Consider the following 58,698-nt stretch of genomic DNA (forward strand, 5'->3'; position numbering starts at 1 on the left):
CCATGAAGAGAGCCGATTCGGGGTGAGGTTAAATAGTAAGAGATGGAAGACGGATCGGCAGTTTCACATTCTACGATGAGCCAATTGCAGAAGACGTTGTGTCTTCCTTGGTGGTTGCAGTGTGTTTTAATGAGCATTAACGGGAAGATGAAGCGACGGAGTGGTTTTGGAATTATCATTGCCAAAACCGGGGGGGCATGTGTTATCGCCATAAATTAACAGGGTTAATTTATGGGCTGAAAGCAAGTTGGGCTTAAAGCGGAAGATTAAGAAGGCTTGTAAATCGGCTCCTGCGTGAGCATTTGGGCCACATGGGCCATGTATCTTTAGATTTAGTTTAAGATTAGAGATAGAGTCCGATCGGGACAAGATAGAATTAGATTGTTTCCCAAGTCTCCGGACTTTAAATATGTACCCTATGTTATTCATGAAAAAGAGAATGTCATCACGTCTCGCAAACAACAACTCTCGGCGCATCGCCATCCCTAATCTTAGGGTTTCATCCAAGTAAGCGTCATGCTTCCCTAATCGCTTCTTGCGATCAGGGCAGTGTTGTTCTTGCTTTTACCTTGGTATTACTCATACTGAAGCATTTTTTATGGCGAGTAATGCTAGTTATTCTGATGTTCGTAGCATGGCTTTTAGTAGATCTATTATGCTTTATTGCTTATCATCTACAAATATCATGTTGTTTCTGTGCAGTCACGTTTCAATCCTATGCTAATTCTTGTTGTGTAGAATTAGTTGCACAGAGACACCACCCTACATCTTTTCCATCTAATAGATCTAATCTGTTATGGTTTGCTCTTATTCTTAAGAGTTGGCGTAATATCTGCTAGGTTAGGCCTTGCAAACGGATTGGATGATCCGGTGACGTGTTAGATGCTTTGCCTTAGTCTTAACAGGGAATTGATCTGGGAATCGGCTCTAGCTTGTTCTTAGGCCTCTATTCTGGTTAAGGTTTAGTTATTTATTACGTTCATTAGGCCCAATCACGTGTAGGATGTTCCGATCTAGCAGTGAAGCTTTTACCATCGTGGATTAGATTTGTTAGATTTAATTGAAGCAGCTTTACACTTATTTGCTTTGTTTGTCAATATCCGGATAGATGCAGATCCAATCTGACACCGGGACTTGATCGGCTCTTTAAAGCCGATGCAAGAGTCGTCCCGGGGAGCCGACCACGGCTCGGACTTACGTTTCCACATGTTTGTGTATACAGGCAAGTCATTGCAAGCACGTTCGCACCTTCCTGATCGGGTATAGGTTAGGTGGCACGCCCTGCGTCTTCACAAGCCGCGGCGTGTGCTGGAATTGCGGGCCGTTGACGAGGGAGCAGTGTCTGCCAGCGCCCCGGCGACCTCCCGGCTCCTCGTGTTGCCTGTGCCTACTCGCCGGTGGGTTTCGACCGACAACAGATGGGCCACACCAGCCAGCGGCCGCCCATCTCCTTCGAAGGCGCAAGTCGAGGCATTTTTTGCATGCGGCCGGCCGGATTCGAACCCGTGACCTCCCCTCACTCGTAACCTCCTCTACCACAGCACCACACTCTCACTTGGGTACATACTCCATTTTTTCCCCACATATTATACTAAATCGAGTGAAATTGATTGTTTGAAGCCCTAAACGAATTCAAATTAAAAGTTGTCAACTAAAAAGTTTCATACTTTTTAAGATCTACAACTTTCATTTCGATAGTTCCCCATTCGAGGTCATTTACAAAATTTGAAATTCATTTTTTCGTGTGACAAATCAAGGACATATGTGAAAAGTCTCGTCGGACGTTTGATTTTTAGGTGGCGGACCATTTGCTCCCGTCCACCGGTCAAGATGTTCGGATGTTCGAACATCTTCATTAACTTATCTTCATTAACTTTTCGGATGTACGAATGTCTTGAACTGCGGATGGTCCGCACATTGGGAGCGTACGGTCGCCCCGAACTTTTCAGTTGATACTGTTTAATTGAAAAAAATAAAATTATCAAACAAATCCGAAAATAATCAAAATTTGGCATGACACAATCTAAGAGCATCTCCAAGAGTCTGTCTAAATTTTACTCTCTAAATCGTCATTTGAAGAGAGCCATTTTCACTATCTATCTATGGCTAGCGAGAAATTCGGAATAGATGACGGCTATATTTGGATAACCATTTAGAGAAGCTCTTAGATGCTATTTTTCCATCAAAATCTCTATTCCTAACAATTAGAATGGATATAGAAAGTCTCTTGGAGTTGCTCTAAGTTGTCTATTGCATATACAAAAAGTTTTGAAGTCAAACCCCAATTCCCTCGTCACTTAAAATGCTTCGATTTGTAATAGGAGCGTACATCACAACTTGTGCAAAACGTTCTCAATTTTCTACCACAGCCTCCACATATGAAATCATGATATTATGATAAATCTTATGATTTTTAGACTTCGTTTGCTTTTTATGGAATTTTAAAACAATTCGGCCACACATTCGTGGTCATAGTTTGTGAGCAAGATGTTCAAAATTTCATTCCATTTAATAGATACGGCCTCACATTGGACTCATCATATTCCATTATTCAAAACACCTGCAGTTCAAATTTAACTTATCTCCTAGAATTCTGTTTGATGAAATAAAATAATCAAATATAATATAAAGATTGAGAAACATACCAAAATTTAAGATGGAGTATCACGTACAGTATGTGGATAGCAGAAAAAGTTAGAAGTGTGCAATCAATTTTTTAAAAAAAAACTTTGTGCTTCACCTTTTGCATATGGTAAAACAAGAAAACACATGGCAAAGTTTGTGTTTCGCCGAGTGCCTGTCTTGACACACCGCAAACCCTAACGGCTGTTGGCCGGCCTTTAATGGCTCTAATGTTTTCCCTGTGTCTGGGGTTAGGCACTATTTGTCATGTGTCATATTTTTGTTGTGTGCCTTTTGGTTCTGCACACGGCAAATTATGTTTTTGCCATGTGTTTTGTTTTTGTGGTGTGCTGCTGGCAGGACACGGCAAAACCCTTTTGTAGTGTGCCCGATTTTGTGTACACGGCAAAAGCCCAGGCACACGGCAATGTTGTTGTTTCCGGTAGTGTAGTATCTCTAATGTTGAATTGTAAAAACAAAAAAGGGATGAAATAGACCTTATATACATCAAGAATTGATATAAAATAGTCTCAAATGCAAAACAGTTAATACAGGTCAAATACATATGCTCTTGCATGTCACACGAATTAATTATATGCATCACAGGTTCCTATAGTGATCTTAGCTCTTCTCCTCCAAGAACACTCATTTTAGCAAATGTCTCAGCCACAGCCACTCAGAACACTCGGTTTGGCTTCCCGACGGTGCTCTTGATGTACATGAACCTCCTGCAAAAATAAACATCAAAGCACAAGTCAACTATTCAGCAATGGTTTTCTGCACAGTCAGCTCAGTTAAACTTTTCTAGACCACCCTTTCCGTCTTTCTGAATCCACAAAGGGATACATATTCCAAGGTGGCATCTAATTGGAACTATACAACTATTGAGATGTGGGTCACTCGAGAAAGGACCTGTAGCCTAGTGGTTACAAGAGTCTTATATAGCACTTTAGGTTTTGGGGTTCGACTTCTCATGGGAGCGAATATTCTAGAATTTAACCATGGTGTGCTTTCAGTGGTAGGTGGCGTTCCCGTCGATAGTGAGACTACCAGCTCAGTCTTCGAAGATGCTTATAAAAATATGGTTTGCGCGTGCGTTCATAGAAATGAGTATGCGTGTGATATGAGTGTTTGAATTGTACTGTATGTTGATCTCATAAAAGAGATGCGGGTCACTCACTAGCTTCTATACTAGTGATGTGTTTTAACAAGAGTTGTCTTTAATCACGTGTTTCATATAAATGGTAACGTGTTTTGTTAAGATGTATCTCTAATAATATATCCGCACAAGGAGAACCCATGCGACCCAACCCGATCGACCTGACCAGACCAATATGTGGGCTAGGTTTGGGTTGAAATTTGCGACCCACCACAAAAAATGGGTCGGGCACAAACCGATTTATTTTACTTGAAACTAGAAAAACCCCAAACCAAACCAACCCAACCCGATCCGAATATTGTAAAAAAATAACAAAATAGACATTTTGGTCCCTCAACATTGTCCCATGAATCAAGTTCATCCCTAATCTATCCAATCGGTCAATCTAGTCGCTCAACTTTTAATTTATTTTTGGTCAAACTCTTCCATATGCTAGCGTAGCTCTTCAAATTGGCATGAAACTAATAAAAAAGTTATTTATGCCCTTGGCTCCTTCTTCCCCTCAATTTCTTAAAAACACTAACCCAAACTACCCTATTTAGTGCTACAATTTAAAATTAGATTATTTAATATTAATATTAGAATTCAAGTTCTTATAATCGGTGGCCCAAGCTACTACGGGGATTACATATCCAAGTAAATTATGCAATTATATGTCGGTGGAGATTGAAGAGTATAAGGAGCCACCGGTAATGATAATCCGATCCAGGTGGATTATATGTCGGTGGAGATTGAAGAGTATAAGGAGCCACCGGTAAAAGCGGCATCCGGGGAAAGACCCAATCTCCCTAAAAGACTAGTCCAATAGAGGAAGGGTGGCTCTCCCTTTTAAGGTGGCTTTCTCCTCCCAAGCTAAGCAAGGTGGGATTATTCAGAGGTTCACACGGTCATGCCCGACTACAACTACCCTTTGTTGGGTCTTTGCCAGCGGATAATAGTGAAGGATGTCATCATCATTCCCAACCTCTTAAACAAGGGTCCAACTCTGGTACCAATGATGAATCCGGCCCAGGTGGGGTTGATCGAGGCTCAATAAATTAAGATTGCCCGGATCTCAACAGGTTTTAGACACACCCACTCGGTAAAAGGCTCAATCTTCCTAAAAGACTAGTCCAATAGGGGAAGTGTGGCTCTCCTTTTAAGGTGGCTTCCTCCTCCCAAACTAAGCAAGATGATATTATTTAGAGCCTCATACGTTCGCCGCCCGACTACAACTAGGCTACTTGGTCCCTTTGTTGTGTCTTTGCCAGCGGGTAATAGTGGAGGATGTCCTCATCAATTCTCATACTAATATGGAGAGCCACATGAGGATAAGGGCGAGTTTGACCAAAAAATGAAAGTTAAGAGACTAGAATAGTTAATTTGAAAGTTGAGATACCAATTTGATCATTGAGGCAAAGTTGAGGGATTGCAAATGCCTATTTGGCCAGAAAAAGTTTAGGTTTTAATTAACCTACCCAACCCAAACCTACCACATGTTAGTCAGGCTCGGGCCAAAAAAATTAAACCCAATGGTTGGGTCTGGTCAGTCTGAAGAAAAATTACCATATTTTCTTTACTTGACCCGTACATGATCTGATCTGATAGGGTGCATTTGGTTGTTGGACTTAGAGTAGCCAGGCTTAGTTCTGTAGCCAGGGCAGCCCAAAGCAGTATAAATGGGGGTAGGCCTTGGTGTTTGGTTGGGTGGTACGTGTATGCAGGAATTGTGTAGATTGTGTTTGGTCTCCTGGCTAACTAGGTGGGCTGCATATGTAGAGAAGGGGAGGCTTGTTTGGTTTATGTTGTATAGGTGGGTGACTCCACCGTTCGGCCCAATTTGGTGGCCTTACCACCCGGCCCACGTCGGAAGGTGGTTCTTAACGGTGCGGTAAGCCTCCTTGGAGTCACCGGCGTCCATTCATCTCCCCCGCTCACCTCTCTCGCCCTCCCCCGCCCTCAGTCGCCCTCCGCCCGCCTTCCCCCCTGCCGGTCCACCTCCGCCCGACGCCATTCCAGCTCTAGGGTGATGGCTGGAGCGAGGCGCGACCGCGCGAGCCGCAGTCCATCTCCGACGGGTCTGAGGGCCCCCACTCCAACAAGCTCTTTCGAGATGAGCTCGCCGGCCCCGATGGAGGAGCAGACAGATCCATTCGAGTGCTGCTCGGTGACCCCTTGCGTTCAGTGCGTCTTCTACAAGAGCCGGTGCTGGGCCACGACCGGTGGTGGAGGGCCATCGAGGCGAGTGACCCGCGGCGCTGGTTCTTTGGTCGTAGGGTCGGCGTCTGCGTCCCACGACTCAACTGCACGGCGTGCCACATCTGGGGTCGGCGGAGGCTCGGAGAACGCCGGCAACGACTCCGATTCCGGCAAATCAAGCCCAGTTCCTCCGGTGAGGTTTTTTTACTCTCCCCTCTAGGGTTTGTACTTGATTAGTCTGGTGTAGATCTTGGAAAGAATGCGGTAGGGTTTTGCCTTTACATGCTCTGAATCTACATGACTCTAATCGTGGCAATATGGTCTGAATTTGTTTGATCAGTAGTTATCGTTCTTAGATTATTGGTCATTTCTGTAGCGTTCGTCGGTTAGTTCCCTTCCTGATGGTATAGAGGATTCGCATTGGGGCAGCGTGGTGGATCAATCTTTGGTTTTATACCGTCATGGCAAGCATCCTCATCGCCTGTACGCCTGGGAAGGCAAGCATACAGGTCGTCGGTTTCTAGGATGCCCATTGAAGGTAACTACTACTATTTGAGTCATTGTTCAGAAAATTTGAGTCATTTTTTTCTTTTATTTAATGAGATTGTATGCTTATGTGCTGATTGTATGGTCAGGACAAGTCAGAGAGGTGTGGATTCGTTCAATGGCTCGATGAGGAGTGGCCACAGAGGGCACAAGAGGTGATCCTCACACTGTGGGACATGGTGAACAAAAGCATCGAGAAGGCTGACAAGAACTTGGTGGACATGATGGCAGAGCAAGCACTGAAGAATGAGGCGAAAGAACAGAAGGAGATCCTGGAGGCTGAGAAGGAGACCTGGGTTAGGGAAAAGCAAGAACTGGTTAGGGACAAAGAACAACTCAAGGTTAGGTGGAGGTTCTCCCAAAGCTGTGTGTCTGCACTCCAAGCAATAGTCAAGACTGAACTAGAAGACAAGAAGAGGATTTGGATAGTTGTTGTTTGCCTGATTGGAGTTGTGGTGGCCATGCTGTTTGGAGTGGTTCTAAAGATGAAGTGAGCTCGGATTCCAGAAGTTGAAGACCATTTTGTTTTTGTCTAGCCCTCTGGTAGTGGACTGGTTACGTGCCTGTGCGACTAGTCTTCAGGGTGATGGTGAAGCCCCTTTTGGTTGTCTTTTGGTTAAGTCAAACAATGTTGGCTGCTTCATCTGAAGTGGTACTCTACTTTCTGTACAAATGATGGCATCCTAAGTATGTAGGAAATGGTCTATCGTTGAACTTGGTTAACATTCCCTGAATCATGGTAACTTGCTTATGTTTAATTAATTGGTGCGATCTCTTTTGTTTGTGCGATCTGTTATATGTATGAATTGAAGAATTCGAAATCATAAGATTCCAACAGTCATTGGTCGATGAACTGGAGTCTCTCTTGCTGGACAGCAAGAGAAAATTCCAACAGTCATTGGATTTCCTACCAAATTGAACAAGTGGCCACATGCCTCCATACATGAGTTCTTGGTACATGAGTTTTTTAGTTAACCTTACATGACAGCACTACTTAAGCCAAACCGAAATGGCAACTACTAACATAGCCAGGATATTGAGTACCAATACCACATCTCTCCAAGTGTTGTTGTTCCTGTTGTGCTCAACCTTGTCTGCATTGGTATGCTTGAACCCCTCAACCTTGTGGGAGCTGCAGCCTTCATCATTTGACTCCGGCTGGACACCTTGTTGAGCGAGTAGAAATCTTTGGTACGCATTCATAGCTTCTTCCATCGTCCCATATTTCTGATAGCTAGAATGGCGAAAGCCACTGACTTGTGCTTGGCAAGAGGCCCAATCATAGTACACACCAGGTCTTCTTCCTCGGAAGACAATGTACCATGCCATGACCCTGTTCCCAATTGTACAATGCCAAGTCAGAATACAAATGGCACGACCTACCAAAACACAGCAAACATTCAAGAATCAGACAACACGATGGGAAATAAAAGCGACTGTATTTCAGCATACAAATCAGTTTATGCATGCTTCATGCATATGTTGCATACAACCTGGTGTCAGATGGTCAAAAAAATTTGTCCCTAACCCATCCTAGTGTCAGATGGTCAAAAAAGCAGTTAGCACCATTCAGCCACTCCTAACCCAAGTCAGCCACCAAAGTGGTGAAGAGCAAGATGGTCCTTCATCCAGTACTCTTTGTCTTCTGCAGACATCTCCATGAACCCTTCAGCAACTCCCTTGTTAACCATCAGGAAGTTAAGGAAGAACATCTGAGCTGCTTTGGTGAATTCAGGAATGTCCATCACAGCTTTGTAGATCCCTGTTGTTCCCGGCTTGATTGCACTTGATAGCCCATCAATAGACTTGACTAGACCTCCATACAGTTGAGCATCTTCTTCAGACATCCCTCTTTTCCTCTTTCCAAGTGTGGCTTTCTCTCCAGATGGGCCTTGTGGGGTGCTATTAGCAACAGGTGTCTTTGGGGGTTCTACATCCAAGTCTATGGCCTCTACCTCCTGCTGTTCCCCCAAAGGTTCAGTAGAACCCATGGCAAACCTTCCTATAGCAACCCCCTGCTAAAGATATATTGCATCTGTAGGTAGTTGACCAAGTGTGTGTTCAGGAACTCAGCATCCTTTGGATGATCCTAGGACATACAGGAAAGGAAACTTAATCAGTTTGAATGAATGCAAACAGGTCAGTATACCAAACTGATCAGTTTGAGTAGTTCATACCTTCACATGGCCATTGTAGTACTCTACATCAAGGGTGATCATAAAATTCTACTCGTCCCAATTGGCTCCACTTAGCTTCTTGAGCCTGCATATTTTCTGCCATCTGGTCCTCCATTTCCGTAGGTGGTTGTACACCTGTAAGCATCTAGGCCCTCAAGGTATGTTTCGGTGATTAATGACAACCATTTTTGTGACTAATGAGTTTGTGCAGCTTAATAGATCATTATCGCTCATTTGGTCATATGTCAAAAGAGGCCCCTCAATTTCATTATTCAAAAAGGCGATCTCGGTATTCAACTCAATTTTATGTCAAGACTAAGGATCTTTCTAGTCCTAAGTGTCATAAGGTTGAGAAGGACACTTAGGTTAGTATAGGTTTTATAGTTTTGTAGTGATCGCACTATTAAGAGGGGTTAAGGCTAAGTAACTTGAGCATGGACATGATCATTTAAAAATGGATGCACACTATGGTCACTCAGGTTTCTAGAAGTTCAAATAAGTGGTTCTCAAACTATATCTCAAGAATATTTGGATTTCATTCAAGACTCAAATCAGAAAAGACAAAATCAGAAAAAGTCTATACACCGGTTTAACCGACGCTCTCAATTTTCTATACGTCGGTTAAACGAAGTCAGCAGAGTCTGGACAAATTCAATACACCGATTAAACCGACGTGTTTGAATTTAACGTCGGTGCATTGGTCCAGAGTTGGTTTTTCCAGGGAAATTCAAGTTCTATTCACCGGATTAACCGACGCTGTTTGAATCAAGACGTCGGTGCAATTGACCAGTGAGATGGTTTTTCAGAGGAATTTAAAAGTTGTACTCACCTGGTTAAACCGACGATAGGTTTGAGTTAACGTCGGTGCAGTTGTCCAGAGACTTGATTTTTCAGTGGTTCAGTGGACAACTACACTCACCGGTTAAACCGATGCTACGTCGGTTAATCTGCCCCAGTTGTAACAGCTAGTTTTCAGAAGAGGCAGTTTACATTCACCGGTTAAACCGACGATGACAATGGGGGGTACGTCGGATTAACCGGCGCTACGCAGTTTTCTGGCAAGCTTTTCTCCAACGGCTCTATTTGTGTGAGCTGCCTATATATACCCCTCCAATGGGTCATTTCGCCCACTCTTGACACCAGGCAACATCCAAACACTCATACCATAGTCAAGAGCCACCTTGAGCTTCATCATTCACATACTTGTGCATTCAATCAATCAAGAAGCAAGATTAAGGACTTGAGTAGAGAGAAGCTAGTGTGCATCCGTTCTTGGTGATCGGTTCTTGCTCAAGTGAAGGCCTTAGCTTGTTACTCTTGGTGATTGGCATCACCTAGGCGATCTTGGTGATCGGGGTGTTTCTCGCGGAGCTTGCCAAGGATTGTGGGAGCCCGGAGAAGAAGATTGTACGTGGCTTGAGCTCCACCACGCCGGGATGGTGAACGGAGACTCTTAGTGAGCGCCCAAGTCTCGGTGACATGGGAGGTGACAAGACTCTTAGTGAGTGTCACAACGTGGACTAGGGGTGTGTGCCAACACATCGACACCACGGGAAAAAATCCGGTCGTCTCTTGTCCACTCTCTTTATTCAAGCATTTTCTTTCATGCAATTTACTCATGAGCTTGACTTAGAGATCATAACTTAGCTCTACCTTGCTAGGCTTTACTTTGTTTTTATCTCTCTTAGCTTGTGTAGATAGCTTAGTTATCCGGTTGGTGAATTGGTGCCCTACTAGTATTGCATAGGTTAAGGTTGCTTTACCTTGCTTTAGAATTTGAAAAAGGCCCAATTCACCCCCCCTCTTGGTCCATCGATCCTTACAACACCTGGTTCCCAGTCACTTCAACATTTGCAAACTCAGACAGATCTCTGGCAACTGCATTCAGGTGGACTTCCTTGAACCCCTTATCAGTCTTCAGGCCTTGCCCTACAAGGTCAGAAAAACGGCGAAGGATAAACCATGACATGACATTTGTCCATGTCAGCCGAGCATGGCCACCATTTGCCTGCCCCTCAACCTCAGCAGCAGCACCTTCACCCACATTTGGGAGGTCAGCCATCCCTATTAGAGCATTGCAATGTCCCAAACCCAACAAATAAATTATTGCAGCCAATTAGCACAACAAAATATGTACCATCACTCATAAGAGATTATAGAGTAATCATAACAGAATTGGCAAACAAATTATCCATAACAATAGGCATTGTTCTTAGTAGTTGGTCTCAGAGAGTAGCATCTGATCAATACATCATAGATGATTAATTCAACTCACAGCACCACTAATATTAGGATACATAATTACAGACAAACAGAAAACAACTCTACATCCAGTTGTGGAGGATGCAGCATGCCAACACTAGCTTCACTTGGGTAGGGTATGGATGGAAAGGCTTGTTGTAAAGTATCTTGAACCTATTCTTCAGTGCACCAAAAGCCCTTTCAACCGTAACTCTAAGGGCTGAATGCCTTAGGTTGAAGAGCTCCCTAGGATTCTAAGGGCGCCTTGTCCCATACTCTTTCAAATGGTATCTAGTTCCTCTATAAGGTGGTAAAAATCCAGGCCTGCAAGCATATCCAGCATCTACTAAGTAGAATTTGCCTACCAATGGTGAGATAAAGTATATCAGGTTCCAAGCATTTTTGTCTATGGCTGTGCACAATATTGTTCAGTGTAAGATTGTAATACCTTGAGGAACCTTTAGACCATCTGGCCTTTGTAGGGCATCTGTCAATATTCTGGCATCATGTGCAGAGCCCTCCCAACTGGCCAACACATATGTGAACCTTAGGTCAAAATCTACTGCAGCTAAGACATTCTTGGTAGTGGTGTGCTTCCTCCCAAGAAAAGTAGCCCTGTGCTTCTCAGGAACAGTGGCCAAAGCATGTGTTCCATCACTTACTCCTACACAATCCTACATAAGTGTGGGAAAGTAAGCATTTGTGGACATCTATCAATTTAACATGATTGCAATTTCTGTTTAGGCAAACCTCGAAAAAGGAGTACCATCTCCAGCTGTGTAGGATCTTTGCAGGTACTCCAGATGAAGGCTCAACTATCAGTTCATTTCTGAGTTCACCAATTGCATACAAGACTTCCTGAAAATGCCTACTGATGGTTTCTGTGGACCTCCTAAATGTCATTTTGATGCAAGAGAAACATTGGTTGTGCCCAACTACATGGAGGAACATGGCAACCTGCTCCTCAATGGTACAATGAATTGTATCCTTGAGAAGTTCACGGTTCCTAAACAAATCACATAACTGGAAAAATGGTGCTCTAAACATTCTCAGAAGTTCTACACACTGAGTGTCAGAAGATTGGTATATAAATCTCAGGTTGTGTTGGCGTTCTTCATCTCTAGCAAACATTGGGGCATGGGTGATTGAGGGCCTAGACCTAGTCCTTAGCCTAACCAACATCCATGTGCAGAGAACAACTACAACTGCAGCTCCCTTACGAATCATCTCGAGCCTCACTTCAACGGGATCCATGACTAGAGGAGGACAGGGAACAAAATTAGTGGTGCTACAAATGAATTAATGCATCTTGTTGTAAAAATTTGACACGGCTGCGCAGTACAAATGCGCCTCCCAGTGCCATGAATCATCACAGACCACTACCTAGAACTAGAAAATCAAGTTTCGCATACACTAAACAAGACACAGATCCGCACACCAACAAACCATATCCACCTATGAACACGGTAGATCTACTCAAATCACATGAATCCAGACGTTCAAATCGAGGGGAAGTAGAAGCACGAAAGCAAAACACACAAATCAGTACAGCAGAGGAAGTGGGAGCTGGGGGCCGGAGGATATCAACATTACAGCCGGAGAGCTCGGGCCAAGCGGGGGTGCGAGCTCAGCATCGGAGATCTGTGCGGGAGGAGAGCAGGAGAGAGGAGCGAGGAACGAACCCGGCGGCCGCCAGTGAACAGTACAAGCCAGGCGGTAACCCTAGCAGGGTCTTCCTGTTTTATGCGCTGCACCCGCCGAGCCACCCCAAGGCCATGGTGTCATCAAGACGGAGCCAGGCTAAGCCCATGCGACCGAATCGGTCGCATCCACAGAGCCTGGCCAACAAGCCCTTTTTGCATTAGTCGGCCCAGGCTATCTCCGTGCAGGTAACCAAACAGGCCTAGGGTGGCCTATTGGAGCCTGGTTTGCCCTTACACAGGCAACCAAACGTACCCATAAATGAACCATGTATAGTGGCTGCGTTAGCTACCTCATCACCTATAGCACGTCGTGTAGGGCCTGGATGATTTCCCTGTCGGTAGAGCGTCATTCCCCGTCGCTGATTTAGGGCAAATAGTCCCGACCTCATGAGGTGCTTCTTGCAGCATAAGGAGGAGCTAGATTAGGACCAATGATGCTAGCAATCGTCATACCAGTACTACATTAATTTTTATTGAGGTGGTTGAAAATGGTTTTTAGAGGCAGGCAGACCTAACCGCCTCTGAGAAAACGTCACTCAGAGGCGGTTGAGCACCCGCATCTGTTAATGAAATAAAAAAATAAAAAATGGAAAAGCCCATCGGGGTCGTCAAGCCCATTGGGCGTAGCCACCGCGTCCGCGCCGATGCCCGTCGCCCGCCCGCGTCCACGTCAATGCCCGCTGCCGCCTGCCTGCGGCTCCATGACTACTCCATAGCCAGGTCTAGTGGCTCCACGGTCGCTCCATGTCCAGATCCCGCCGCGCCATGGGAGAGAGAGGGAGGGAAGGAGAGGGGTCGGTTTGGGTCGCAAGGGAGAGAGGCGCCGCACCATGGGAGAGAGAAAGGGAGGGGAGGCACTACGCCATGGGAGAGAGGGGGAGGGGAATAATACCCTAAGTGCAGTATATATACTTGGAGCCATCTATTAAACTGAGTTGGGTTTTTCTAGGCTGGGTTTTTTAACTGAGACGAGCTCGTTACAAATAACCGCCTCGAAAAATAGGACTATTGACTGAGGCAGGCGTCTTAATTTTGAGCGCCTCGGTTAATATGTTTTTTCCCTTCCTTTTTCCTCTTTTATTTGACCAAAATGATAAACTTAGATGCAAAAACATACTTAGAAATTGAAGTTCTAAAAAACTTCAATGAAAAACCGAACTGGCTCAGCTTTTTATTCTATGGCCGTAAGTCATCTTGTTGCAAATGCTTACCTGCACTCGTTTCTGTTTCAAAATCCTCCCACTCTGCATATGCTTATACAAAATAATACGTTCTCATAAGTTACGAACCATCAATGTGGTCTTTATTAAGATTAGACAATTTTAGGAGTGTAGTCTTGATTTTTCTAAGAGATCCTGATTAGAGTTTAAACGTTGTTGCATTGTTTTTGCCATTTGTGCATGAACAAAAAGTTTCAATGAAACACGATGATAAGTCTAAGAGCAACTCCAGCCCAGGCTCTCATTTGGAACCATACTCTAAATTTTGAGAGTTTAGTGAGAAAATAAACTCCAGCGGGCCTCCTAAATGGTCTCTTATTTTTAAATGGGCTCTACAATTAGCACCCTAGGTCCTCAGGAATAGGAGCCTCCCATCTCCTGCCTCCCCACGCGCCGGCCCGCCATCCCACACGCCACCCGGCTAGCGCACCGGTGCCACCGATTTGGCCGTCGGCGTCGTGCTCGGGCTGGGAGTCGTCCTCCACGGGGATTCGGCCGTCGGAGCGTTCGACGACGCCGGCGGGGGAGTCCTCGAGCGCGGAGAGGATATGAGGTAGGCGGGAGAGCGACGGCGGCGCGCAGACAAGACCAATGCCGGGATGAACGCGGATGACGATCTCCTCCGAGAACACCTCCGGACGCACGCCGGCGGGGGAGACGGCGGCTGCGGGGGCGGGAGGACCTCGGCGGCGAGCGCGGCCGCAGCGGCAGAGGACGTGGCCGGGAAGGCGCCGAACGTCGTGCCATCACGGACATGCTTGCAGTCGTCCTGGTGGAAGAGCGCCCAGAGTGTGCTGCACCAGCGCACGTCGCAGGACTGCCGCTGCGGCTCGTACGCCCCGCCGGCGCCGGCAATGGCGGCGGCCAGCGCGTTGCCCCCGCGCCCGCAGGAGAAGGACTTGTTGCGGACTCGCGAGATGCAGCGGCGTGCTTCATCGTCGTCTTACCATTCTCTAGATACGATGAAGATCACCGTGCTGTCATCCAAGGCCGTCCGGCCCGCCGGGGGCGCCGCCGCCACCCAGGAAGTCGTGCCGCTCTCGGTGTTCGACAAAGCCAACTTCGACACGTACGTCTCCATCATCTACGTCTTCCGTCCGCCGACGCCGCCCAACGCCGCGCTCGAGGCGGGCCTGGCTCGGGCGTTGGCGGAGTACCGGGAGTGGGTGGGATGGCTCGGCGCGGACCCCCGCACTAGCGCCCGCGCCATCCTCCTCACCAACGAGGGCGCGCGGTTCGTCGCGTCCTCACCGACGAGGGCGCGCGGTTCGTCGCGGCCGCCGCCGACGCCCCGCTCGACGCTGTGCTGCCGCTCAGCCCGGCCCCCGAGGTGACGTGGCTGCACCCGAGTGAGGCCGGGGCGGAGGAGCTCATGCTCGTCCAGCTCACGCGGTTCGCGTGCGGGGGGGCTCGCCGTGGGGTTCACCGCGCACCACCTCGTCTCCGACAGCCGCGCCACCAGCAACTTCTTCGTCACGTGGAGCCAGGCAACCCGCGGCAGCGCCATCGAGCCCGTGGGAAAGCAGGGGCCTGTTTTTTAGTCCGGCTGGAGATGCTCTAAAGTAAGCATTTGGATATGATTTGGCTCTACATCACTTAAAACGGATTGATTTGGTTAGTGCGCACGGGGAATTTTTCGGAACAGAATGCAGGAGAGGGTATTTGTAAGAGCATCTCCAGCTCAAGTCCCCAAACAAGCCCCATCCTATTTTTTAGGAGTTTTGGGCTAAAACTCAACTCCAGTGGAGACTCTATTTAGACTCCCATTTTGCATGAGGCTCCAAATTGAAGGCCCAACCCCCGGAAAATAGAGCCCTCCCATCTCCAATAAACGGATCGGCTTCTCCTTCTTCCTGCGCGCGCCGCCCCTCCCTGCGCGCCGCCCCTCCTTGCGCGCGCCGCCCCACCGGCCGACGCCCCCAGCACGAGGCGCCGCCCGCCACGCCGTCTCCGCCCGCCGCCGCCCGCCGCCGTCGCCTCTGAGTCCGAGTCCGAGACCATGCGGCCTCTGCAGCTTCCCCACCGCAGCGGCCTCGTCGACTGGGTAACTGAGCGACTTCGACAAGACGGAGGCCGCGCCTCGTCGCCTGCGCCGCCGCCTCCGTCCGCCACGCCGCGCGCCGCGCGCCGCCGCCCCAAGATGAGCCAGATCGTGATGGCGCTGTAGGGAGAGATGTCGCTGGAGGAGCTCAGCGACGCCGCGCAGGTGGGGCACGGCGGCGCGTCCAGCTCCGGCTTGGGCTCCGACGACTACGAGTCCGGCTCCGGAGGGTGGCGCTGCCTAGCCCGGAGTACAGTGCCGATTACCCCGGCTCCATCCCGGAGTGGGCCACCTGTCGCCGGCCAGCAGCGCCAGCCCCGTCAACCGGGATGAACGGAGGCGCCATGGCGGAGGTCCCCGCCGGTGACCGTGACGATGAACCAGCAAGCAAGGTCACAAGCTCACAACCAGCTGGCAGCAGCAAGCTCCTATAAATTCCCTTTCTCCAGTTTAGGTGTCTGCGCCATGTGTAATTTCTTGCAAATTTTGTTGTTCTTGCACAGATCAACAAGAATCATTCTTGCTACTCTGACTATGCGAGTCGTTGGGTACGATTCCTATTTAGCATCTCCATTCCACCATTGCTCCAAGGTCTCACTAAATCGCTAGATGATATTTCACTATAATAGTCTGCCAGATGCATCTCGAGTGACACCGCAGTGTCTACAACGCCACCGGCGCCCTTGCCTTCCGCGTCGACAACTACTCGCGCCGCCGCAAGATCTCCGTCGGCGGCTCGCAAAGGGAAATGGAGGAGGAGGTTGAGCGGGGCTCGGCGCACCTCTAGGCGGCCGGAATCGACCGGAGGTCCGGCGAGGCTGCGGTGAGCTCGACGGCAACCGGCGACACGCTTCCTCGACGGCTGCGGGGGCGGGAGGACCTCATCGGTGAGCGCGGCCGCGGCGGCAGAGGACGAGGCCGTGAAGGCGCCGAACGCCGTGCCGTCGCGGACACGCTCGCGGTCGTCCTGGTGGCGCCCAAAGCGTGCTGCGCCCGCGCACATCACAGGACCGCCGCTGCGGGTCGTACGCTCCGCCGGCGCCGGCGACGACGGCGGCCAGCGCGTCGCCCCGCGCCCGCAGGAGAAGGACTTGCTGCGGCGGATGTCCGGCAGCGCGGCGGCACCCCCGTGTGCCGCGGCGGCGGCGGCATTGAACGGTCTGGAGATGAGCGAGCAGATGGTTTGTTTGTCTGACATGTAGGACCCGCTAATTTGCAGACCAAGAATTGAGAGGCCTGCTGGAGTTGGGCTCAATTTTTAGCCCTCATATTGTGCAGGCCGGCTGCTAAATGGGAAAGTAGGGGCAGTGTTTTTGAAGTCCGGCTGGAGATGCTCTAATAACTCAATTGGGGGGGGTGGGGGGGGGGGGGTCAAACTTACGTGGTTTTTATGCAGTTTTACCAAAGGGAAACCGGAAACGACGGAATTGGTTTCAGAGTCCACTTGTCTTCCTCGCCGTCTTCTTCAGCGCGGCGGCGGCGGCGGCGGGGCCGCTTCCCATTGTCCGGCTAACTCCCCTGCAGAAGGTTCGATTCTTTCTGTCGGCTCCTATTCTCTCGCCTCCATCTCCCGATTAGAGAAGCACTTTTATATTTCGCTACGTGATTCAGATTGAGGACCCTAGGGTATACGCGGTTCCGTCGCCGTCGTGTCGAATCGGATCGGATCTCCCTCTCCGGCCATTGTCCTCGTCCTCCTCGACGATGAATCACCAGATGCCGAGCTCGAAGACCGTTTCGACCTTCGCCCCGCAGAGGGAGCAGGGCACGCATTTGTTTCACATCTTGGGGTACAGCCAACATTGGGCCGCTGGTGCCTCCGAGTGCAAGTGCATCGGATCAGACAAGTTCCCCGTTGGTGGGCACGAATGGAGACTTGTGTTTGATGGGGCCCCTGGAAAGGACGCATCGGGTTCCAATCGTGACTACGTTGTAGCTGGAGTCTACCTGGTGGGCAAGAACATCAAGGTCCAGGCCTCATTGGAGCTAAGACTGCTCGACCAGAGCACTGGGCCATCCTTAACAGTGCACAAGGAGGCATCGATAGTATTTGACACCAATGAGCGCAGCAGGATTGCTGTGTGTGTGATTAAACGGAAACTGTTCAAATCAACGACGTACCTTCAGGATGATCGCCTCACAATCGAATGCATTATCACTGTTAGCAAAGAACCACGGGTAACAGGAACCAAATGGTTCCCTAGGATCGAAGTGCCCCCATCTGACATTGCACAGCATTTTGGCAAGTTTTTGGAAACAAAGGAAGGAGTGGATGTCACATTCAGTGTTGGTGGAGTCGATTTGACAGCGCACAAGATGGTGCTCGCCACTCGGTCACCTGTCTTCAGAGCAGAACTCTATGGACCTATGAAGGAGGGAGGAACAGAGCCCATAGTTGTCGAAGATATTCATCCTGATGTTTTCAGGGGCCTTCTCCATTTCATCTATAATGACTCCTTGCCTCCTTTTGATGATCTCATGGAAGATGATTATGGTGAAATGATCCGCCACTTGCTTGTGGCTGCGGATCGATATGCCATGGACAGGCTAAAGCTCATGTGCCAAAGCATCCTCTGTGAAGGTCTTCATGTGCAGACAGTGGCAACCACGTTGGCTTTAGCGGATCAACATCACTGTGATATGCTTAAGGATGCCTGTATTGAGTTTATCATCTGTTCAAATGCAATGGATGCTGTGGCAGCAACCCCCGGTTACAAGAATCTGAAAAGAACTTGCTCATCTGTTGTGATAGAAGCATTGGAGAAGACAAGTAGGATTCGTAAAGCATGACCAGCTCATCTTAAGCAGAGTTTATCAGGGGAGAATCGGTCCATCATTTAAATGAATAGTTTGTCAGCTTTTGCCGGAGGAGCTCATCCTAAACTGATGAGCAGCTCACTGTTTTATGAATCTAAGGGAGGTTAGTGTAATTCTGAAGTTTTGGGGGGCTAGCATGCTTGTTTTGCTATATCCTCTCATCCTAAGATGCTAATTGTTAGTGCAGGCAGTATGCTTATTGTATCTTTTGGATGCTTGAATGCATGAATTGTCTATTCTTCGCATGCTTGGTGTCCCCGAAACATAACATTCATCATTAGTTTTCTACAAAGAAAATATCTTCTTTATGTGTGCACCCTTTCTCAGTGAGATTTTGTACAACATTATTTTGGGCTTGGGATGTTGTCTGTAGTTTTTGACTTATTACTGTTATGGTGTGCTATATTGCAAACTTTATCTGTACTACTGAATTCCTAGTAATGGTCCTCTAGAAACAAACTATGATAGAAAGTTAGAAACACTAAAGAGAGAATTTTATATGACCTTCAACATCAATTTGGTTTAATGGTAAATAGTCAATACTGATTACGATGGAAGGAATGGTTGTCAGCTGTGTCTAGTTTGCACCTCGTCAGTCACTCCGTTAATATGATTGGCTGCTGTATTGGGCAATATTTTAAAAAAACATGCTAGACCTTTAATTTTCATGTTTGACAAAGTCCCCGCAGCATTCAGGACACGTTGTATTTCTTAAGTGCCATGAGTTAAGCAGTTTGTTCAGAAATTTGTGTACAAGTGTGCAGGGTGTTTGTCAACTGGGGTCAACATCATTGTTTTTTTGTGAAAATAATTGTCGTCATCATTGTTCCTAAAATAAACTGGACTTGATCAGCTCATGCTTCATTCTAGAAGGGATTCTGCGGAGGGCCCCTGTTTCGATATTTGCAGATCTAGAACATCAGTCTGATAGTCATCGGTTACTGAATGTATGCAACAGATGAACTCATTTGGAAAATGTGAGGCATTGGGTCTATCACGGCCCTTTGTTGCAAAAAAAAAAAAAACAGAAAGCATGGGTCCTTTGAGATGTAAGTTTTAGCCTCACTATACCATTGCTTAGTGCCTGCAGATCGCTTATTTTAGATGGTTGCATACTTTGGTCAGTAGATCAGGAAACTATGTAACATCTGATGGAAATCAGATATCAACTCTTCGGCTGGATATATGCTTAAAACATCACTGAACTTCTTATCAAGACAATTTGTCGCTGGCCTTGAGATTTTGAAGCATAAGAATGGCTGCAAATTAGAGGATATAAGCCAGATATTGCGCTGCTGGTTCTATTAATTGATGAGGAATGAGCTCGGTGGAGGATGCTCCCCATTCGGATGACCTGGTCCAAAGATTGCTTGTTGACGTATTGGCTGCTATTAGGGGAATGCTCAAGGGCCATTGCTGATTGTCTGTAAAAACATGGTTAGTTTTTTCCAGCGTTGTTTTGAAAAATATATTAATCCAATCTGGTCCATCTGAACCAAAGGAAAAGCTGAAAAGCCTTTCCACAAATTTTCCTTCGCCCTGTCATGAAAGTTTTTTTTTTTTTGGTTTACTCTCTGCAAGAATTCGAACCGAGACCAAATGACCAACTGAGTAAAACAAGATTTTTTCATGTTTTGTTCTAAAGTATGTTATTATGTTTTCCTATGGAAAGCTTCACATAACGCAAACTATGTGCTTGGGATCTGAAAATTCTTCTTCAATCGCAGGCTTAGATCTAGAGCAATTGTTGCCTACTGAGTCTATTTTCCAATTTCCATGAACAATGCTTGTTATTGAAAATAAAATGAGGATCAGGGGAGATATAGATGAAAGGGAGGAGCAAGCAAAAGGGAGGGCATAAGGCCATTCCCATTGCTGGTTTTATAAGACTTCCAATCTAATTAAATGAGCTGACACGCGCATAGCTATAATGTTAGGCATTACGTTGTTGGTTCAACGAAAGTTTTATGACTGAAAGCGTGTCGCGGTCCAGGCCAGAGAGGCCATCCATGTCAGCACGGAAAATATCGGCCGTCGGATCGGAATAGATAGGGACGTAAATTTTGCAAAAAAACCCCGAGCTTTGTCAAAATGAACACGGAGTCCATCAATTTAATGGGAAAGCCTCGGACTTCGTGGAGCCTTACTTTAAAAAAAAACCTAAACTTTTAGTAATCGTGCCGTACTCCGTGAATTTTGTAAAAAAAACCCTGGACTTTGTTAAAATGATTCTGAAGTCCATCAATTTTATGAAAAAACCCTTGAACTTTTCAGTAATCGACCAGTACTCCGTCGACGCCAAATTTACCAAATAACCCCCTGCAGTCTACCAATTTTACGAAAATCCCCCCGGACTTTTTGTAGTTCAATTTTTTAAAATAAAACTGAACTGGAGGGCATATTTCTGCGCGGCAACGCCGCGCAATGTTCTAGTTAAAGAAGAATGTGCTCTCTCTAAAAGATTGTTGGTTTATGTTTTGTACTGTGTTACCCAGGGCGATCTTGGTTGATTGCTGTTTCTTTGGGTGAAATCTTTTATTCGAAATTGGGATTTGTCATGGAGTTTTAATATTTGCATTTGAAAACTGTATTTCTTAATCTTTATTTCTTTGGCTGATCTTAGTTTGATTGTGTTTCTTTTTGTCCGGCATATATGTATATGAACGTCAGCATATAGAGTTTAAAATCAGTGTGGAGGGCTAGAAGTTATAAAAAAAGGGGGGCAAAATGGGACTTTTTCTTTACTCGCTTGACGCTATCCATTTTCTAGTCGCGGCTACTGCTACTAGCTGCTTGTATCCACCGTCAGCTTCTGCTTGTACCTGCTGCTGTCTTAGTCCTGAATATCATCCAAATTAGTGCCATGTTTCATCGATATCGAATATCCAAGTCCTTATACACTTCTTCAATTCGTCAAAGCCGTGTGTGTCCACATATCATAGCTGCCAAATCAGCCACTTTCGTCTTCTTTTTCGGATTTGTCATGATGTGTGGCTGCCCCACCATCGTTGTTGATGTGACCTTTGCCCTCTTGTTCTTTTTCGGAAGCGTTTTGCTCCACATCATCATCAATAACTATTTATTTATCGTCGTCATCACATTTTCCTCCTGCTTGCCATCCTGCAGCAGTGATATCTTATTCCTCCATTTGGCTGGTTTAACACATCTCACTATTTTTGTTAGGTTCAAAGTCTCCAAAGCAAGACTCATCTTTGAGGAGTCGACGTACTAGCTTATGAAAACTTGATGTATTTGCTGAAGTACGGTTGTAAAAGCAATACATTCTTTTTGTGGAGGTGATCATCTACATCGACATGTTCAGGAGTTGCATGCTTTGATGGTATCTTTGATTTCGAACTTCGAATGTATCTGACGGTGGGTGAGTACCGCACGGAGGAATTCGAGGGGACCCTGTTTAGAGAGATCTGCCCAGGTGTGTAACATGCAGTAGGGACTCTTGAGAAGGATGCGGGTGACACGATGGTTTCACTGAGCTCCTTGGATCTAAGATGGGTCGATCGGACTCGATCCCTTTACATGTTGGGGTTCCTGCTTTATTTATACTACTTGCCTTGCTAGGGGATTTTTTACCGCCCATTGTGTGAATGCGGCGCCCAATGGCGAGCGCCGACCAGCCAGCGGGCCGCGCACTTGGGCAGAATGCAGGCTCGTGGGCCAGGCCTGTCCTTCCCCTGGATCACCCCTAGGCCTCCTGTAGTCATCTTCGGGTCTCAGGGTCTTCCTCTCATGCACCCCGAGGAGTGGTGTTGCCTTTGCACTTGACGAACGGCCAGTCAAAATGGTGGGTCCCAGGGCCACCGCCTTTGTCATGTGAAGCGACGTGCTTCGGGCGGAATGCTGAGCTTACGGGTGACCGTAAGTTTCGAAATTTACGGTCAACCCCCACATCGCCCCCTGGCTCCCTTCTTTCTCCAGAGAAATTTTCCCCTTCCCTTATCTCTTTTTTCTCTGCCCCCCAACCTTACTCAGCTCGCCATTGAGCTTGATCTGGACGAGTTCGCCAGATCCCACCGCTACAGGAAGCTTGCTGGAGTCCGCCGCTCCCGTGCTCTCCAACTACGCCGGTCCTATCCAACGGGGCTCACCGGGACTGCCGCCGCTTCACCGTGAGCAGCGCTCGCCGCACAAGCCGTCGTTCCCCTGGGGACGAATCGCACGGAGCTCCCCTCTCTCCTTGGCCGGAGATGCCGCTCTGCGCCGCCTCCATGAGCGGCACCGCGGCGGCCCCGTGCCCTCATAGCTCATACTACACACGCCTTCGCTCTCACCAGCATGGCCGTGGATCTATCCGGAGGAAATAAGAAGCATGGAAAGAGAAGGGGAAGCGGCGGGGCGGGCCGGCGGCGGCGGGGAGGCGCGGCGCGGCGGCTCCGGCAGCGGGGCGGGCCAGCGGTGGCGGGGAGGCGCGCCGCCGGCATGGTAGCGCGGCGCTGGCGGGGGAGGCGCGGCGGAGCTCCCCAGGTTTGAGTTTTTTTGTCGCAAAATTTTTTTCGAAATTTTTCCACTGCAAAATTTTTTTCTGTTGAAGGTTCCCTGTTTTCCTAATTATTTTTTCAAAAAAATCCTGCTCTCTAATTTTTTTCTTTGATTTTCCGTCTCAAATTTTTCTCTCTAAAATTTTTTACGTCAAAATTTTCTGTCTTTTTTTTTCTCAAAATTTTTTTCTTGAAAAAATTTCTTGAAATAAAAAAACGACAAAGAACTTATTAAAATAGAAAAAAATGAACTGTCGAAAAATCGACCGTACGAAACTGCTCCGTACGATTTACCGTAAAATAGCCACACTCGCTTCGGGCGGGGCGTCCTCCTGGGCTGACCATTCCTTTGCCTGTAAGCACGTCTTCCCCATAATGATGATGTCATTTTTGGGAAGATGGGCCGACCTCGAGTCTGGTGCCACGGCAACAGTGCGGTACAGTAAATGGCCGTCGACGCCGTGCTGGGCGGGTGTGGTGAAAACTCCCGCCGACTGGTTCCTTCGCCCCGAAGGGAGCTCCCTTTCTAGGCAAACACGTGTCCGCCTGCCGTGGGACCGCCTGCCGTGGGACACCACTGGAGTGGGTCCCCCCGATCAGGTCCTATTCCACTTGTTTGCTTGTCTTTGTTGGGCCAAGTCGTTCCGCCGGACCTGCCGAGCCCATTTCGTTCATGCCTTGGGATGCCCCCATTCCCGTGGTGCTGACAGTATCAATTTCATATTTATGTTTAAGTCTAATAATGCTTAGTGTCAATTCTTCAAATGCAACTTCATTGCATTCACGTTGCATTTGAGAGGAGTGTTAAGGGTATAATAGTTAAGTGTAGTATTGTAATTTCCTATTTTAAGGTTTGAGTGGTCTCATATACAGTATGTAACCCCATCTGGGGCTGGTCAGTGTATCATTCATTTCAGCTTCTTTTCTTCCTAACATTGTTCGTGATTTTACAATTTTATCTTTTCCTTTTTCCGCTTTTTTTTTTGCCCAAAATGATAATAATTAGATGCAAAATATACGTAAAAATTGAAGTTCTAAATAAATTTCAAAAAGGCCAGATTCAACCAGGTTGCACCGGTTCAATTGCACGACCAATCTTTTGATTGGACTGAACCGATTGGGTCACAGGTTCATGATTTTCTGGTTCAAAACGGTGAACCGGTTCAGCTTTTTGTAATATGGCCATAAGTCATCTTGTTGCAATTGCAAATGCTTGTCCCCACTTGGTTTTGTTGCCAAAACCTCGCACTCTACATATGCTTATACTAAATAATATGTTTACATTAGTTACAAACCATCAATGTGATATTTAGTAAGATTAGACAATTTTAGGAGTGTAGTCTTGATATTTCTCGGAGACCTTACAAATAAAATTGCTAAATAGAATTTACATGTTGCTGCACTCTGTGTTACTATTTGCAAAAAAATATTTCAACGTGTAACGAACATGGCACCATTTATGCCATTTCGAGTGATTTTGGTGATCGAATGATAACACAACACTTGAACTAATATGATTGTTAAGATGACCATTCTCAGGCTTTTAGATTCAAGTGATGACAAAGAGAAAAAGAAGATAGGCGTAGCAAGGCCCAAAGGGCCGCCCCTACGGGGGTTCCGACGCCAGGGCATCGGAGCATCCGATGGTAGTCGGAAGAACCGATGCCATGGTACTTTGGTTCAGAAAGGAGTCGAAGCCAAGTCAGCCTATAGGCACCGGTTGAACCGACGGGTCAAAAAGGAGGCACCGGTGCATTGGGCGTCTTATGTTCCAGAGACGATGTTAAGTGCCCAGGAGAAATTTCCTCAGCACCGGTTGAACCGACGGTGCATCGGAGTTTTGCGTCGGTGCAATGACGTCAGCGCCCAGGAGAAGATTCTTAAGCACCGGATGAACCGGTGATGCATCGGTACAAAGTATCGGTTCAATCGGTGGTCACTGTGTCAGCAGTCAGAAGCTCAACGGCTATTTCGTGTCTTAGAGTGACCAGAAGAACCGACGCTACCCCTGCCAGAGGCATCGGTTCTTCCGGTGATACGCAGATTTTCAGCTAACCGTTGGAGCAACGGCTACAAGACTTGGTGGCCTATATATACGCCTCACCCCGGCCATTTGAAGATTGCTGGAGTTGCTGGACATCCCACACACACCCAAGAACATCTCCAAGCCATACAAAAGCATCAAGATCATATCCTTAGCCCTTAGCACACTTTGAGAGTGTTGTGTAAAGGATTAGCTCTTAGTGAGTGAGATTGCAAGGCCTTAAGCCTTTGTGCTGTGGTTCTTTAGCGAACCAAAACAAGAGCTTGGTGCGCCGGCACCTTGGAGCGTGAAGCTCGCCGGCAACGTCATCGACCCTCCGACTTGGTGTGGAGCGGCAACAACATCTTTGTGCGGGGGACGTGGAGACCCCCATCCTTTGTGGAGAAGCTCCTTAGTGGAACCCGGGGCTAAGGTGACCGTGTAGCAATACTCTTAGTGAGTGCTACCACAACGTGGATGTAGGTGTGCCTTTGTGGCTAATCAAACCACGGGATAAACACCCGCGTCAGGAGTTTGCTATCTCCTATCCCGCTCTTTAAGCTTCCGCATTTCTTACTAGCAATTTGTGTGCCTTTACTTTCATAGAATAGTTTCTTGATAGGAAATGCTATAGGTTGCTAAACTCTTTTGAGATAGGGGTTTTACACTTGAACAACCTAGTTGCACATCTAGATAACATGTTTTAGTTTAAGTTTTGTGCAAACTAGTTGAAGCCATAGGTCTAAGTTTTTATTAGAGTCTAATTCACCCCCTCCCCCTCTTAGACTAGAGCACCCGATTACTTTCACAACGAAACATGATGGATAAGAGCCTGTTCGGCTGGGCATAAGTGGCTGGAGTAGAGCTCCAGCCCAGCCAGAACCACCATGCCTGTGACTCAGTGACAGTGGCCTCAGCCGACTTAAGCCCAGCCACTTAGGTCAGTTTTAATGGAAGTGTCATAGCAGTGTCATAAGTATTAAATTTGCTGACATGACAAGTTTTTTATGAAGAAAGAGGATGGAGAGTATCATAAAATATGATAGAAGTATTATCACCATGACACTTCTCCGACTCAATTATCTAGTTTACGGTCTTAGTAACCGTGTCGATTAGATTATTACTGAGACTTGCCTTATGGCGAGCCGAATAGGGTGTAAGTCTAAAGTAAGCCTTTGAATAAGGGTTTAAAACGGATCGATTAGATTAAGCGTGCTTGAACTGGGAATTTTTCGGAATGGGACTATGTAGAAGTGGGTATTTGTAATAAATCAATTTGTGTGGCGAAAGTCAAACTTAAAGGGACTTGCGGGGCTTTTATGCAGTTTTACCAAAGGAAAACGACGGAACGGAACTGGTTTCAGAGTCGTCTTCCTCGCCGTCTTCTTCATCGGCGGCGGCGGCGGGGGGCCGCTCCCCATTTTCCTGCCAACTCCCCTGCAGATGGTTCGATACTCTCCTTCATATCCCCTTTTCTCGCCTCCATCTCCCAATTAGAGGTGCGCCTTTATATTTCGCTATCTGATTCGTATTGAGGACCCTAGGGTATACGCGGTTCCGTCGCCGTCGTGTCGGATCTCCCTCTCCGGTCATCCTCCTACTCCTCCTCGAGGAGGACTCACCAGATGCCGAGCTCGAAGACCGTCTCGACCTGCGCCCCGCAGGAGGAGCTGGGCACGCATTTGTTTCACATCTTGGGGTACAGCCAACATAGGGCCGCGGAAGCCTTCATCTGGTCAGACAAGTTCACCGTCCTTGGGCACGACTGGAGACTATCATTCGGCCCTCTTGGGACCGCTGGTGACATTGTTGTAGCTGGACTCCACCTGATGGGCATCAACATGAAGGTGCGGGCCTCATTTGAGCTGAGATCAAGGTTAACCTAACCGGTGGGAACCGGTCCGGTTTGACCGGTTACCGGTCAAACCGGTCGGGTCCGGTTCCGGTTCCGGCCGGTACCCAACCGGCCAAAATTCAAATTTTAAATTTGAATTTAAAAAATGAAAAATTTCCAAAAAATTCCTAAAAATACTTCAAGGTGTGATGAATCTAATGGTGTCAAATTTTCTCAAAAATTCATTCATTTAGTATAGTTTGTGGGAATTTAAAGTTAAATCAAAAAAGAAAAAGAAAAAAATGGGCCGGCCCATGAAGGCCCACCGATCAAACCGGTCAAACCGGCCGGTAAACCGGTCAAACCGGTCGGTAAACCGGTAAAACCGGCCGGTAAACCATTTGCACGGGAGCTTTTGAATTCCAAACCGGTCAAACCGGCCGGTAAACCGGTAAAACCGGCCGGTAAACCGGTCAAACCGGTCGGTAAACCGGTCGGAACCGGTTGCACGGGAAAATTTGAATTTATTTGAATTTAGATTTGAATTTAACCGGTTTCCACCGGTTACCGGCCTAACCGGTCCGGTAAACCGGTACCGGAGGGCGGCGGTAACCGGTTTCCGGTTGGGAAATAAAACCCTGGCTGAGATTGCTCAACCAGGGCACTGGGCCATCCTTAACAGTGCACAAGGAGGCATCGAGAGTATTTGACACCAATGAGCGCAGCAGGTGTGCTCTGTGTGTGGTAAAACGGAAACTGTTTGAATCAACGACGTACCTTCAGGATGATCGCCTCACAATCGAATGTATTATCACTGTTAGCAAAGAACCACGGGTAACAGGAACCAAATCGTTCCCAAGGATCGAAGTGCCGCCATCTGATATTGTAGAGCATTTTGGCAAGCTTTTGGAAACAAAGGAAGGTGTGGATGTCACATTCAGTGTTGGTGGAGTCGATTTGAAAGCACACAAGATGGTGCTCGCCGCTCAGTCACCCGTCTTCAGAGCGGAACTCTATGGACCTATGAAGGAGGGAGGAACAGAGCCCATAGTCGTTGAAGATATTCATCCTGATGTTTTCAGGGGCCTTCTCCATTTCATCTATAATGACTCATTGCCTCCTTTTGATGATCTCATGGAAGATGATTATGGTGAAATGATCCACCACTTGCTTGTGGCTGCGGATCGATATGCCATGGAGAGGCTAAAGCTCATGTGCCAAAGCATCCTCTGCGAAGGTCTTCATGTGCAGACAGTGGCAACCACGTTGGCTTTAGCGGATCAACATCACTGTGATATGCTTAAGGATGCCTGCATTGAGTTTATCATCTGTTCAAATGCAATGGATGCTGTGGCAGCGACCCCCGGTTACAAGAATCTGAAAAGAACTTGCCCATCTGTTGTGATAGAAGCATTGGAGAAGACAAGTAGGATTCGTAGAGCATGACCAGCTCATCTTAAGTAGAGTTTATCAGGGGAGAATCAGTCCATCATTTAAATGAATAGTCTGTCAGCTTTTGCCAGAGGAGCTCATCCTAAACTGATGAGCAGCTCACTGTTTTATGAATCTAAGGGAGGTTAGTGTAATTCTGAAGTTGTGGGGGGCTAGCATGCTTGTTTTGTTATATCCTCTCATCCTAATATGCTAATTGTTAGTGCAGGCAGTATGCTTATTGTATCTTTTGGATGCTTGAATGCATGATTGTCTATTCTTCGCATGCTTGGTGTCCCCGAAACATAACATTCATCATTAGTTTTCTACAAAGAAAAAATCTCCTTTCTGTGTGCACCCTTTCTCAGTGAGATTTTGTACAACATTATTTTGGGCTTTGGATGTTGTCTGTAGTTTCTGACTGATTACTGTTATGGTGTGCTATATTGCAAACGTTATCCGTACTACTGAATTCCTAGTAATGGTCCTCTAGGAACAAACTATGATAGAAACACTAAAGAGAGAATTTTATATGACCTTCAACATCAATTTGGTTTAATGGTAAATAGTCAATACTGATTACGATGGAAGGAATGGTTGTCAGCTTTGTCCAGTTTGTACCTCGTCAGTCATTTCGTTAATATGATTAGCTGCTGTATTGGGCAATATTAAAAAAAAACATGCTAGACCTTTAATTTTCATGTTTGACAAAGTCCCCGCAGAATTCAGGACACGTTGTATTTCTTAAGTGCCATGAGTTAAGCAGTTTGTTCAGAAATTTGCGTACAAGTGTGCAGGGTGTTTGTCAGCTGGGGTCATCATCATTGTTTTTTTTTTGAAAATAATTGTCATCATCATTGTTCCTAAAATAAACTGGACTTGATCAGCTCATGCTTCATTATAGAAGGGATTCTGCGGAGGGCCCCTGTTTGGATATTTGCAGATCTAGAACATCAGTCTGATATTCATTTGTTACTGAATGTATGCAACAGATGAACTCATTTGGAAAATGTGAGGCATTGGGTCTATCACGGCCCGTTGTTACACAAAAAAAAAACAGAAAGCATGGGTCCTTTGAGATGTAAGTTGTAGCCTCACTATACCATTGCTTAGTGCCTGCAGATCACTTATTTTGGATGGTTGCATACTTTGGTCAGTAGATCAGGAAACTATGTAACATCTGATGGAAATCTGATATCAAGTCTTTGGCTGGATATATGCTTAAAACATCACTGAACTTCTTATCAAGAAAATTTGTCGCTGACCTTGAGATTTTGAAGCATAAGAATGGCTGCAAATTAGAGGATATAAGCCAGATATTGCGCTGCTGGTTCTATGAATTGATTAGGAATGAGCTCTGTGGAGCATGCTCCCCATTCTGACGTATTGACTGTTGATGACCTGGTCCAAAGATTGCTTGTTGACGTATTGGCTGCTATTAGGGGAATGCTCAAGAGCCATTGCTGATTGTCTGTAAAAACATGGTTAGTTTTTTCCAGCGTAGTTTGAAAATATATTATTCCAATCTGGTCCATCCGAACAAAAGGAAAAGCTGAAAAGCCTTTCCACAAATTTTCCTTCGCTCAGCCCTGAAAGTTTTATTTTTTTGGTTTACTCTCTGCAAGAATTCGAACCGAGAACAAATGGCCAAGTGAGTAAAACAAACATTTTTTCATATTTTGTTCTAAAGTATGTTGTTATGTTTTCCTATGGAAAGCTTCACATAACGCAAACTATGTGCTTGGGATATGATAATTCTTCTTCAATCGCAGGCTTAAATCTAGAGCAATTGTTGCCTACTGAAGTCTATTTTCCAATTTCCATGAACGATGCTTGTTATTGAAAATAAAATGAGGATCAGAGATATAGATGAAAGGGAGGAGCAAGCAAAAGGGAGGGGCATATGCCATTCCCATTGCTGGTTTTATAAGACTTCCAATCTAATTAAATGAGGTGACACGCCCATAGGCTATAATATTAGGCATTACGCTGTTCAACGAATTAAAGGAAAGAAGAATGTGCTCTCCCTAAAGGTTGTTGGTTTATGTTTTGTACCATGTGTACCATGTTAATGTTACCCTGGTCGATCCTAGTTGATTGCTGTTTCTTTGGGTGAAATCTTTTGTTCAAAATTGGGATTTATCATGGAGTTTTAATATTTGCATTTCAAAACTGTCTTTCTTAAATCTCTATTTCTTTGGCTGATCTTAGTTTGATTGTGTTTCTTTTTGTCCGGCATATATGTATATGAACGTCAGCATATAAAGTTTAAAATCAGTGTGGTGGGCTAGAAGTTATAAAGGGGGGGGGGGGGGGGGGGGGCAAAATGGGACTTTTTCTTTACTCGCTTGACCGCTATCCATTTTCACTCTCGTCTCGTCTGAGTCGTCGTCTCCACCCTCAGGAAAGGAAAAACCCGAAAAGGCAGGGACAAAAGCTGCAAAGGAACAGGTCCCCTTTGTCTTCCTCGCCATCCCCGAACCCCAGGCGAGTAGGCGACTTTCAGAAGGTTTCATCCATCTCCACTCTGACTCCTCACCCTCTTCTCCCACCGCTAGGCCCTGATTTCTGAAAGGGAAAATTGGCTGTGTAGCACCGAAAGGTGACGACTTCTTGAAAATACCATTAAAAGAGTTTGCCCCTGTGAAATACCATTAAAAGGTGTAAACGTTACCGCAAAATGCCATTCCATTAGATTTTGTGTGTAGAACTCGATCTGGTGTAACGTTTCAGCACATAACTCTCATCTGCAATGACCATTCTACCCCTCACAACCTTTCCCTACCTTATCCCCTCCCGTGCCCCCTCCCGAGCGCAGAACCGAGCCCACCCCCCTCCAGGCCGCAGCCCTTTGGGCGCATCTGCCCCCCCCCGGCCGCGCACCCCTTCCCGGCGGGCACATCTCCCGCCGCCGCCCCCTGCCGCACCCCTTCTCGGCGCCGCACAGGGCCCCCCACCGCCAACGCATCCCCACTGCCCCCACTTCCCGGCGCGGACAGGGGCCCCAAGGCGGGCGCGATCCAAGGCGACGACCCCCTGCTGCGGCGAGGGGAGCGGCTAGGGGACCTGCACGGCTCCCTGGCATCCAGCTTCTGTGCATCCCCTGCGCCCTCCCTTCTTGCCGCTCCGGTGTTCTCTCATGGATCCACTTGAGGTCCCCGAATGGTAAGATTCAAACCCTAGATCGATGTATCTCTATTGTTGCATATGATTCATCTATGGTTATTGGTTAATAGTAGATTAGTTGTATTGTTGAGATTAGATGGGAAATGCACTTGAAATCAGAATGCGACCGATTTTGGAATGCATTGCACATTGGTCAGTAATGATTCTAGGGATCCTATGATTCTACGGGAATTTGCAACAAATACAACATATGGGTAAGTGCTGTTGATTTATGCCCTGCTGCTATTTCAGGATCGATGAGAACAATGCTTGCAGAGTAGTGATTGATGTCTTATCTTTCTCAACTATTGAGGATGATCGATCTGTGTACCGGAAGGGTAGATCTTTGGAATGGTGGGTAGATTTAGACGAGTACTCCATCATAGACATGGAAAAAGATGTGCAGCAACACTTTAGTTGGGCAATTAATCAGGAGGCAAAATTTTGATTTGCGGATCAGAATGGGCAAACAAGTCGTCTTGCTAGTGATCAACAACTTCTAGCCTTGTTGCGGGCTTCAAAAGTTGTCAAGTTCTTCATGACTGTTGATTGATGTGTCCATACCAGTGTGAATGAAACGGAGGGTCAAAGCCAAGTGATAAAGGGTGATGTGCAGGTTGAAGGCACAAGTAAGGGAAATGAGTTGTTTGACTCAAATCAAGGTGTGCTTGTAGAATACCAAGGCAAAGAATGGGCAGAGGACCCAGAACTCGGGGTTACAGCAGCAGGTCCTAATAGAGTACAGGAGGAGGAGGACCACTATATGGAGCTTGGTTTTGACCCTGAGGGAGATGAACCAATTGGAGCAGATGAGGAATGGAGATATTTCAAGAGGCATGAAAAGGTACCAGAAGGAAGAAGTAATGAGAAAGTGCAGCAGGAAGGAAGGAGTAGAGTGGAGAATAAAGGGTCAGCATATGAAGGTACAGACTCTGATGTTGTTCCAAGTGATGAAGCCACTATGATTGGTGATGCCCCATATTTTGCACACACTACATATGACAGAGACAACCCTGACATAAAAGAAGGATCAACATTTGCTGATAAAGATGCATTCATGCTGATTATGAAACAATATGCCGTAAAAAGAGAGTTTCATACAATGGTAGTGCATAGTGACAAATCAAGGTATAGAGCAAGATGTGCAGACTTACAGTGTGAATGGAAAGTGTATGCAAAGAAACTTCTTGGCTGCCCTACATTCATGGTATTTATGTTATGTACTATTTTCAGATTGCATAAGCCAAGTGATAAAGGGTGATGTGCAGGTTGAAGGCACAAGTAAGGGAAATGAGTTGTTTGACTCAAATCAAGGTGTGCTTGTAGAATACCAAGGCAAAGAATGGGCAGAGGACCCAGAACTCGGGGTTACAGCAGAAGGTCCTGATAGAGTACAGGAGGAGGAGGACCACTATATGGAGCTTGGTTTTGACCCTGAGGGAGATGAACCAATTGGAGCAGATGAGGAATGGAGATATTTCAAGAGGCATGAAAAGGTACCAGAAGGAAGAAGTAATGAGAAAGTGCAGCAGGAACGAAGGAGTAGAGTGGAGAATAAAGGGTCAGCATATGAAGGTACAGACTCTGATGTTGTTCCAAGTGATGAAGCCACTATGATTGGTGATGCCCCATATTTTGCACACACTACATATGACAGAGACAACCCTGACATAAAAGAAGGATCAACATTTGCTGATAAAGATGCATTCATGCTGATTATGAAACAATATGCCGTAAAAAGGGAGTTTCATATAATGGTAGTGCATAGTGACAAATCAAGGTATAGAGCAAGATGTGCAGACTTACAGTGTGAATGGAAAGTGTATGCAAAGAAACTTCTTGGCTGCCCTACATTCATGGTATTTATGTTATGTACTATTTTCATATTGCATATATAGTGTCATTTTAATTTGTTGCCCATATTTCCATACTATTTTTAGATTGCAAATGTATGTGTTATATGCATATTTTCCTGATCATGTGTCTTTGAATTTTCAGATTGTTTCCATTTCAAAAAGTCATACATGTGCAAGCACAAGCCAAGTGAAGGGTAAAGAGGCCTCCAAAGTTTGGATTGCTGACAGAGCAAAAGATATGCTTAAGTCTGACCCAGCCATGGGAGCAAAGAAATTGCAAAATCAGCTTGAACAACCGTTTCCAATCAAGCTATCATATAACAAGATGTGGGAAGGACAGCAACTTGCACTACAAGGACTCCATGGCTCTTGGGAGAACAGTTTCAGCATGTTATGGAATTTCAAAGCAGAGTTAGAAGCTACATGCCCTGGCAGCATAGTTGAGATTGATTGCAAGAAAAAGAAAGATGGTCGATTCTATTTCTCTAGGATGTTTATTGCTATCAAAGCATGTGTGGATGGTTTTCTTGCTGGATGCAGGCCGTACCTTGGAGTTGACTCTACTCATTTCACTGGTAGATACAATGGATAGCTAGCTGCAGCAACGGCAATTGATGGTCATAATTGGATGTATCCAGTAGCATATGGCATTTTTTACAAGGAGACAAAAGCTGATTGGACTTGGTTCCTGACGCAATTGAAGAGAGCAATTGGGACTCCACATGGACTGACCATCCACACTGATGCTTGCAAGGGTTTAGAGATAGCAGTCCACAAAGTCTTCCGGTCAATAGTGGAGCATAGAGAGTGTTTTAGACATCTCATGCAGAATTTTAGAAAACATTTCGAAGGAGAAGTGTTGAAGTACATGTGGCCATGTGCTTGGGCATGTACTCCTAAAAGGTATCAGTGGCTTTGGGGCAAAATTGTAGAAAACTGTCCAGGAGCAGTTCCTTACTTACAAGCAGAGCACAAACAGATCTGGTCACGTGCTAAATTCTCAGGAGAGTGTAAGGTTGATTATGTCAATAACAACATATCAGAGTGCTTCAACAACTGGATCAAGGAAACTAAATCATTGCATGTGGATGCTCTAGTGGACACAATTAGAGGGCTCATCATGGAAAAGATAGCGATGAGGTAGCACATAGCCGACCGACTTGAAGGGCCAATTCTTCCTAGTGTTATCAATGAGCTGAAAATGAAGAGTAGAAACTTGAAGTACACGATTAGGCGGAGTGGTGGACTAAAGGCTGAGGTATCTGGATTGACCAAGGACAACTATCCTTGGAGGCATGCTGTGGATCTTGAGATGAAAACATGCTCATGCGGCCAGTGGCAGATTTCTGTTAAACCTTGCACCCATGCTATCTCTTTCATAGGTTCGCTGAGAAAGGTTAAACTAGAGGACTATGTGCATGATTACTACTCACTTGAGCATTTCAAGGCTACATATCAGTTTGTGGTAAATCCAATGGTTGATGTCAGAGTGGCGTGTGGGTGATCCTGGATTTGAGATGTTGCCTCCAAAGCTAGAAAGGTCAGCAGGTAGGCCAAGAGTGAAAAGAATCAAGAATAGAGGTGAGCCAGGTAAAAGAGGACCTTACTAATGCAAAAGATGTTTTCAGTTTGGACATATTGAGAAGGGATGCCGTGAGCCCCCTACAGAACTTGGTGCTGAATTACCACCTTCACTTCCTGACAAATCTAGGTAAACTAAAACTCCCTTTATTTTTGGGGTTACTTTTGTTACTATGATTTCTATGTAAGGCTGCATAATGGCTTACTTCTGTTGTGTAGGAAAAGGAAAGGAGAGACTTCAAAATCCAAGAAAGGATCCAAGAAAACTTCAAAGAAGACCAAGAAGGCTAGTGCATCAAGCACCTCTACTTCGTTAGTACCTCAAGAACCAGCTACCACCTCCACTTCTTTGGTCACTCAAGTACCAGTTAGTCCAGGACCAATAATAAGAAGGATGGCTGCTTCTACTTCTACTCCAACAAGACCATTCACCATTGAGTCCAGGACCTACAACTAGAAGAATGGCTGCACAGTTAGACATATCACTAGGAGGTATTGCTAGGAGGCACATCATAAGCTAGTCCTTGAAAAAATGTTGCTGCTATGTTCTTTTGTTCAGTGCAAAGTAGTCTGATCCTAAATTAGACCTTTGTTGGAAGTGTTGATGTGTTGAAATAACCGTGTATTGCACTGTTGGTATGGTCAAATTAGACTGGGTTCTTGCTGTTTCAATTCTGTAAGATATTGAACCACTTGTATGCTTAAATTAGTTCCAAAACAGTATGCTTTTGGATCTGATGACATTAAGCACCTGTTGCTGTTGGTGTTACCATGAAACACTTGTTGCTGTTGGTCATATTAAGTGCATGTGTGGCAATGGAGAGTATTCCTGTGCTAAAATGGTGCAAATATGAGCCATGCGCTTTTTTTTGAGATGGTATGAGCCATGTGCTTGTTTCTTACGTGCTATGCTTATTTCTCATTCAAATAACGGTTTGGGGGTATTTTCGTCCAAGATAACAGAGCTGCAGGCGACATCTAACAGAATGGTATTTTACGGTAACGTTTAAACCTTTTAATGGTACTTCACAGGGGCAAACTCTTTTAATGGTATTTTCCTGAAGTCGTTACCTTTCAGTGCTACACAGCCAATTTTCTCTTTTTGAAACCTCCATTTCTTTTTCGCTCTTTGGTTCAGATTGCCGACTCTAGGGTTCGTACTTGCCGTCGCCACCGTGCCGATTCCGCCGGATCCCGCCATCCTCCCCGTCGCTGAAGCCCTCGCCAGATGCCGATGCCGATACCGACGACCATCTCGACGTGCACGCCGGAGACGGAGCAGGGCAAGCATGTGTTTCGCATCGTCGGGTACAGCCAGCAGAGTGGCCTCATCAGATCCGCCATCTTCACCGTCGGCGGGCATGGCTGGGTAGTTTCCTTGTGTCCTGATACTATGGGCCAAGAGTTGAATGCTGTTTGGGTACTGGTTTCGCTCGGGTTCAAGGGAACCAGCAAGGTGCGGGCATCCTTCGGGCTGAAGTTGGTTGACCAGTGCACTGGGGTATCCTTCTCGGTGCATAAGGGGGCACCGATGACGTTCAGTCCCGACGGTACCAGAGAGACATTCCTTATGAAAAAACGGAGCATGTTCGAGTCGCCGAATTACCTTCGTGACGACTGCCTCACGATCGAATGTGTTGTCTCTCTTACCAATGGGCGACGGTTAACTGAAGCCACGCCATTACCAAGAATTGAAGTACCGCCTCCTGACATCACAGAGCATTTTGCCAAGCTGCTGGAAATAGAGGAAGGAGTAGATGTCACTTTCAGTGTAGGTGGAGTCATGTTCAAGGCCCACAAGATGGTGCTTGCCGCGCGGTCGCCCGTCTTCAGAGCAGAGCTCTATGGGCCTATGAGGGAGGAAGGAAGGAAGGCCATAGTCATCGAGGATGTGCAGCCAGATGTTTTCAGGGCCTTTCTCCATTTCATCTATAGCGACTCTTTGCCTCCTTTGGATGATCTGAGTGCAGATGACTATGGTGAAATGATCCGTCACTTGCTTGTGGCTGCGGATCGATATGCCATGGAGAGGCTAAAGCTGATGTGCCAAAGCATCCTTTGTGAAAGTCTGGATGTGCAGACAGTGGCAACCACATTGGCATTAGCTGATCAACATCACTGTCATAAGCTTAAGGATGCTTGCATTGAATTTATGACAAATATGATGGACACAGTGGTGGCAACCCAAGGTTACAAGAATCTGAAAAGAACTTGCCCATCTGTTGCATTTGAAGCATTGGAGAAGACAAAAAGGATTCGTAAAGCATGACCAGCTCATATTAAGTTATCTTTACCTCTGGAATACTTTGTGCTTTATTTAAAATAGCTCGTCAGCTTCTGTTAGAGCAGCCCCTCCCAACGTTAACATATGGTCGTATGGATGTATAGTTGGCCAAACGGGCCGGGCCCAACGGGCCGGCACGGGCCCGGTTCGAAAAAGCGCGGCACTGACCCGGCCCGGCCCGTTACCCCACGGGCCCGTGCCGTGCCCGTGCCAGAGGCCGGGCCGTGCCTGGGTCGCGATCTCGGCCCGCAGCACTAGCACGGGCACGGCCCGGCTAAGGGCCCAGCACGGGGAGGCACGGCCTCGGCCCGTTCCCCCCTCCCAACCCTAACCCTAATCATTTCTCTCCCTCCGCCGGCCGCCGCTCGTCTCGCTCTCGCACTCTCGCCTCTCAGTCTCTCACCCTCTCGCCTCTCGTCCTCTCCTCGATCTTCCTCTCCTCTCCTCTTCCCGAGCTCCGGTGAGTAGCTCGGAGCCCCAGAGGGCGAAGGCCGGGGTGCGGGGCCGGCACTAGCAGACGGCACGGCCATCTAGACCCATCGTCTCGATCTCGCACAGACGATGTAGCATCCTCTTCTCGTTGTCATCCTCCTTGCCGTCGCCGCCGCCGGACTCTGGTGCTCCGGATCTCGCGTAAGTACCTCTATCCTTTCATCTCGCTCTCGCACAGACGCTCTCGGCCTCTCGATCTCTCACTCTCCTCACCTTTTTCTGTAGATGTAGACGAGATCCGTCGAGGAACTAGGGCCGGGGGGCTAGATCCGTGCTTCATCGACCTTGCCGGTGTACCTGGTGCTCCGGCTACAAAGGTGAGTCTCTTACCCTAACCCTAGATGACTAGATCTATGTTCTTTCCCTAACCTAGGTCTTGATCTGTGCAGCTGTTGAGGAACCAGGTCACTGGCGAGTGACGATGGCCGGATCTGACGATGAGACGGTGGAGCTCGGTGTGACCGAGAACGAGGAGCGGCGATTGTGCGGGATGGCCGGAGATGATGACGAGGATGACTTGCGCGAGGACCGTGATGCCTTGTTCGGCCCTGGTGCTGATGATCCCATCAACGTCGACGATGATGGCCCTGCTGTACCTGCCTGCGGCGGTGCACCTCCCCCAGACGGTAACAGCGCCAAGCGCTCACGTCCCTCTACCTCTCCTGTTTGGGATGATTTCGAGAAGCTGTTCAAAACCACAGCTGATGGTAAGACCGTCAGATATGGAGCTAGGTGCCTACATTGCTCTAAGATCTACTCTAGTTTTTCTAGTGGTGGCACTGGTCATCTTTCATGCCGCATTGCCTCTTGTGTTAAGAGGCGTGAAAAAACTCGCATGTCTCAGTCTCAAATCTCTTTTAATCCTGATGGTAGTATGCGTACTTGAGACTACTGTCCTCTGGTTGCTCGTACTCAACTGGTTATATTGATTGCTAGACTTGATGTTCCTATCTCTATGGGTGAATCTGAGGCTTTTGAAGAGTTTATTAAAACTGCTCACAATCCTAAATATGCTAGAGTGTCTAGACAAACCACCACTAGAGACATACAGAAGTACTTCACTGATTGCAAGGCTAAACTTGTTGAGACTTTTGGTACTTTTGTTAATTGTGTGTGTCTAACCTCTGACATTTGGTCTGGTAATACCAAAGAGGATTACCTCAGTGTTGTTGCTCACTACATAAACTCTGACTGGCAATTAGAGAAGAGGGTTCTTGGTCTAGTTCTTATTGATGTGTCCCACAATGGACAAAATATTGCTGACCGTGTAGCATCTGTTCTTGCTGATTATGGTTTGACTGATAAGGTGTTTGCAGTTACTTTAGACAATGCATCATCTAATGCTTCAGCCATGCTAAAATTGAAACCTATCCTGTCTCACTACCTTGGTTTTGATGTTACTGATGAACCAGAGTATGCATCATGTAATGACATTGCATCATCTTCTGTTAATTCTATGTTCTTGCATCAGCGTTGTGCATGTCATATTCTCAATCTGATTGTCAAGGAGGCCTTAACTACTTTCAAGCCTTTGATAGAAACATTTAGAACTGCAATATCATTCTTAAATTCATCTAATCAAAGAATTGTTGCATATAAAAGTTACTGCATTGCAACTGGTGTTAGGCCTAGAAAGTTTCAGCTGGACATGGAGGTTAGGTGGAATTCTACCTACCTAATGCTTAAACATTTGTTTCCTCATAAGTTCCCTTTCACTACTTTCATCCAAGCTCAGTATCCTAGGTCTAAAGGTGAGCTATTTCTGTTAACTGATGAGCATTGGATGATTGCACAAAAAGCTTTATCATTTCTTGAGCTGTTTTATGATTCAACAGTTACATTGTCTGGTGTGTACTATCCTACATCTCCACTTATGATTCATTATCTTGTTAAGATTGCTCTGCACCTAAAAAATTATGCTAATGATATATACATCAGATCTGTGGTGCAACCTATGATAGACAAATATAATAAGTACTGGAGGGACATACCTTTGCTGTACTCTTTTGCATTCATCTTGGATCCCAGAGCTAAAATGAAAGGTTTTACTAGGGTGCTTAGAAGGTTAGGTGGTCTCACCAGTACTGATTATTCTACTTATTTGGTTGGCACTAGAGCTAGACTTACTGATGTGTACAATAAGTATGAAGAGAAATATAGTGCTGTTAGGTTGAGGAGGACTGACCCTCCTGTCCTGTCTGGTAAGTCAAGATCTGCTTGGGATGAAATATATGATGATGATGGTGCTGCTGGTTTGGTTTCTGGTAGCTTGCCTGGTACTCTTAACATGTCTAGAGATACATCTGCTACCTCTCTGCTGCATGCAGTAAGGTCATCAGCTTCAGCTTCCAATGCTTTTGAACTTGTGTTCTACTTGGACTGTGACACTGTCAACCACCTAACTGATGACTTCAACATCTTGAACTGGTGGCATCAGCACAAACTTACATACCCAGTACTCTCAATCATGGCTAAAGATATCTTAACTGTTCCTGTTTCTACCATATCTTCAGAATCCACTTTTAGTATGACTGGCAGGATCATCGAGGAGCGAAGAAGTAATCTGAAGCCTGAAATGGTGGAGATGCTGACCTGCATCAAGGACTGGGAGGCTGCAGAAGCAAGGCTGCAACAGAATGTGGAAGACAAGGAGCTTGAACAAGCTTTTGAAGAACTTTATCTTGATTAGTGATCATTCATGTAATGGGCTGTAATATTTAGGACTTTTGGACACTCTAGAACTTTAAGTATTGGACTGTGATGTAATGAACATTATTGGAGCTTGGCTGTACTCTTTTTCCCTCTCTAGAGTTTCTCACAAGGGTGAGTTTTATCTAGAGAGGTTTTTAATGAGGCAGCCATTGCACAAGCTCCTAATAAAATTTATCTTTTGTTAGATCTTGTGCTAAGTTTTCTGAGTTAAATTATGTGCTTGTTTGAATCTACTACAAATTCTGAGTTGAATGAGTGTTTTTGGCACTACCGTGCTAGTGCTGGCCCTGGCACTAACGTGCCCCTTGGCACGGCAAGGGGCGGCTAACTGATAGCCGTGTCGTGCTAGTGCCTGGCATCTGGCACGGCGGCACTAACAGGCACGGCACGGTTAATCAACCGTGCCACTTAGTGCCGTGCCGTTTAGTGCCGTGCTAGGCCGTGCCCGTGCCGTGTAGTGCCGGGCCGGCCCGTTTGGCCAACTATATATGGATGAGCACATATATCTTCTCAAGCCTAGACATTCATGGTTACTGTAGTCTTTAAGTCCCGTAAGCAATATCCTAATTCTACTTGATGCCTGAATGTATGATTGTGCCCTGGTCAGCTTCTACTAGAGTAGCCCATCCCAATGAACATACGGATGAGTAGCCATATCCTATCAACTGAAGACATTAATGGTTACTGTAGTCTTTTAGTTTTCTAGCCATGTGTTGATTCTATCTCCTGATGCCTGAACTTATGAATTGTGCGCTTCTCTTCATGCTTGTTGATGTTCCCAGCATATAATGTTTGCCTTTAGTTGAATATGGAACATGCATATAGTGTGCATGGCATACACTTTGTCGAATATCGAACATCCAAGTTGTGTGCATGATAAATTATGTTATGTTGGCCTGAACTATACAGTATAACACTCTAATACCATGCCATGTGTTTGTGAAAATATATCATCATGTATAGGATAGTTTTGACAGTATCACATCTTTAGTTATGCTTCCTTGATAAGGACCTTTAAATTTTTACAGTACCAATCATATTTGATAATAGCAGTATCTTATCTGTAGTTTTATGATTGGAGTTCAGGAATTTTCCTGCTTAAAATGCTAGCGTTGAATTATAAATTACACACTACAATCGACTCGACTTAATTTTGTTGCCTTGAATCCATATAATGTCACTCGTGCTAGTGTTGTATGAATTAATCTGATTCAGAATGTTTGTTTCTACAAATAGTAGATCAGCATTAATCCATCATCAGCTACAAAGGAGCACTCAAAACTAATTGGCAAACTGTTTTTATAGGCAGACTATTCTACATTTGTAAACATTCATTTGACACTATATACTGTCAGAGTTTATGAAGTTTCCCGGAATGTTATGTTCAATTGCCATCTGTCTGAGGTTTCTTGTGGTAACTGTAAGTTGACTATAATTTAAACCATTTGCATTATTGTAGATTATAGTTTGATCAAAGGTGATCCCATCACTTCATGAGGAACAATTATAACATGGACCTGAAGTGATTATCATTTTCTTGTATATGACATGTTCAGTTATTTCTTTGGTGTGCTGGTCAGTCAATGAGTCGACCACTTTATTATAGAGTTGAACTAAAGCACTAGATGCTGACCAATGATGGAAACAGTAAAGAGAAATTTTGAATGAACCTTCTCCCCCATTTGGAGGTTTTTGCTCCAATTCAATTTGGCCTGTAATGACAAATAATGTTTACTATGGTGTAAGCATAGTTGTCAGATTTTTCTTGTGGTGTCCACTTCTTTGGTGATTCCAAGTTTCGCTGCCTTTTATTATTTGATGGGATCGAACCGGCATGCCCTGTTTTTATTATTATTATTTCTGTACTAGGAAGGATGGTGGCAAGAGAGGCCATAAGGCCTAATTGCTGAGGCACAACTCATCACTTGCAGACTCATTATTTTCATACACTTAGTGCACACATGGTTTATGTAAAATAGCACATTGTCTTTGTAGCATTGACCATAATATGACAGATGTTCTGCTTGCTATACTTTGCATCTTGACAATTAGAATCAAATAGCATGTTCCTCAAATTTTAATCATTAGTATGATGACAACTAATGATATAAAAAACTAAGACTATTACTTATCTAAATCAATAAACTTTTTCTCATGTTAATGCAACACAGTCGAACTGTAGCATAATACAGATTGCTTGCTGTCACACACTGAAAGACTGATAAAGCCTGGAGAACATGTTTTTGAATTTGAAGGCAGCCTGACAGTCAGCAACCAATTTTCTATAATGGCTGAACCAAGTTGTTATTTCCAGTATTGTTTGGATTACGTGGTTGGCTATATAAAGTTATAAACTGTAACTATCCAGAAGCCCATTTTCACTCCAACTGCTAAAACTGAATAGAGTTTAGCTAGCTGTTCGGTTTAAAGTTGTTATTTCCGCTGTTATTTCAGTTCAGTGTCTGATAAAAGAACTTTCTCTGTGCTGCTGCTGCTTCAATTGATTGATTTATCTTCAGTGTGTGCATCGGTGGTTGAACTAAGTAAGACATTGCTAGCAAAGTGGAGTGTCAAAAAGTCAGCCCACTATTTCTGCATTTTATTTGTTTTATTGGATAGGTAAAAGTGCTAACAGTGAATATGATTATGCAATCACACAAATGACCAATGGATGTTTTTGTATGATTGTTGGTTACGATGGATACAATATTATAAAAGATTATAATATCCCGAACATAGGGATTTCTCTTTAAAAATTGTAACTCCCAATGCCTGAATAGTTCAATATTTCTTTATGATACATTAGTAGAGATTCAAACACTCACATTCACACATGTACATACCCTTATAGATAGACTAGGCTAACAAATTCTTGAGATTGACGAGATCATCATATGCTTCTCGTTGTGCACATTGTTAATCACTAAAAGAATAGCGCTAGTTGAAAAAAATCTAAAAAAATACGAGCACATATGTGAAAGTTGAGAACTTAAACAATCTTACCATTAGAGCTACTCTCAGTTCGCCGTGAACGGTACGATATGCGTAGTTATTTTCATGAAGTTTTTTTAAGAAAGTCCGATAAACTAACAAAATATAAATGTGACAATCCAAATGGAAAATACTTTGTTGGTTGTAATAGGAAATCTCCTACTAATTAAGTGTAACATCCCTAAAACTAACTTGAGCATAATCATGTCATCATGTGCATCAGCGATTAAACTTAAAATTGGGTTTGAATTAATTTCCGGAATGTCCGGATTTCAATCCAGAACCTCTGGGTTGAGCTGACCCGGAGTATCCGGGATTACTGTAGCAAACACGTGTCAAACTCACATCTCACTTGATGCCACATCCTCCCTCTGGTCCACATGTCAGCCCAACCCATCTTACTCACCTGGGAAACTCCTCCCCCTGCTCTCTCTCACTCCCTCATTCTGTCCCACCCTTTCTCTCTCTACCAAGGCCATGGAGGAGCTCCCTCTCCTCCCCCAACATTGAAGCCCCCACCTCGCCGGAGCATCGCAAGAGGACGCCGAAGATCGACGCCGGCGAGCTGCACCACCCCACTTCATCTTCTTCCTTGAAGCTTGGAGCTTCTCCTCCATCTTCTTCACCTCCCTCAAGCCTCAAGCAAGGAAGACGAGCTCGAGCTACACCAAGCCCTCCCCACCATTTTCAAGACCTTGCCGGTGTTGCACTCGTCGCAGGTAAGCTCATCCCCTTCTCCGATCTATTCCCCATTGGCCTAGGTTAGAGCCATTGGAGAACCTTCACCATTGATGACCTAGAGCTCTCAAACCCCAATGCATATTGGATTTAGCTATCAAAATAGACTCCTCGCGTTCCTATGAACCTTTAAAAACAAACCTCACCCCAAACCGAGGTCGGAATCGCCGGCAATGAATTTTTTTGTGTTCACATGTCGAGCTGCCGTAAACTCTGGGATTACTGTAGCAAACTCTGGGGTTAATATAGCAGTGCCCGGAGTATCCGGGCCGAAACCCGGAGTATCCGTTTTGTCTGTCCGGAGTGTCCGGGAACCCCTATAATGTGGCCCTTTGATAGTTATTTAATCACATTGATTTTAGTTATACTTAATCCCCATATGTACTATATATTTAGCCTCTTTTATCATGGTTTTGCACTAATAAATCATGTTTCTCATATCATATGCATCTCATAGCAATCATTCATAGCATATATACTCATTTAGCATCATTGCATTCGTGTAGAGACCGAGACGCCGGATCAAGAGGCGGGTGAGCACGAGCCGGAGACGGGGGAGGCGACACTTTCTTTGAACCTCAAGGCAGGCACTACTATGCATCCTTTATTCTCTATTTTGGATCAATTAAGTATATGTGTCTTGTTTGCGCATGAGTTATCATACATTATCTATGTGTATCAATGTTTGATTAGAACCTATTTGATGCATTACCAACCTTGATTAGAACATAGCATAGTTTCGGTAGAAGTCGAGAGGTGGCAAGGTCACCACCGCTCGCGAGCTATAAGATGTAATGTTTAATTCCACCTAGTTAGTCAATGGTGAATAAAATTGAGCAATTACGAATGGTGATTCGGACTCGGGCAAGTTTGGTAGATCCATGTTGGGAGTGGAACTCAAATAGTTAGACTTGCTTGAGTTGATTAAGGACCGGCGTAATCGCTTTGATACTTGATCACTTATCTGTACAAGCCACATGCTTAATAATGGGAAGGTAAGCCAACTAGCACGAGTCACACATTGCCTTGATCAGATTCGGTGCGAGTCGTGATGGAGTGTGATCGGTGGTTCCGGTGCACTTGTCCTTCCCGACCGTTCGCTCATAGCCGGTTGTGTTTGTGTGAAAAGTTGAGGCATGAATCAACACTTATCCTTGGCCATATGTATGGTCGTTGGTCTTGTCCTCGTGTGAGTAAAATTGTACACCGCTGCAGGGTTTTCGATCTATTGCAATAGCCACGTTTTCGGACATTGAGCACGCTCTTGTACTTTGACTTTAACGTAGAGTCACCGATTGGAGTTCATGAAAGGTTGAGCTTATGATACATGATCATTTTACTTATGCAATTTTATTGATGTATGCTTTAGAGATCATTGATGCTATATTTTTTGCTTCTTACAATTTGATCAAAGTAGATGTTTTTTATGCAAAATTAAATACCATGACCTACCCTTGCTACTAACCAAATGCATTCTCCTTGAGGTCGGGCAAGTATATACCCATATCAGATAAGTCCTGCGAGTAACCTTTGTACTCATGGTGCTATCGTTAAAGTTGTTGTAGGTGATACGTAGCCGGAGGCCGTATTTGGTTACTTCTACCCCGCGGACGGAGGTGCGGGTGAGGAGTAGAGAGCCGGTGGCTAGGTATATAGTGTTTACCTTCTTATTTTGCGCTATGTATGGAGTACACGTTTAGTAAACTTTCTGCTGCAAACTCTGAAAAACCTGATGTAATGAACTTTGAATCTCTTTGTAATATAAACTTGTGTGTGGATATACTTATGTAATGGTATTACCGTTGTGCTAGTGGAGTGTGTTTAAATCTTGGGCGCTGCTCATAACACATTTCAAGAACTACCGGGATTAGTCCTTTCTAATTGAGTTGATCAATGGACGATGACTCGATTAGGCGGAATTAACTTAGAGTTTGAATGTTTTTGGAAGAAATTTGATAATAGCGAGTTGAATTGTTTATTTTTTGAATAATCAACTTCAATGTTCTTTTAAACGGTACGGTGTTCTGCGAAGTTCGTTATATAGGAATCTGAGTTCGAAACTCGAAAGGCACCGTATGTCCATATTATTCCTGCACCTGTGGGCAGAGAAAACCAAATAAAATAAAGAAGAAATAAAAAGGCAAAAGAGGAGCAAGGGTTTCTTCATCGCCGTCTTCGGCGCCACCGCCGCCCGCATCCTCCGGCCAGGCTACACCCTCCGAAGGTTCGACCGCCTACACTATCTCCTCTTCTTCTTTCTCTCCCCCCTCCAGTTCGCGGTTATGAGATGATTGCTTTCTTTCTCTCTACAAGATTCGGATTTCAGATTGGCCATTGGCGCCGCCGCCCTGTCTGATCTTCCCATCAACTCCGGCTTTTCCTCCTCGCCGCCGGCGCCTTACGGAATGATGACCTCGAAGACGCTGTCCACGAGCGCCCCGGAGACGGAGCAAGGCACGGATGTCTTTCGCATCGTGGGGTACAGCCAACAAAGGTTGGGGATCGGAAAGCCCATCAGTTCCGGCATGTTCTCCGTCGGTGGGCATGAGTGGGTGGCTGGCTTGTCCCCTGATGTGGACGAACATCTCGTCATCGCTGCCGTGTTGTTGTTGTTACCGAGAAACACTAAGGTGCGGGCGTCCTACGAGTTGAGGTTAATTAATCAGAGAACTGGGTTGCCTTTCTCGGTGCATAAGGCGGCACCGAGGGAGTTCAACAATGATAATGACGGTAGCTGTTCTGCTTACTTTCTGATAAACCGAAGTGTCTTTGAAGCGCCACCTGTTCTTCAGGATGACTGCCTCACCATGGAATGGACTATCACTACTATCAAACAACCAAGGATACCTGAAGTCAAATCTTTTCCCAAGATTGTGGTGCCTCCCTCTGACAGCGCACTGCATTTTGCCAAGCTGTTGGAAGAAAAGAAGGGAGTGGATATCACATTCAGTGTAGGAGGACAGACTATCGTAGCACACAAGATGGTCCTGGCAACAAGGTCACCTGTATTCAAAGCAGAACTCTATGGACCTATGAGGGAGGAGGGAACAGAGCTCATAGTAGTCAAAGATGTGCAGCCTGATGTTTTGAGGGCCTTTCTCCATTTCATATATACCGACTCTTTGCCTCCTTTGGATGATCTTGAGGAAGACGATCATAGTGAAATGATCCGTCACTTGCTTGTTGCTGCGGATCGATACGCCATGGAGAGGCTAAAGCTGATGTGTTAGAGTATCCTTTGTGAAAATCTTAGTATTCAAACTGTGGCAACCACACTGGCTTTAGCTGATCAACATCATTGTGACATGCTTAAGGATGCCTGCATTGAATTTATGGCCTGTCCAAGTGTTATGGATGCTGTGGAGGCAACACAAGGCTACAAGAACCTGAAAAGAACTTGCCCGTCTGTTGTAGTTGAAGTGTTGGAAAAGATAAGTAGGTTTCGGAAGAGATGAACAGCTCATCTTAAGTTCAGTCTGTCAGTAGAAAATTAGTTTACGCCACAATGAATAGCTTTGCTCGCTTTTGGTATAGCAGCATAGGTTATCTTGAATATGGATGAACTGCTGAATGTTAGATAACTAATCTATCAGAAAGCAGTCTAGTTTTTAAGTTATTGGAATAGCATGCTAGTCTTGTTATATCCTCTCATCCTAAACTACTACTGGTTAGTGAGTTCTTTATGTTTCATAAGCATTATGCTAACTGTGTCTTTTGATGTCTAAATGTATGCATTGCACTCTTTCCCATCATATAAAAATTACCATTAGCATTCTACAATATTTTCTTTCTTGTGGGCACCATTTGCTGATTATTGAATGTCCCTGTAAGTTTACACATACTGCTATGATGACCTGAACCATCCTAAATAAAATACATAAATATTAATTCTGGTATTATCATAAATAGGAATAATGGTATCTGTAGCAGCATTAAATATGAAGCCTGCTAGCTTCTGCTAAAGCAGCTCATCAGAACTTGAACATATCTAGATTAGCAGCTAAATGATAGATAAATGCTAGTTTTGGTTTTGCTATATCTTCTCACTTTAAGCCACTAATGGTTAATATAGGGTACCATAAAGCAACATGCTGATCGTATTCCTTGATGTTTCCATAGAGTATTTATCATTAGCCTTTTGCAGAAAGTTGCTTTTAAGTAGTGCATAATAACATTTTTGTAAAGATGGCAATAGGGCATCAACTACCGCAACGGTTTATCGAGAAATATTAATTCCATGTTTCAAGAGATTAAGCATTGAAAATATGTATGGCTTCGAGTCTTCGACACTGTCACAGTGAGCTTCTGTGGAAATAAAATTTCACCATTCTCATTTGACAATAGCTGTACACCATACACAATATAGTATGCTGGGAGTGTATCCTCTAATGAATATTCATCATGTTTAATTCATGCTTTGGTAACTGAAAAAACAAGTATTGGAGTGTGGGAATTCGTTTGCTTTATCAGCTGTAGATTTCATTTGGAAATTACACTATGATGGTTTTTATTGCCTGGAGTCCAGATCGATAATGTTTGCTTGCCGCCTGTTCTACTTGTATGTGAGTGAATCTAGTTGCGCATAGTTGTGCAAATGGGATACCAGTTACTCATCACGATAAGAAACACTCAAAGTAAGTCAGGTAATACAGTCAAATAATTTTTCGTTGGACACCACAAAATGCCCACTCTGTTTCATAGAGTTTATGATGTTAGATAAAAACTGTTCTAGCAACCTTTTGAGTGTGGCACTATTTCTCCCATCCAACATTTTAAACTAATATCATCTTTAACCTTATTGATCACCAATATCTTATCTCCAATGTTTATATTTTCCTGTATTTGGTAAGAGTGAAATCTTGATGTTCGAGTACTAGCATTGCCCTCTAATATGAGTGACGAATGGTTCTAGGTTCTGTTAGTAAGTTTGGAGTCTGAATTAATTTTAAGCATATGTAACTTGTCCGCGTTTTGACATGCTAAAGGTGATTATAGAGTATAGACATATGGCTCATGAGTTGCTGATTCACTCGAGAAGGTGATGGTGCTGTACCACCACGCAAAGCTGATGTGCTATATTGTAGCTAGCATGATCTTCTGCTTTTCGTCATGAGATTTTCGTATGCTGGCAAGGTTATTTTTGGTGGGTGTAATGTGCACTCAAGTTTGCATTGGCATGCAACTAGTTTTGACCCTTGATTCTTTTTTACCTGGTGTTTATATCTAGCACGAACAGAAATATTCCTTGACATCTCCTCAAAGTTTTTATGGTGAAAATTTCATGGGTCATTTTGATCCATGCCACTACAATTTTTTGAAGTTGGATTTCATGTTGAAATCCATGCCATTGAGTGACATGATTTTGAACGTGACACCCAATTTCACGGAGTTGTGGTGGCACGAATCGAATTTTCCCAAATTTCATTCGCACCAATCAAGGAAAAAAAAAGAAAACTGGAAGTTGAATATGCTTTCTATCACCATTAGATCGAGAATTTGATGTATGAGACAAAATGGTGAACCAAAAATTAAAGTAATAAAACTCTTTCAGATGTGTTTGGTGTTCTCAACTTCTCATAAGGCATTTACCGTCGGTTATAAGCTTCTTGTATAGCTGTATTCATCCAGACCAATTAGTCTATATATAGAGCCCATATGCTTCATCCTATTTTCCCACTTTTAATACTTAGTTAAAATTTGAAACCAATCCACATAATTTTGATGCGAATAGTCCTACCCAAAGCCCTAATTGACAAACATAAAGTGCATCAGCAGATTTCTGGTTGTGAATTAGCTTTGCAGGTCTAGTCCTCCAAAACATAAAATGAATAAATTAAATCAATAAAGATATTTGGTGGCAGTTTGGGCCTTAAAGTGCCAATGTGCAAGTGCAACCCAACCCATTTTGGCCTCGCATTCCTGAGAAACAACGCCTCTCCTAGCCTAGCTCTCCTCGTCGTCTTCTCCGTCTCCGCCGCCGCCGCTGCCGCCGCCGAGGGGGGTTCTGTGGTCGTCTTCTCAAGGTTCCTGTTTCCACTTCCCATGCGCCCCCCTTGCAAAATGCGCTTTCCCCCATCACCTTCTGATCCCTGAGCTTCCGCAGCAGAGAATCAAGTTGAGTAAGCAGCGGACGAGCTCGCCGTCGACGCCTACAGGACATGGCGGCTTCAAGGACGGCGTCGATGTGCGCCCCGGAGAAGGCTCAGGGCACCCACACGTTCGACGTCTTCGGCTACAGCCTGCACAGGGGCATGGGCATCGGCCGTCGCGTCAGCTCCGGCGTGTTCTCCGTCGGCGGCCACGACTGGACCATCCACTTCTACCCGGATGGGTACAGCGAGAGATGCAAAGATTGCATCTCTGTTCATCTTGAGCTCCTGAGCAAGGGCGCCGTAAGGGCGTCCTGCGACCTGCGGCCTGCGGCTGGTGGACCTGACCACCGGGGTGTCGTCGTCCGTGTACAGTACAGAGCACAGGGTGTTCAACCAAAACGACAGCAGCTGGATGGCTCCACAGGAGGGCGATTTCAAGAGGAGGAGCGAGCTGGAGGCATCGCCTTACCTCCGGGACGATCACCTCAGGATCGAATGCGTCATCACTGTCCTGAAAGAACCACGGCTGTCTGAAACCAAATCAGCCCCAAGGATTGAGTTGCCTCCATCAGACATCACAGAGCACCTTGGAAAGTTACTGGAGTCGGAGAAGGGAGCGGACGTGACATTGAGCGTGGAAGGAGAGACCTTCACAGCACACAAGGCCATCCTCGCGATCCGGTCGCCAGTATTCAAGGCAGAGATCTATGGGCCGATGAGCGAGACAGGGATGCAGCTGATTTGCATCAAGGACATGCAGCCTGCTGTCTTCAAAGTGCTTTTGCATTTCATCTATACAGATGCACTGCCTTCCATGAGTGATCTTGAGGGAAATGAACACGGTGAAATGAGGGAAATGAACACGGTGAAATGATCCGGCACTTGCTTGTCGCTGCGGATAGGTATGCCGTGGATAGGCTAAAGCTGATATGCCAGAGTATACTTTGCGAAGGTCTTAATGTGCAGAATGTGGCAACCACACTGGCTTTAGCTGACCAACATCATTGTGACTTGCTCAAGGATGCCTGCATTGAGTTTATATCCTCTGCAACAATGGATGATATAGTGGCAACTCAAGGGGTCACGGATCTCAAGAGAGACTGCCCTGCTGTCTTAGTGGATGCATTCATCAAGATGAGTGTTAGCTGTTAGGTAAATCTAAATGTCTAATGTTGCCTACTCTGGATGATAATTTATATCAGTTGCATTCTAGTTCCCTATGGCTGGCTCGTGATATATCTTTATATTTGTGAACATCTTGCTTAATTATCTATTCATGGGCTCATTTTATGTATTGTCTGTTTCCTTATCTTAAAGGTTAATGTTCTGACTGAATTTCATAGAATGCTCATTTGTAAAGTTTTTTCCCCCCAGTGGTACACATTGTCATGACACCAAAAGCTATATAAGCATATTCCATCGCCGATATAACAACATTAGGTATAACAATAGCAGTATTTTCTTGAAAACATATATATGATCATCTTTGACTATAAAAGCATGCCATCTATATGGTTACACATGATTCCTGGGAGGCTTATGTGCTATGAAAAAACTGAAAATATCCTCAAACAAGAACTTAGAATACCTTGCATTTACATTTGAGAAATCTGAACAGATCCAATTAGACAAGTGAAATTTTGAGAAATATAAACAATGATAATTTGGTCGCTTATCTATTCGGATGAATTATGAATTTGTGGGTATTTAGGGAGCATGGTGCAAGCATTATTACTACATTCACAAACATGCTGCGGAGAGGCTAAAGTGACATGATAATGTATCCCTTTGTGCAAAATCTTCATGTGCAGTCCATGGCAACGATGCTGACATGACATGCTTAATGATGATACCTTGAAATTATGAGCTGTCCAAGTGTGATGGATGCTCTGGTGGCAACCCCAGGTTACATCAAACTTTTTTTTTAAAAAAAAACTTGCCCATATGTTGTATTTTATATACTTGAGCAGGCAAGTAGGTTTCGTGAAGCATGAGCAGCTCTCGATCTGGAGCTGAATTTGTCAGTAGAATATGAGTTTTTGTTTGCCATGTTTTTCTGGAGCGGCTCTTCCTACTTAACTTGAACATGTGGATGAGCAACTCAATGTTAGATGGGTCTAAGAGTGTTTAGTTTAGTTTTTAAGTTATTGGAATAGCATGCTAGTTATTTATATGCTTGCAGTCTAAGCTACTAAAGGTTACTACAGTCTGAGTTTTGTAATCAAGATGCAGATTGTATCTCTTGATGACTGAATGCATGATTTGTGTGCTTCTCATAAGAAATGATGTTCCCTACATATAGCATTTACTTGTCTTCTACATTTTTTTTTCTTGTCATGTGCACCATTTGTCAAATATTGAATATCCATGTAAGTTAAGACCTTAACATGCACTGGTGCAATGACCCCAATAATCTGAATAGAACAGGTATGAAGCATATTGTTGTAGCTGGATTGATGTTTTGGGTAAATGGAAGTTTGAAACAAGTTTATAATTGGAATGGAGGAAATTTTGAGGAATGGGACTTGTAGTTGATCAAGAACAACCACCCTAAGCTCTTATTGTTAAGCGCATGTCTGTGGGATGGTCCAGTTCATGAATTTTTCATGAATCCTTCCTGGTGGATAATGTTGGTGTTTTTGAATATATTTTACTTTAGATCTTATATTTCAATTAAAACTACTCTAGAATTGATTCAGGTTTGGATAATATCACCCTGGCAGATTGCTTCTGAATTGTTGTATCTGGCACTCTTACGAGTATGGGACAAGTGTTGATATATCATTAGTTATAAAGAATCAGTCAATCTAACAGGCAATTAATTAAGTCAGTCATAGGCATAATTATTCTACATTGACCAGCACAAATAATTTGCCACTCTGTAGTCTTCGCACGATATAGTTTACGAGGTTATGAGTGTGGCAGAGCAGAACAGGGATGATGTCATGTTGCCTCAACTCCTCAACCGGATTAAAGATAATCTGATCAAGGTATATTCAGCTGTTCGTTGGTTCTAGTTTTTTTTTTCACAACCCCCAACTATTGGGGTCGGACTACATCACCCCCAAATTTAACCCCTCCAACTTCAAAACCGTTTACTTAAGCCCCTCAGGTAGTTTTGCATAGCAGTTTTAGCCACGTGGCGTGCTGAGCTGGACAAAAATGCTGATATGGACCTGCTAACATGTGGGGCCTGCTTGTAAGTGAGATGCCCTTCTCTCTTCTTCTCCCACTCCCACGTCATCCTCCAGTGGCAATCTGTCGAGCCAAGCGTCCCGCTGTCGTTGTTGAAGTGTTTGGGCTTCGTCTCAAGGAGCAGCGCGAGGAGTCCCAGTTGGATTTCCCTGACAGAATGGAGTCAGTGTAGGGCCGCTGGGAGGAGCAACTGGCAAAGCCGCGCGGGGGAGGCGGCCGCGAAGGAGGTGACGCCCGCGAGGAGGTGCGGGGCGGCGGTGGGGTCAGCGGAGAGTGCCTGCCCGAGGTAGGCCATGAAGGCGTTCTGCGAGGGGAGGATCCGGGCCTGTGCGGGGGGTCGGCACCAGCATCCGGCTCCGCCTCCTCACCGCGTCCGGCTCCCCTCTTAGTATTCGACACCGCCTCCTCGTTGCTGAAGCTCTGCGGGATCTGGAGCACGCCGCGAAGGTCGATGCGGCGGCTTGGGCGCCCCCATGCCTGCCGAGGCGTTCGTGCTCAGGCGTTGGCCCATGCTCCAGGTCCAGTGGCGGCCCGGGGTTGCGGTCATCGCCACCGAGAGATAGGACCCCATCAGGCGGCTGGCACCGGACGGGCATCACCAACAGATGTTGGTGACAGCAAGCCAGCGGAGGAAGAGGATTGGCGAGAGGGGAGAGGTCCTTGCCGGTGTTTGTGACAACGAGCCGGTGAAGGAGCCCTTCAATGGTGGTGGAAGAGAACTGGCGGGGAGGGCAAGAGAAGAAGAAAGAAGAGAAGGGTATCTCGCTTACAAGCGGCCCCACATGTCAGCGGGTCCATATTAGCATTGTTGTCCAGCTCAGCATGCGACAGTGGCTAAAACCACTATGCAAAGCCTCCTGAGGGGTTAAGTGAATTGTTTTGTTAAGTTGGAGGTGTGAAATGTCTGGTTTTTTAGTTTGGGGTGATGTGGTCCGACTGCAATAGTTGAGGGGTTACGTAGACTTCTTTCTAGACTATGAGATAACAACTTTTGCTGTGAGTTAAATTACAGCAATGCATGCTTACCGATTCACCGAATATTTGATTTCAATGAGGGATGTGATCTATAATTTCATACTGATAATTATTACACTGTATAAGTGCAAACTTTTGCAGTGCCACTGAATTTCAGTAACATGCATTTAGTAATTGCTATCAACCAGGCTCATCAATTGTTGATTTATTTCTGAAGGTGATTGAGTGGCATGGTCGACACAAACCCAATTTAATTTCATGTGTATTTGATTTTCATGTTCTCTAAAGTTTGTGCTACCATGTACAACCTCTGAATGATATATATTAATTGTGTTCTAGAGCATTTATAAGCACATGGAGTTTATTGTGCAAACTGACACATACATAATTTTTCATAGGAGCAAGTATTTTTCTTTTTTGAAAAGATAGGGGGTTTTCTGTGGGTGAGTCTAGTGTCAAGAATCCAAAGGGAAAACTTGATCAATTTTCGAAATGAATGAATTGTGCGCACTACACTACCGGACCGGCCTTGTTTGCCGAGTGTCGAATACACTCGGCAAAGGCCCTTTTGCACTCGGCAAAGGGTTTGCCGAGTGTGGCACTCGGCAAACCGCACTCGGTAAAAAAAGTGACGGCGAAGGCACCTTTGCCGAGTGTCTTTTTTCGGGCACTCGGCAAAGTCTTTGCCGAGCGTCAAAAAGCACTCGGCAAACTTTTCGAAACCAGATTAGAAAAACAGCGTTTCAAAATAGCAAAACATTTTATTTTCACCCGGTAATCACACCAATCATCCAATGTCACACAAGTCACAAGTCTCGCTATTATTTCGCGTTAAATCGCGCACTACGTGGCTGCCTTGATTCGAACCCGTGACCTCTTGCTTCGCGTGTAGCCTCCTCTACCACTCCAACCCTGTATTACATATGTCTAGATTCTGTTTTGATTCTCCACATATTATACTAATTCGAGATAAAATTGCTTGTTTGAGGCCCTAAACGTATTCAAATAAAAAACTTTTGAACTACAAAGTTCCATAACTTTTCGAGATCTACAACTTTGATGTTGTAAGTTTTTTGATCCGAGGTCGTTTGCAAAATTTGAATTTCAAATTTGAGAAATTCAAACACATATTTGAAATCCTAAATGCATTCAAATAAAAAAGTTGTGAACTACAAAGTTTCTTAACTTTTCGAGATCTACAACTTTTCTGTTGTGAGTTTCTTCATCCGAGGTCATTTGAAATATTCCAAAAATTCTAATTCAAAATTGATCCGAGACGCTTTGCCGAGTGTATTTTTATGGCACTCGGCAAAGCCTCTTTTTGCCGAGTGCCAATAAAATACACTCGGCAAAAAAATTAAGTAAAAAAAATTTAGAAATACCAAATGGACTTGAAAATTTACCAAAATTTCACGTTAAACAATCTATGTTATCTATTGCCTATACAAAAAGTTTTGAACTCAAACAACAATTCGACCATCAATTTGACTCCAATTCGGATCATTTTCAACTCTATTATTTTTCTTCGGAGATGTATCGGTTTGTAAGCACGTACATGACAAAAGTGTGCGAAACCTCCTCAACTTTTTCTCACAACCTACACATATGATATTATGACATCTTGCCAAATCTCATAATTTTTAGACTTTGTTTGCTATTTTTAAAAATTTTAGAAAATTCAGAAATGGGATGTTTGCCGAGTGCCCACCCCTTGGCACTCGGCAAACACCTCTTTGCCGAGTGCCAACCTCTAGGCACTCGGCAAACAAGATTGTTTGCCGAGTGCTTTTTTTTGCCGAGTGTTTTCTCGATGCCACTTGGCAAATAGATTGTTTGCCGAGTGCCCGAAAAATTGTACTCGGCAAATCCCTTGGCACTCGGCAATGTTCGGGTTTCGGTAGTGCTAGAGGTATATAGAATATTCCCTTGTACATTATGAGAATTTAATCTGGCCAAATGACCCGACCAATGTGAAAGAATCTGCGCATATATAAATTAGTCTCAAAAGATCTTAGAACAATGTCTTGTTTTGCCTCTAGCTTGACTTCCAATCAATCGGAGAGCTGCAGGTTTATAATAAATAACTGGTATTCTAAAACTGAAACCAAGGACTTTGTTCTGAGCTTGACACTGATTGTGTACATAAAAACCAAAACTCTTGCATATTCCACTCTGATGCGATACTGTTAGACAGATATGTAGCTTAGCCGGTTTGGGCCTTCAGGCCCGGTGCTACCCTCGGCCTATATGGCCCGTATGCACCTGTAGATGGATTGGGCATGGATTCCTACGGTGGTCATACTTCCATAAACTGACCTTAGGTCTCCCAGCCTATATATGTACATGTGCTCTACATTCATCAACGAGTCTACTATTGCCAATTCGGCTTACAGCTACGAAGTTGAAAATGTTCTTCCAAAATGAAATAATCTTATTGGTATTGACTTTATTACGGCCGGTCGTACACTCGCGCTATTGTACGGCAGACTAAACTCACCCTCCACTACCACGGAACAGTAGCACATGCAAGCAATTTCAAAACTAAAAAAGGTTGTAGTTCTTAAACCATCCATCAAATTCAAATTCCGATTGCACAATTGTATCTCTTTCGAGAAGACCTTCAAAACAAGACCCCAGTTGAATATATTTCGACAATACTTTTTAAAACCCATAAATTGCTTTATGTACAATGAGAAAATGTCAAAATAAATTAGTTAAAATGCTCAACCGAGCTGCTAAAGTTGGCTATTATTGATCATGCAATCAACATTCAGCTACCTAATAAAATTATTTACACTTATCCACTATGGACACTAAACAGTCTATCTTAATATGAACATCAATATCCACTTAACTGAACTCGGGCATACAAAAGCAATATTATGTAAACCTATAAGCAATTTTTGCAAACCTCATAAGCAAATTAGAATATGCGAAAAAGTATTTTTCTCTAAAAAATTATATTATCAAAACATAGTGGTGTGAGATCTTGTTTTGAAGCTTTTATTGAAACAAACAAATCTGTGCAATCGGATTTTGATTTTGATGCTAGGTTTTGAAACTATGATTTTTTTTATTTTGAAATTACGTTCATGCATGGGTTTTTTCTCTCTCTTATTGTCCTTCATGTGCATGCACACATATCGAGGGGGGCGGTACGGCCGGCCGTAAGTTAGGCACGTCCAATCTTATTAGACAGATAATTTCAGTTATAGAGGATCATCCATGGACTTGGTTTGATAGTATACAGACATAAAAACTGAAACTGAACATATGACTTGTTTATCATGGAATATGTTAACTGTGATCATCATACCCATAAAACATTCCACATTCTCAATAGTACAACAAACATATTTGCATGGTATGTCTTACATTTGAGCTTGTTCTACAACAATTGTTGTATCGAGTACAATATGATGTCCATCTGTGAAGAAGGACTGAATTTCCATGTGTTCCAGCTCTTATAGCACAACAAACATACATGCATGGTATGTCTTGTATTTGGGCTTGTTCTACAACAATTGTCACTACTGGAAAAACGCACATTCGTCCGCGGCCGTTAGTACCGGTCACGGCTTTGCCCGGTACTAACGTGCAAATTTAGTGCCGGGCCAAAGAAACAGTGCCCATGGGAGCCGATTAGTACCGGCTGGTGGCTCTAGCCAGCATTAAAGTGCGCCACCGACAGCCCCCGACAGCCGCCTGCAATGGCTAGTGACACCAGCCGGTACTAAATTGGCGCCAGAAAACTTAGTACCGGCTGGTGGCTCTAGCCAGTACTAAATGGGGAGCTTTAGTACCGGATGTAGCCACCACCCGGTACTAATCCTCCCCGAGCCGAGCCAGCGCCCATTTCACCAGAGAGCTAGTTCGAGCTCAGTTTCTTCTCTCATATTAGAGTTGCGCCGCCATTATTTGATCCATTTTTTGTGTGATTTGGACTCATTCAAGTGCGCCAAAGGTTTATAACTTCATCCTCTCTTCATTGATAGTCTTTATTCTTCGTTTTATGCTCTATAGTTAGAGAAATTTGTGACTTTTAGAAATAGTGAGGATGAGTATGATTTCTTTGATTTATGCAATGATTTGAGATATATAGAACCGATGACTTGAATGTGGGAGTAGG

The 58,698-nt window shown here is 45.0% G+C and overlaps 4 protein-coding genes, 2 long non-coding RNA genes and 1 pseudogene across 6 annotated transcripts; all 7 read left to right on the top strand.

The window, feature by feature from the left end:
• Nucleotides 1–17,265: 17,265 nt before the first annotated feature.
• LOC120679148 (BTB/POZ and MATH domain-containing protein 2-like) lies at nucleotides 17,266–18,949 on the top strand. The gene is made up of 2 exons (XM_039960664.1): nucleotides 17,266–17,414; nucleotides 17,499–18,949. Exon 2 carries the CDS (start codon nucleotides 17,592–17,594, stop codon nucleotides 18,675–18,677), a length of 1,086 nt encoding a protein of 361 aa, XP_039816598.1. The 5' UTR covers nucleotides 17,266–17,414; nucleotides 17,499–17,591; the 3' UTR covers nucleotides 18,678–18,949.
• An 8,753-nt stretch (nucleotides 18,950–27,702) lies between these two features.
• On the top strand, nucleotides 27,703–28,774 carry LOC120677934 (BTB/POZ and MATH domain-containing protein 2-like; the record flags this gene model as incomplete). Its single annotated transcript, XM_039959118.1, has 1 exon — nucleotides 27,703–28,774. A coding segment is annotated over one exon (801 nt), but the record flags the coding sequence as incomplete, so codon positions are not given.
• Nucleotides 28,775–31,575: 2,801 nt separating this feature from the next.
• LOC120679149 lies at nucleotides 31,576–32,677 on the top strand. The gene is made up of 2 exons (XR_005677009.1): nucleotides 31,576–31,653; nucleotides 31,906–32,677. It is a non-coding gene; the product is annotated as an uncharacterized LOC120679149 (long non-coding RNA).
• Nucleotides 32,678–33,198: 521 nt separating this feature from the next.
• On the top strand, nucleotides 33,199–35,862 carry LOC120679150. The gene is made up of 2 exons (XR_005677010.1): nucleotides 33,199–33,512; nucleotides 34,607–35,862. It is a non-coding gene; the product is annotated as an uncharacterized LOC120679150 (long non-coding RNA).
• A 462-nt stretch (nucleotides 35,863–36,324) lies between these two features.
• LOC120677935 (BTB/POZ and MATH domain-containing protein 2-like) lies at nucleotides 36,325–37,359 on the top strand. The gene has a single exon (XM_039959119.1). The coding sequence runs from the start codon at nucleotides 36,325–36,327 to the stop codon at nucleotides 37,357–37,359; it is 1,035 nt and encodes a 344-aa protein (XP_039815053.1).
• A 9,033-nt stretch (nucleotides 37,360–46,392) lies between these two features.
• On the top strand, nucleotides 46,393–48,033 carry LOC120679151 (BTB/POZ and MATH domain-containing protein 2-like). Its single transcript, XM_039960665.1, has 2 exons — nucleotides 46,393–46,531; nucleotides 46,621–48,033. Exon 2 carries the CDS (start codon nucleotides 46,713–46,715, stop codon nucleotides 47,535–47,537), a length of 825 nt encoding a protein of 274 aa, XP_039816599.1. The 5' UTR covers nucleotides 46,393–46,531; nucleotides 46,621–46,712; the 3' UTR covers nucleotides 47,538–48,033.
• Nucleotides 48,034–50,228: 2,195 nt separating this feature from the next.
• Nucleotides 50,229–51,693, top strand: LOC120679152 (annotated as a pseudogene).
• The last annotated feature ends 7,005 nt before the right edge of the window (nucleotides 51,694–58,698 follow it).

Source organism: Panicum virgatum, chromosome 6N (assembly GCF_016808335.1).
Source record: "Panicum virgatum strain AP13 chromosome 6N, P.virgatum_v5, whole genome shotgun sequence".
NCBI classification, from domain to species: Eukaryota; Viridiplantae; Streptophyta; class Magnoliopsida; order Poales; family Poaceae; genus Panicum; species Panicum virgatum.

Excerpts from the sequence above, each read along its gene's own strand:
- LOC120679148 (XM_039960664.1), top strand. The coding sequence starts at position 17,592 with ATGAATCACCAGATGCCGAGCTCGAAGACCGTTTCGACCTTCGCCCCG.
- LOC120677935 (XM_039959119.1), top strand. The coding sequence starts at position 36,325 with ATGCCGATACCGACGACCATCTCGACGTGCACGCCGGAGACGGAGCAG.
- LOC120679151 (XM_039960665.1), top strand. The coding sequence starts at position 46,713 with ATGATGACCTCGAAGACGCTGTCCACGAGCGCCCCGGAGACGGAGCAA.